This window comes from Rattus norvegicus, chromosome 20 (assembly GCF_036323735.1).
Source record: "Rattus norvegicus strain BN/NHsdMcwi chromosome 20, GRCr8, whole genome shotgun sequence".
Classification (NCBI taxonomy): domain Eukaryota; kingdom Metazoa; phylum Chordata; class Mammalia; order Rodentia; family Muridae; genus Rattus; species Rattus norvegicus.
Genome location: NC_086038.1, coordinates 54,474,265 through 54,546,353, shown reverse-complemented (window position 1 = coordinate 54,546,353; position 72,089 = coordinate 54,474,265). Strand labels below are relative to the sequence as shown.

General features: G+C 38.8%; 1 long non-coding RNA gene across 1 annotated transcript; it reads right to left on the bottom strand.

The window, feature by feature from the left end:
• Positions 1-43,052: 43,052 nt before the first annotated feature.
• LOC134483836 (uncharacterized) lies at positions 43,053-49,329 on the bottom strand. The gene is made up of 2 exons (XR_010060927.1): positions 45,179-49,329; positions 43,053-45,104 (listed from the first exon to the last, which is right to left on the bottom strand). It is a non-coding gene; the product is annotated as an uncharacterized LOC134483836 (long non-coding RNA).
• Positions 49,330-72,089: the final 22,760 nt, after the last annotated feature.

Genomic DNA, 72,089 nt, shown 5'->3' with positions numbered 1-72,089 from the left:
CTGTTCCCACCTCCCTTCCTTCTCATCTGATGACAGGCCTTGTGTTACCTTGTATCTGACTTCACCTGCATAATGACATCAACCTACAGCTAAATGATTCTGTGAGCCAAATGGATCTAACAGATATTTACAGAACAGTTCACCAGAAAGAATACACTTTCTGGTCTGCAGATCACTGGACATTCTAAGTTTTTGTATCTGTCTGAGATATAAGTTTTCACAGCATTTTTGAATGATTTTCCAGATTTCATTGGTTTCTATTATACACTCCTGTTTCATCTTCAATTGTATTAATTTTGGTCTTTTCTTTCTCTGTCTATTTACCTCTCTTTTGGGTAATATGCCTAGGAATTTGTCAATCACTAATTATATTAAGAAACAATAGATTTTTTTATTGATTCTATATACTCTTTTAATTTCTATTTAGTTAATTTCTGCCCAAATCATTATTATTTCTTTCTGTTTAGTGGGATTGGGCTTGGCTATTTCCAGTGTTTGTGAATCCCTGAGATATTGCATTTGATATTTTAATGCAAAAATAGCTATTTCTATAAAATTTCCATTAAGAATACCCTTTGCTATGTCCCAGTATGTCATATATTCATTTTCATTTGATTATGGGAATTTTTCTATTTCTACCTGTTTTCTTCAGGAATTCACTGTTCATTCAAATGTTTGTTATTCAGTTTCCAAATATTTATGTTGTTTCTGAGGCTTCTCTTGGTATTAATTTTTAATTATTCTACTCTAACCTGATAAGGTAAAAAATATTATTGAAATCATTTTGCATTTGCTAGGAATTGCTTTGTGACCTATGATACTATAAATTTTAGAGATGGTTCCAGGTGCACCATAAAGAATGTGAATTCACATCTATTATTTATATTATTCTGCAGATATTATTTAAATGCAGTATATCTATTCTATAATTTGATTCTACAAGTTTATTTGAAGTTCTTTAGTTTTCGAGACCTACCTAGAATTGAGAGTAGTAGTGTTTATAATACTTTTTATCTGCTTGACAAGAATCTATGCCTACTCGGGAAAAGGAAATTTCAGTTAAGGAATTGCCTTCATAATACTGGTCTTTGGACACAATGTGGGTGGTACCATCCTTGAGGAGGTAGGTCTGATATGTAAATATCCAGGCATGGTGGTTCACACCTTTAATCCTAGGAGACAAAGGCAAGCAGATCTCTGAGTTCAAGGACAGCCTGATACAGAACAAGTTCCAGGTAAGGAAAAGCTCAATTCCAGAAATGTTGGTACATGCCCTTAAAACCAGCATTCAGGAAACAGAGAGATGCAGATCCGTGTTCAATTTACAGAGAAAGTTCCTGCACAGTTTTTAGGTGATAAAAGAATTGGAAAACAAAAAGCTAAAGATAATGTAATAGAGCAAGTGGGGCATATTCCAGACCCAGCAAGGAGCAGAACTTGGCAGCTTCAACCATGAGGTTCTGGCTTTAGAGTCAAGAATAAAAGTGACAATTGATGCTGGTTAGCTGGGACTAAGAAATTAGTGGTGATTAAGAGACCAGCATCACTGAAATGCATAAAATATTGTTCCAGAAATAGCCAAGGTTGTACCTTGTGCTGCTACTGTATAAGAATCACCCAGGTGGTACTTGCTTTGAAGCTATGAAGGAGCCACGGAGAGAAGCTAAGGCTAGCCACTGTGAGAGGCCAGGGAAAGCCATCGGTGAAAGTGCAGCCTCAGTTTCATGTGATGATTCAGGACTGAAGGAGTCATGCAATGAAGTTGAGACTTTGCAACTGGAAGAAAACCTATGAGAGGCTAATGATGAAGTATAGTCCCAGTGAAACACCTGAAGGTATTGTAGATGCTGGTATTATGAAATAACCTCCAAGAACAGCAGCAGTAATTGAGTGGAGTCAACCAGAACCTGGAGAGCTATAGAGGACAGGCCTGGTGATGTGACCCAAACCCTTGGACGAGCCAGAAGAACATGTTGTTGGGCCCTACCTTGGGGCGTTTCCCTTCCCCCTCGCTGAGCCTTTTAGCCTGCTATAGCAAGAAGTTGTTTACACCCTTGGCAGCTGCTCTCAGTCCTAATTTGGGCCCAGGACTTTCCATGGCACCCTTCTCCCTAGCCAAGCCTTTCAGCTTGTTGTTATTAAGAAATTGTTTATGCCCCTGATTTGGGCCTGGGAACTTTCCACCATACAGACTTTTCCTGTTTTCCTGGTTGGGGATTTTCACCCGCTTTGTTGTTTTTCCATGGCTTTTGCCTCAGGTATATAAGGAGATCTTAGTAAAGCCTGCGTGGCACTCTCTGAAAACGGGTGACCCATGTACATGTTTTCTTTCAATCCTGCAGACCTACGCCTAATAGTCACATACTGGCAGTGCAGGCATCATTATCATGTGAAAATCCCAGCCACTAGAATAAGAACGTGTAAAGTTTAAGCTTCCATTTGATACCCCAATATTTTAGAGATGCTACAGCCATGGAATACCTGTTAAGGAAAGTTTCTAACAAAGAATGGAACTAGCCCAAGAGAAAGAAGTTGTTGTGGTCAACAAAGTTGAAGGAAATTGTAGATCTGAATGAAGAATGTTTTGATATCAGACATGGGATTGCAGTGTTTGAAGTTTGTTCAGTTCTTTTCCTGTCTTGCTTTGCTCTACTGTTTCCTCTTATGATGTTTTGGAAAGGTAATGTATATCCTGCAATATTGGAAGTATGTAATCTGGTTTTCAGCTTGATTTTACACGGGGCTACAGTTAAGAGATTGAGTGAATCTCAGAAAAGACTTTGAACTTTGAACTTTTAATACTGTTGAAATTGTTATAGACTATGGGACTTTGGAGTTGGACTAAATGTATTTTGTATTATGCTATGGCTAGGTATGGTCCCCATAGAATCATATATTTGAACAAGCCCATGGGATGGGGGGAGGTCAGGGAGTGGAATGTGGCCATTTGAATATGCTTGCCCGAGGCAACAGCACTATTAGAATATGTGGCCATGAAGGAAGTGTGTCACTTTGGAGGTAGGCTTTGACCCTTCTTTTAGTTGCCTCAAAGACAGTCTCCTCCCGGTTGCCTTTGCATCAAAATACAGAACTCTCAACTCTTTCTCCACCACCTGGTCTGCCCGGACAATGCCATCCTTTCTTCCATGATGATAATGGACTGAAACTCTGAAACTGTAAGACAGCCTCAGTTAAATGCTGACCTTTGTAAAGGCTAATTTGGTCATGGTGTCACTTCACAGCAATGAAGCCTGAACTAAGACAAAATCTTTGAAAGCCAGCAGAAATAAGGCAATAAGCAGCATTTTCTCATTGCCTCTACTTCAGTAATGCTTGAGATCTGCCTTGGCTTCCTCCCATGATGGACTATAGCCTGTGACCTGATATAAACCATTTCTACTCAAAACCAAGCTGTTTAGGATCAGTGTATTATTATAGTTGCAGAGAAGCAAACTAAAACAGAAATTTGTATCAAAAAGCAGGATTTTGTTGTGACAGACTTGACCATGCTATTGGGAAGACTTGGGAAGCATTTGCAACTTAGGCTAAAAAATTAGAGTAGTCAGAGCTTAATGAGAGATTGTTTTAAGAGCTTGAAAAATAGTAATGCTGAGAAATTTCAGGTATGACAACTTTGACCTGGATAACTGGTTATGGAGATTATTCCCAAGGAAGACTATTTTTGATTTAATGGACTAAAGAGATTATATTCATATATTTTGATGTATGTCTGTGCTTTACAATAAATAAAGAGGCCATAAGTTTGAGAAAGTGCAAGGCGGTACAGAGAATGGGTTGGAGAAGCAAAAAGGAAAGAGAAAAATTATTATATAATATTTTAATTTAAAATAAAGATAAAATTATGAAAAATCCAGATTACAAAAGCTTACCTTGTGAAATCTCAGCAGAAAGTCTGAAAGTCACTCAAAGATTCTGTAAAGGCTAATGATTTAGACTGAGAGTGGACGTAAAATCTTTGCTTTATTGGCACATTAGCTGCTGGTTAGCTGGGGTTACAAAAAACTCAGCTGTTATTACTAAAAGACAGGCATTACGGATGCTTTATTTCCTGGAAAGCATTCTTCAGGATTAGCCCACAGGAGTGGTAAGGGTAGAGCTGGTAGCCAAACTTGAAATGTACAAGAAGCAAACATGCAGTAACGGCTTTAAAGGCTTTAAGGCAGTGAGTGGCTCTCAGCCTGTGGATGAACTCCATTGGCAAAACCCAGCCTCAAAAAAATACTTACATTCCAATTCATAACACCCACAAGTTTACTGTTATGAAATAAGGAGGAAAATAATGGTTGGGAAACACTATACTATGTGCAACGGTTTTTGAAGGGTCACAGCATTAGGAAGGTGAATCATTGCTTTAAGGCGTCATAGAGAACACCTGAGGCTTGACAAAATGAGAGGCCAGGAGAAGCCACTAGTGAAGGTCCAGCTTCCTCTGCAGTACAGAGCCTAGGATGGGAGAAGGAGCAATAGAGAGAAGGCAGGGTTTAGCCACAGAATCATGTGAAGTACTGAAGCCTCATACTATTATTATGACAGATTCTGTGTGGTCCTTATGTCCTTTAGTATTTGCTTTATGTTATTAGGTGCCCAATAGTTTATGGATGAAAATGTACAGTTATTACAACTACTTAGTGCTTTGTTCTCACTATAGTATATAATAGTCATTTTTATCTCTTCTGATTAATTTTCACTTAAATTATTTGATAAATATAAAAATTATGCCTGATTATTTATGCTTTTACTTCCTTTGTCTATTAAATCCATCTTCTGACGTGCAGATTGTAGTTGGTTTTGTTACCTCAGTTTGCCTCTCGGAGACAAAGAGCGTTGTGGTGTTTTGAATAAGAAAGTCTCCAAAAGAGTAATATATGTTAATGTTTAGCTATCAGGGAGTGGCACTATTGGAAAAGGATTGAAAAGTGTGATCTTGTTGGAGAAAGTGTGCTACTGGGGATTGGCTTTGAGATTTCAAAGCCCACACCACTCTGTGGCTTTCTCCCCCTTTCTGTCAGTAGAGCAGACAGCTGCCATGCTTCTTGACATGGTGATAATAAACAAAACCTCTGAAAGTCTAAGCAGGCCCCAAATTAAATGCATTCTTTTATAATATTTGCCTTGGTCATGTGTTTCTTTACAGCAATAGAACAGTGACCAAAACAAAAGCTGTTACCAGGGTCTGGGGTGATGTTGTGATGGGCCTGATCATGTTGTTTGTTGGATGAATATTGATGGCTTTGGAACTTAGGACTAGAAAAGTGATTGGATGCTTTAAGTGGGGTTTATTGTGTCATCCTGGTATGAACACTGAAGACATCCCTGGAGGTGATATGCTCAAATCAAGAAGTTTCAGAGAGGAAGAGAATTAGTAAATGGCCTAGAGATTACCTTGTTATATTTTGTCAAAGACTGTGGCTGCTTTTTGCCTTTGTCCTAAAGATTCACAAGTTTAGAATTAATGGAATTGGCATAGAAAATTTTAAGGCAGCCTAGTATTAACTGTGTCATGTGTTTATGAATGGCCACTTTTATGAAGATCTATAATGAAAGGAAACCAGCTGGAGAAAGTGAAATACAAACTGTATAGTTTGTGAAGAAAAGAAGAACCTGGATGAATAATTGAGCAAAGTCCTGTATTCAAGAAGAGAAAAAAATTTAAAGCCTGATGCAGCTGTCTCAGGGGAACCTCCATTCTCCCATTGCTTCTCTCCTCACCTCCATCAGACCTGAGACTCCTGAACCATGCAGGTTAGCTTCTCTTCCTTCACCAATCATCTTCTGATCTCTGAGCCCTCTGGGCCAAGACAAGCAGCCCTGAGCAATCTTCCTTCCAAGGGTAACATACATTCTGCCACTTCCTCACTGGGAAAGGTATCCTGGTTCCTGGTTGAGCTGAGGTTTGAAACCCTGGTGACCCTAAGGGATGATAGCATTTCCCTAAACTCCCAGGAAACCAGGCCCCTGTCACATAGCTACTGCACATCCACAGTGCAGAGGTATCGACTTTCAGTCATGTAGGAGCAGCACCCCAAGCCCTCCCACATGTAGATAAGATATCCTCAATCTTTCAGACCAAGTCAATAGGAAGTACCTACTGTGGACCCTGACCCACCCCAAAACTGTGTATAAGAATTCCATTCAGAGGGATTAAAGGTGCGAAAGAATTATTCCATCTCCGGAGAGCTTCTGTCATAAGAACTGTAACACTGCAACTTGGGGAAGAGATCCACTCTCCCGAAATCACTCCCCTGCACTCCTCACTAGCTAGTCAGTGGCAGTGGTGGAGATGGAGGTGGAGCAGCACCAGCAGTGGAGGTAGTGGAGGCAATTCCCCCTCCCTACTCGAGTTCTCTCCTCTTCTCCTGAACCCTCTCACCTGGCTGGGCCAGAGATCTCCATGGATAGCTTCCAATACACAGGCCCACACCTCTTCTCCACCTCCATCAGACTCCTGAACCATACAGGTAATCTTCCCTTCCTCCACTCATCTTCTGTGCTCTCTGCACACTCTGGGCCAAGACAAGCTGCCCTAAGCAGCCTGCCTTCCCAGGGGGACATCCATTGTCTTGTCACCTCTCCACCCACCTTCATCTGACCTGAGGTTTCTGAACCAAATAGAACTGCAGGTCCATACAATCCAAGGATATCCATTAGAAACCTACCATACCAGAATCATCAAGGTTCACCCCACTACCAATACCTACTACAACAAGAGCATCCACAGCCAAAATCAGCCATATGGCTTAAGGTCCAGAAAAAACAAACAAACAAATAAACAAACAAAACAAAAACAAAAAAACAGCCAACCATAACCAGAGCAATGTGACATCTCCAAAGCACAGCTATCCAATCACAACCAAATGCATGCAAAAAATGACCTTAAATTCAATCTTATAAGGATGATAAAGGTCTTTAAAGATGAAATGAATAAATCCCTTAAGGAAATAGAGGAAAATACAATCAAACATGTAGAAGTTTTTAAAGAGAAAAAAATAAATTTCTTGAAGTTATACAGGAAAATATAGTTTAATAGGTAGAAGAAATAAACAAAACTGTGCAAGACCTGAACATGGAAGTAGAAGCAATAAAACATAAAAAATAAAAACAAAATCACAAATCAAGGAAATACTGAGGAAGGGAACAGGTACAACAGATGCAAGCATCACCAACAGAATACAGAATAGGGAAGAAAGAATTATCAGCCATAGAAGATACAATAGAAGAAATTGATTCGTCAGTCAAAGAAAATGTTACAGTTAAAAAAAAAAGTCCCTGACAAAGCATCCAGGAAATGTAGGATACCATGAAAAAACCTAACTTAATAATAGGAGGTGAATAGTCCCAGTGAAGTAGTACCCAGTTAAATACTTAAATTGATCCTGGTGGCAGTGGCACATTCCTTGCTACCCGCTCCAGTGATTTGGGTTCCCAAATGAAAGACACACACATACACACACACACACACACACACACACACACACACACACACACAGCCTTTGTATTTTGATATGCCTAAAACATCTCAATGGCTGGACCATTTCCTAACCTCCACATGGTTAAAACACCTCCCTCCATTATTACTTAATAAAATCTGCACTCGATCTTTGTTGCCCTGGACCCAATTGGGCATCTCTCTTGGGGCCACTCTTCCCCTGCTCCTACATGGCAGATATGGTCTGTGTCCTGAACCTTCTCAGGCCAAGCATCTTTCCTCTCTTCCTCCTGGCATGGTAGAACTACTTCTTCCCTTGGTCCCTTTCCCCAAAACCTTAAAAGTCACTCCTCTGTCTGCCCTGCTCAGCCATTGACTGCCAAAATGTTATTTGCCAATCATAATCAACTAGTGGAAGGGTCCCTCAGTGTCTTATGTGTGGATTTGCAGATTTTAATGGAAATAATTTTGGGGACTCAAATTGACATAACACAAAATGCCACATACCAGCTTTAAGGCCCAGAAAATTTTCTCATCAAAATTATAGAAGAAAACCTTTCCAATCTAAAGAAAGAGAAGCTTATAGAACACCAATTAGACTGGACCAGAAAAGAAAATCTTCCTGACACATAATAATCAAAATACAAAATCTACACAACAAAGAAAAAATATTAAAAGGAGCAAAGGAAAAAGGCCAGCTAACATACAAAAGAAGACCTATCAGAATTATACTCAAGTTCTCAAGAGAGACTCTAAAAGCTAGAAGGGCTTGGACAAAATACACTTGCAACCTCTAAAAAGATCACAGGTGCCAACATAGTCTACTATACTCAGTAAAACTTTCAATCACTATAAATGGAGAAAGCAAGATATGTCAAGACAAATCCACAATATTTATCCACAAATTCAGCCCTATAAAAAATACTAGAAGGAAAACTTACATTCAAGAAGAATAACTACATCCAAGAAAATACAGGAAATAAGTAATTGCATACTAACAAAAACAAGGAACACACACACACACACACACACACACACACACACACACACACACACACACACCACTGTCTCGGTCAGGATTTGTATTCCTGCACAAAACATCATGACCAAGAAGCAAGTTCTGGAGAAGAGGCTTTATTCAACTTACACTTCCACATTACTGTTCGTCACAAAAGGAAGTGTCAGGACAGGAACCCACACAGGGCAGGAATACAAATCTTGGAGGGGAGGAAGGAGCTGATGCAGAGTTCTTGAAGGGGTGCTGCTTACTGTCTTGCTTCTCTTGGCTTGCTTAGCTTGCTTTCTTATAGAACCCAATATTATCAGCCCAGGGATGGTACCACCCACAATGAGCCCTTGATCACTAATTGAGAATATGTCTTACATCTGGATCTCATAGGGGCATTTCCTCAGATGAGGCTCCTTTCTCTGTGATAACTCCAGCTTGTGACATACAAAGCCAGCCAGTACAACAACCAACATCAAACTAACAGGAAATAACAATCTCTGGTATTTAATACCTCTCAACATCAATGGACAATAAAAAGAAACAGGCTAGTAGAATGGATGTGAAAACAGGATTCTTCAGACTGCTACATACGAGAAACTCACCTCAGTCATAATAAAAGACATTATTTCAGAGTAAAGGGATGGAAAAAGTTTTCCAAGCAAATGGACCCAAGAAACAAGCTGGAATAGTAATTCTAATATCTAATAAAATAGATTTTCAGCCAAAATTAACCAAATGAGACAGGGAAAGACACTTAATACTCATCAAAGGAAAGAATCTATCAAGATGGTATCTCAATTATTAACATCTATGCCCCAAAACAAGGGCACCCACATTTGTAAATGAAATATTGCTAAAGCTTATATCTCAAGCCAAACCCCCCACAATAATAGTGGGAGATTTTAACACCCCACTCTCACCAATGGACAGGAAATCCATACAAAAATGAAACAGAAATTATGAAAGTAACAGACATGAATCAAAAAGACCTAAAAGACATCTATAGAATATTCCATCCAAACACAAAAAAAATATTCATAGGGTATATGAATAGGAGTGGTTCAGCTGGGTCTTCAGGTAGAACTATTTCTAATGTTTTGAAGAACCACAAAATTCATTTCCAGAGTGGTTGTACTAGTTTGTATCCTCACCAGCAATAGAGAAATGTTCCTCTTTCTCCACATCCTCACAAGCATGTGCTGTCATTTAAATGTTTGTCTTAGCCATTCTGATTGGTGTAAGGTGGAATCTCAGGGTTATTTTGATTTGCATTTCTCTGAAGACTAAGGATTTCAAACATTTCTTTAAGAGCTTCTTGGCCATTTGAGATTTCTCTGTTCAGAATTCTCTGTTTAACTCTGTACCCCAGTTTTTTTTTTCTTTTTCTTTTTTTTCGGAGCTGGGGACCGAACCCAGGGCCTTGTGCTTGCTAGGCAAGCGCTCTACCACTGAGCTAAATCCCCAACCCCTGTACCCCAGTTTTAAATTGCATTATTTAGCTTTTTTGGAGATTAACTTCTTGAGTTCTTTATATATTTTGGATATTAGCCCTCTATCAGAGGTAGGGTTAGTAAAGACTTTTTTCCCAATCCACAGGTTGCTGATTTATCTGATTAAGAGTGTCTTTACCTCACAGAAGATTTTCAGTTTCATGAGGTCCTATTTACCAAATGTTGATCTTAGAACCAGAGCAATTGATGTTCTGCTCAGGATATTTTCCCCTGTGGCAATGATTTCGAGGCTCTTTCTCACTTTTCTTTTCAAGAGATTCAGTGTGTCTCATTTTATGTTGAAGCACTTGATCCACATGAACTTAAGCTTTATGCAAGGTGATAATTATGGATTTATTTTCATTCTTCTACATGCAGACGGCCAGTTAGACTAGCACCATTTATTAAAGATGCTTTTCTTTTCCACTGTATGTTTTTTGCTTCTTTATCAAAAATCAAGGGTCCATAGGTGGGTGTGCTTATTTCTGGGTCTTTGATTCTAGCCCATTGATCAACTTGTCTGTTTCTGTACCAATACCAAGCTTTTTGTCACTATTGCTCTTTAGTACAGTTTGAGGGCAGGGACAGCAATTCCTCCCAAAGTTCTTTATTCTTCCGGATTGTTTTGGTTATCCTGTTTTTTTTCCCATATGGATAATTGCTCTTTTAAGGTCTATAAAAAGTTGTGTTAGAATTTTGATGGGGATTTCATTGAATCTGTAGATTGTTTTTGGTAGATTGTTTAGGAGATGGCCATTTTCGCTATGTTAATCCTATCAATCCATGAGCATGGTAGACTTTCCCCCCCACCTTCTGAAGCCTTCTTCAATTTCTTACTTCAGGTATTTGAAGTTCTTGTCACACAGCTCTTTCACTTGCTTGGTAAGAGTTACACCAAGATATTTTATACTATTTGTCGCTATTGTGAAGGCTGTTGTTTACCTATTTTATTTTTCATCCTGTTTATCATTTTTACAAAGGAAAGATACTGATTTCTTTTAATCAATTTTATATCCAGCCACTTTGCTGAAGTTATATATCAGCTGTAACAGTTCTCTGATGGGATTTTGTTGGTTGCTTATGTATGCAATCATAGTGATACTTTGACTTCTTCCTTTCCAAATTATATCCCCTTGATCTCCTTTAGTTGTCTTCTTGGTCAAGATAGAACATCAAGTACTATATTGAATAGATAGAGATAGAGTGGGCAACCCAGATGTCCCTCAACTAAAATGTGGTTCATTCATACAATGCAATACTATTCAGCTATAAAGACATCATAAATTTTGCTGGAAAATAGATGGAACTAGAAATTTTATCCTGAGTATGTAATCCAGACACAGAAGGACATGCATGGTGTATACTCACTAAGAAGTGGATATTAACATAAAGTACAGAATACTTAGGATACAACTAAAAAACTATAAGAAGTTTAAGAAGCCCAAAGGCCTAAGTGAGGATGTTTCAATCCCTTTTAGAAGGGGAAACAAAACAATCATGGGAGGCAAAGGGAAGGTGAAACCTGGGTGGGAAAGGGCAGTGGGAGGGGAAAGGGCAGGATCAGGTATAAGGGTAGACACAAGAGAACCCCAGAGAGCCACAAGAATGAATGCACATATGAAGTTTCATGCAGGGGAGAGGCAGGCAGGGGGAACTTCTAGAAAGTCCCAGAGACCTGGGATGTGAGAGGCTCCTAGGACTTTATGGGGATGACCTTAGCCAAAATACCTAACCATGTGGAGATCATAAAGAGTCTACCTCCAGTAGATAGACTGGGACCCTAGTGGAGGGATGAGGTGTGCAACCTACCTTTAAAATTTTTGACTCAGAATTGTTCCTGCCTAAAAAAAAATGCACGGCCAAAAATGGAGCAGAGATTGAGGTAAAGGCCATCCATTAACTGGTCCCACTTGGAGTCCATTCCATGGACAGGCACTAAACACTGACACTATTACTGTAGTCATTCTGTGAATTCAGACAGGAATCTACCATTGCTGTCCTCTGAGAGGTTCTAACAGCAGCTGACTGAGACAGACTAAGTATCTCCTTAGGAGTCAACCATTGGACTGAGATTGGAGACCCCTATGGACAAGTTACGGGAAGGACTGAAGTTGGGGAAGGGGATGGCAACCTCATAGAAAGACTGAAGGTATCAACTAACCTGGTCTCCTCAGGGCTCCTTGAGATTAAGCCACCAAATCAAGAACATACATGGCCTGGTCCGTGGCTCCAGGCACATAACTAGAAAAAGACTGCCTTTCTTGTCTGACCTCAGTGGGAGAGGATGTGATGAAACTGGTAGGGAATCGATGTACCAGGGAAGGGAGACTGGGAGGTACAGGTTGAGGTGGGGCCGGGTGGAGATTGGGGGGTGGAGCACTATCTCAGAGGCAAAGGGGAGAGAGGATGGGTGAAGAATTATTGGAGGAGGGCAAACTTTGGAATGTAAGTAAATAAAACAGTTTTTAAAAAACAGAAAAAGAGAGAGAGATGCTTATATCTGACATTAGAGAAATGTTGCTTGTTTGTTTGTTTGTTTGAGACAATGTCTCTCTACATAGTCCTGGCTATGCTGGAACTTGCTATATAGAGAAGACTGGCCTTGAATTCACAGAGATCCATTTGCCTCTGCATCCCAAGTGCTCAGCCCTTGGAAAATGTCAATACAACATGAGTTAGAAAAATTTACCACATATTTAACATTGGGAAAGTATTTAATGCTCTTTGAGTATTATTCATTCTATAAGTCATCCTATAATTCATGATTTATGTCATTTGGGCATGTGATTTTCTTTTACATGACTGTGAACTAAGAAACGTTAATATGCTGCTCTGTAGCTGGACTTTGGCTAATGTTTGGCCTCATTTTTCTTCTACAGTTTCAGCCACCTAACACTAGATGAGAGAGGAAAAAGAGAGAGAGGAAAGGGGACAGCATTTTCATTAAACTATTTCCTGATGAATAAGGAAATTGAACTCCTTGAGGCAAGTTGATCTTTGCCATCAGGTTATCTAATTTCTTCTTGTTGTTGTTTATTTGTGTAAGACTTATTAATGTACTTTGACCAACAAAAACCAACCAACAACCGTACTTCCCTCTCAGAGCTCTAGCACTTATACAACTTCTAAAAAGTCTCCAGAATTCCAAAATGTCACACAACTACAGCAACAGTCTGCAACTGGCAAAATCATGCCCCTGTTAGAGTATGAAGCCAATCATAGTCTGCTGCTGTAGACAATGTGAAGCAGCCCCATAGCCCACAACTGGGGTTAAAACAAAAACAAATTCATATAATATTTCTGTGTGTTTTTAAGGAAAGCAAAATTCCAAATTCTCATTATCCTAGTCAGATTTATTTTTATTGAATTAGCTTTTCTTCTTTGAAATAGATTGCCAATTCAGTATCTTACCATACTTACCAGTATAAATGTAATGTTGTTGTAGTCTATAAGTATTTCACACAAACAATGGGTATGTGTGTCTGAAAGGGTTCCAGAGGGTTTCAAACAAGCATATGCTAGTTTCTTGCTTAGTAAGATTGAATGCAAAGGAAAATACCTAAATAAGACAGAGTATATTTATTACGACAAGACACAGAAAATACTTAATAGTCATGAAGAACTACGTACCAAATAACATAGATTCAGAATATAGAACTTGCAATAAAATACAGATAAAATTTCTCTGGTAAATGGGATTTTATTTTTCTTACAGTATTACAATTTGACAGAAAGAAAAGAGTGCAGAAAGATATCTTGTTAGTTACTTTCTTGATTTCTTTAACCGAATTCTTGACTAGGAGCAATTTCAGGATGGAAGATTTTATTTTGGTCTGCAGTTTAAGAACTATAAACCGTCATGTCAGGGAGGGCGTGGTGGCATCAACATAAGGGCTTGTTCCATTGCACCTGCTGTCAGGTTACACAGCTTCCTGAAACAGTGCCATCAGCAAGGGAGCAAGTGTTCAAACATGTGTTCTTTATAGAGAAAGTGACAGATTCTATCCAAAGTGGCTCATAAGATGAAGCAATAATCTTAGATTGATTTAAATATTTAAGTAAATATACATAATATACATTTATATAATATATATACTATATGTGCAATATATATATATATAACCTTCTTTAAAATGCTCACAAACCAGAAGCCCAGAAACAAATTAGCTAAAAAAAATCCTGAGAATGAAAACAGGAGGAAGATTCAAATTTGAAAAAAAGGCACCGTAATTAAACACATACAAAAGTTATTATCATAAAACAACAAAACACAACATTATAAAGAATACAATAAAACAAATGTCACACTGATTGATTTCATCAGCAAATGAGAAAAGAGAAATAAACGCACAATTGTCAGAAATTGAGAATCTTAGAAAGAGGCTATATGTAAAATTCTGAATGGAGGAAAATATAAATATGATTATGAACAAAATTGTCAGTGTTTATATGTTTAAATTACTGACTGATGGGAAAGATTAAAAAGCGTAAGCCAATCACCATGGCATAGAGTAACTAGAGGAAGTTATATCAGATGTACCTGGGCACAAAACCTGGGTAACAGGCAATTTCAGTATGTAACCACCACTTACCCAAAGCAAGAAAACCTAGTTTTTACAGACCAGTGTACTATTTAATTATGCCCATTAGAAGAGTTGAGAAAAACTTATGCATATTTATATTAAATGATATTGCTATTATATGGGTCATGTCCTTGTTGACACATATTTATGATGTAGAAACTTGATGTGTACAACACAGCACATTATTCATGATTTATAAGGTACTTGTCTCTATATACATTTCTGCATTCTTGATTATGTATTATTTTGTATTTTATAGTGTGGTAATTTGAGTGAAAATGGCCTTCATGGGTTCAGAGGGATTGGCACTATTGTGTTCAAAGGAACTGGTACTATTAGGAGGTGTGCTCCTTTTGGAGTAGGTAACTGTGCCAGTGGGGTTTGTTTTTATTTGTTTGTATTTTTACGTTTCAAATGCTCAAACCAGAGCAGTGTCACTTTCTCTTCCTGTTACCTGGTGATCAACTGTAGAATTTGGCTATCTCTCCAGCACCACCTCTGCCTGCATGGCACCCTGCTTCCTGATTTGAGGATAATTGATTTAACCTGTGAACTCTAAACCAACCTGAGCTAAATGCTTCTCTTGATAAGAGTTGCTGTGGTCATGATGTTTCTTCACAGAAATAAACCCCTAACTAACACATATTGTAAAAACATTGCTACGTTGAAAGTGAAGCAAAACTGATCATGAGGGTTATAGTGATTACAATGGCAATGACTGTTACCATGTTCTGTGTCTTTCTGGAAGGGCTTTTCTTGGTGTGGTGATTATTCAAAGAGAATTTAATAGATTAAAGATTAAAACAAAACAGGTTAGGAGAAGCTAATAAACTACTTACCACCCAAAAATTGTATCTTAGTTCAAGTAAATGAGTAAAATTTGCTTAAATTCATCAGAACATCATTATTCTTAAATGCAGAGTGTAAAAACGTAACATTGTAACGGTTGAAACAAAATCAACAACACAGATCACATTTTGCTATACTGATGGAAAATTACACAGTTTTGAGCTCCCCAGATTAATGACCAGGGACCTAATAGAAACTGAACACTCTTAGTGTTGAGTCTACACTGCTTATTAACCATTTATCTACTTCACAGAGCAACACAGCATAACTTTCTGCTCCTCAGTGCCAGGTTAGATATAAATTACTAACTTTATTGCTATATATTTTATTTTATGTACACAAAATCTTGTTCTCTTGAAAGATCCAATTAAGATTACATAAAGGTTTACAGCAGTCCTATTGTGTAAATGGTTCACCATTCCAACAACAAACCAGATAAACATTTTGCCAATCACTAATTAAAAAGCTGGCTCTTACTACAATAACCTGGAGTCAGTTTGCATTCACATTTCTATTAAAGGCTAATGAATACACAGCAAAACTAATTTAGTCAAATTGTTCCTTCATTGTGTTCAAAGTTAAAACTAACAATTCAGCATTAGCCCTCCATGTTTTAAATTATTTTTTCTCCCCTATTGAGTAAAAGTCTAATTAAAAGCTTTTAGTCTTTCACGTTGTGCAGGCTGCTAAGTGATATTGTTTAGTCTGCAGGGATTCAATTATTACTTGGCTTTAAAAATATACAGTTCTACAAGGATTTTTTTAACCAATTTGCTTGATTTTGTGTTCTAAAATTTTTAATCTGATAATAATTTTATTAAACTGTGAATCAAAAGAAAAATTAGGTATTGAATATGAGATTTTAATTCAGGGATAAATTTATTTTATTTATTTATTTATTTATTTATTTATTTATTTTTCACTTTACATCCTGATAGTAGTCTACCTCTGTCATGTCCTATAGTCCTACCTTCACATACTCCTTTCCCCATTCATTTCTCCATCTGAGGAAACACTACACACACGCATACACACACACACACACACACACACACACACACACCTACCAACCAAGCCTGGCACATCCAGTCACATCTGGACTAAGGACATCCTGTCCCAATGACGGCAGACAAAGCAACCCAGCTAGAGAGAAAGTGTTACAAAGGCAAGAAACACAGTTCAAGTCAGTGACAGCTCCTGCTCCAATTGTTGCTGGAAGCACACGAAGACCAAGCTGCACATCTGCCACATATGTGTAGGCTAAGTTCAGTGTATTCATGCTCTTTGGTTCATGGTTTAGTCCCTGTGAGTCTTATGTCAGTCCTAAAATTTATTGACTATACTATATAAATTCCAAGACAAAGCAAATGGAGATGTTGAAAATAACCAATGCAGTGGTGTGTAATATCACACAAAGTGACCCCTGGCATTGAGGAGGCAAAGGCAGAGGCAGAGGCAGAGAAATTTCAAGTTTGTCTCAAAAACAAAAAAAAAGGTAAATATAAATAGGTAGGTAGGTAGATAGATAGATAGATAGATAGATAGATAGATAGATAGATAGATGGATAGATAGGTAGATAGGTAGATAACTGTTCAATTTGGTACATGGTAGTATATCTTTAATCCCAGCACTCAGGAGTCAGCAACAGACAGATTGCTGTGAGTTCCCGGGCCACCTAGGGCTAGATCGTTAAGACCCTATCTAAACGAAAAAAAGAAAAAAGAAAAAAACAGCTAAAAAAGTTAAACATTTTAAAAGTGCCACACAAATATAAGTACATATTCAAAGGAATTGAAATCAGTGTGGCAAAAAGACCATCTGCACTCTTCCCTTCATTACAAAACTACTCATAATAATAAAAAAATAAAAATAAAAAAAACCAGAAACAAATGAGGAAGCCACCCATTGATAAGAAAGAAAATGTGATGTGATGCGCATATTCATTGGGACAGCGCTCGCACACAAAAGGATGGAATTCTGCTATTCGAGACACCATGGGTGATCATTATGTTCTGTGAATTAGACAGGCACAAGGAGACAAGTAGTACATTATCCCACTCCCTGCAATCAAACTAAGCTGATCCAAGAGCATTGAAAGAAACAGCTTTTCAGATATGTTTGTCAAAAATATTTTCACAGAGCCCATTCAATCTCAGTGGATAGAGCTACCTGCCACTAAGCCAGATGATGTGAATTTGATCTCCAAAACCTACGGGATAGAGGGAGAACTCACTTTTATGAATTGTCTTTTGATCGCCACTCGCACTCTGTGTTAGGCGTGCACATACATACTCACATGCACACACCCCAAATAAATCCAATTTAAAAATATAAAAAGTACTTTCACATTTTTGTAGTTTTTTCTTAAGTTCAAACCTTAATTCTCTTTAGAGTATCAAGTATTTCACTTGTCAGTAATTATCATTTTAAATAAAGAAACAACTGGAAGGACCAAAATAAGAAGCTATCCGTATGGAGAAAATAATATGTTGCTCACACTGGCATGCCTTGAATGCTGCATATCAAGGTTTCTAATGACAGGTGGCACAGGGATTGAGCTCTCAGCTATGACAACATCTTCAAAAGAGATTGAGGGCACTGTGTGAGCTCCACAATGTCTTAGTAAGAACCAGTACACTATATACCAGGAATGTCTAGTATCTAAGAGGGCCCCTAATTATTTATCTCTGAATCTCAAACAAGGTGTCTTTTTGTGTGTGTGTGTGTCAGTGTAGTAGAATGGGAATCGACTTTTCAGCTTTGAATTAGAACAAAGAAAATAGTGTTTCTCCCAGTGTTATACCAGGAAGTGTTCATGAACCCCAAAAGACAAGGAGCCAACTCAGAAGTAATCCCATTAGGGTATCTGTATTATACACTTATCTCAGACAGATAAAAAAACTTATGTTAGTTCAAGTTGCATAAAGAGAAAGGGACATATGTACCCATAGAAATATTAATCTCCATATAAGTGAGGATTTAAGTGTACATACAGGAATAAATAATTGAGACTTTTGATCTTAAATTGTATGTTAAAAAGCAGGGGATAGGGAGCCTAACCTATCTCAGACAAGAAACATAGGCCTTCATCTCACTATTAAAAATAACCATATAAGGACAAAACAGGAGATAGTGGAGGAGCAGTATCCCAAAAGATAATATTTTTTAGATTGTTTTAATTGCCTTGAATTGTTTTAATTATCAAAATGAAGATGAGGATAATTTTGGTGGTATTTATGATACTAAAAATCCTCTGGGAGAGGTCAAACTATAAAATTAATTCCATTTATACCTTTAATGATTTCAGGTTACTGGACCAAGAACGTGCTATTGTGGAAAAGAGGCTCTGTATTTGTGTTGACAGAAAAGGAGAAAAGGCTTTGGACCTCTATCAGAGTGATATGGATCAGATATAACAGGGTAAGATCCTCTGAAAATCTTGGCTATAGAAAAGAAAAATTCAAGAAAATCAAACAGGAGAGATAACTTGAACCACCTATTCCTCCATGTGGAAACAGCCCAATAACTTGCTTAGACATAAAAAAAAGTCTTTAACCAAAATTTCAGATAAATTTAGACAATAAATCTTTTTGGTTATGGGATCCTTAAGATTCTTTGTGCCCTCCTTTATATGGGATGAATGGAAATGTATTACAATTGGTTATTGATAAAATTAACTCATAAAAGGAGAGTTATCTTTTGAGTTAACCTGCTCAAAAGGAACAAAATTCATCCTTTACTGATATGTGCAGGTTGCACAATCCATATGGATATCTTAATAATACTAAAATTCTAGTTGTGAGATTCCTATATTACAGAATGTACATCTTTGGCAAGATTCATCCTCAGGATGCTGAGATACATGCTGTTCCAGCATCCTACCTTCTGAGGATGTTTCCAGAAAATTGCTTCCAAAACAACTTCAGGAATAACTGGTGATTTCAGATAACCTCACTTCATCCAATCTTTCGGATGGATCAGTCAAATCCTGAGTCTTTTAAACATACAGAGACTGAATAACAAATGGTAAAGCTAACTTTCTTAATTCTAATCAATTTTTCTAATTTTTCTAACCCTCCCCACCCCTCTATAGAATTTTCTTTGCCCCTACTCAGCAGGAAAAAATTATGGGGAGTCGTCTTGATTCCTTGGATTTAAGAGTCTAGTTATGGTAATTTTATAAATTATACATAGGTTGTCATTTTAAGGAATAATTAGAAAGTGTTCATAATTTTGAACAATAAGTAAATAGATGTGAAAGATTACTAAATTTATTCTCAGGCAAAGCATTATATAGCCACAAGCTTATGTTGGTAGAAATCTTCATAATTGATACAAATTGAAGTCAAAATTTCACATTGGTACAGAATATATAAATTGATGGAGATTTAAGGTTTTCATTGATATAATTAATCATTTCATTCCTTTATATCTCAAATGATATCCCACTTCTAAGTTACCACTCCACAAGCCCCCCCATCTCACATCCTTTCTCTTCTTCCTCCCCTTTGCCTCTATAAGGGTGCTCTTTAACCTATCCACTCTCTCCCACCCCACCCCTCTAGCATCCCCCTATAGGCACTGGAGCAGCAAACCTACACAGGACCAATGGCCTCCCCTCCCATTGATGTCAGACTAGGCCATCCTCTGTTACATATGTATCTGGAGCCATGGATCCCTCCCTGTACACTCCTTGGTTGTTGGTCTAGTTCCTGGGAGCACTGGGTGGTCTGAATAGCTGATGATGTTGTTCTTCCAATGGGGTTGCAATACCCCTCTGCTCCTCCAGTCCTTTTACCAGCTCCCCACCAGAGTCCCTGAGCTCAGTCTGATGGTTGGCTTGAAGCATCCACATCTGCATTGGCCAGTTGAAGGCTAAATCTCCCAAGGAGCAGCCACACCAGGTCTCTGTCAGCAAGTGCCTCTTAGCAACCGCGACACAATCAGGTTTGGTTTCTGCAGAGAGGATAAATTTCCCAGGTGGGGTAGTCCGTGGCTGGACCTTCTTTCAGTCTCTGCTCTGTTTTTGTCCCTTTTCTTCCTTTGGACAGGAACCTTTCTGGGTTAAAAACTTTGAGATGGGTGAGTGACCTTATTCCTCAACCAGGAGCCTTGCCTATCTACCAGAGATGGTCTCCACAGGTTCTATCTCCCCTTCTTTACTAAAGTTATCCCCATTGGGTCTTGGGAGACTCTCATTTACCTGGTATCTGGGACCGTCCAGTGGCTATCCCCAGTTTCTCATTCCATTCCCCACTACAAAGTTTTATTTGATTTCCTGACCCTCTATACCTCTCTCCTGTCCCCTCCAGTATCTGATACTACTCCCTTACTTCCTCCCCCTCCTCTCTCCCTCCCAGGTCGCCCCCACCCTCCAACTCCTGTGATCATCCCTCAATGCAGGACTGAAGCATCCACACCCTCGTCTTCCTTCCTCTAAGCTCCATATGGTCTGTGGATTTTATCATGGGCATAGTGAGTTCAGATGACCTCACTTCATCCAACCTTTCAGATGGATCCAGACAGAATTTTAGTCAAACCCCGAGTCTTCTAAACATAAGCTTTTAGGCTTCTATCCACGTATCAGTGAGTACATACCATGTGTGTTCATTTGTGTCTGGGTTACCTCACTCAGGATGATATTTTCTAGTTCCGTCCACTTTTCTGAGAAATCATGAAGTCATTGTTTTTAATAGCTGAGTAGTACTCCATTGTGTAAATGTAGCACATTTTCTGTATCCATTTCTCTGTTGAAGGACATCTGGGTTCTTTCCAGCTTCAGGTTATTATAAATAAGGCTGCTATAAGCACAGTGGGCCATGTGTCCTTGCTATATGTTGGAGTATCCTTTGGTATATGTCCAGTAGTTGTATAGCTGGGACTTCAGCTAGAACTATTTTGAATTTTCTCAGGAACTACCAGATTGATTTCCAAAGTGTTTTTTTTTTTTTTTAATAGCTTGCAGTCCCACCAGCAATGGAGGAACGTTCCTCTTGCTGTACATCCTATATTGTTTACTCTTAGATATGCATTGTTCATATGATGCAACTCATTTAAAAACACAAGGTTCAGACTTAGGCCTTCTAGTAACTGCTACTACAAACTGTTTGGGATGATTAAGTAATGAAAGTTAAAGGCCAAGTAATAAACTCAAGGTTATATTAGATTCTGTTCTAATTGTATTATGGTGCTTTCTACAATACTTAAATAGAAATATCTAAGAGTATTCAAGGTTTAAAAATTCATATATATTTTATATAGTCTTCGAAAACATCAGAAATTCACAGAATATCATATTTAATATTAACACATTTTAAGGATTATTTGACTAGAGATAGGTATAAAGGGAAAATAGCCCTGTGGGGAGTGAGGGGCTACCCAAAAGGAAACAGACCAGCAAGATAAAATATAGATTTAGATGGGGTAAAGCCAGATATACAGGAGGGGAGTTTGTGCTAGCCGTGGGGAGGTTTGGAAATGCCCCGTCATTAGACTAGTCAAGCCATATCAAATTAGCTGGCATGTATGTGTCTTTCATTTGTGAATTCAGAGAGCTCCTGGGCAGTGAAGAAGCCCCGAGCTCTCACTTGGACAAGGTTTTATAGGAAATGGAAAGCAAAGAGGGGGTAGGGGAGTGGGTATCCAGCATGGCAAACATCTGAAGGATTAAAAATTAATAATAAGCCGCCTAGCTACCCAAAAAGAAGAAGTAGGGTCTGTGAGAACATGAACTTTTCACCCCTCCCTTGCTGTACAATGGTTCCCGGAACATTCTTGCATGAAAAGTTTCCTGGAACAGCCACAATGACCCATAGCCTCCGGCCACAATGGTCCAATGGCCCTGTAAAATGTCACTACCCCTAATCACAATGTCACAAAGTCCTGGGTGTGTTGCCTAGTGTTACACATGACTAGCATATGACCTAAATGTATGGGCAGTTTATGGTTTTGGAATTCCCCTCCTCCCTCCCTCTTGATCCCCCTGGTTTGTGGTTTTTTCCTTTATAAGCTCTGTGAAAATTCAGGTCGGGGTCGAACTCCTCTACTCCCTGTGTGGTGTATGAGTCTCGACCCCAGCATGCTGGCCTGAGCTCTCGTTTCATCTCGCTTACAATAAATCTTCCTCGTGTGATTACAGCAGGTCGGTGTCTGTGTCCTACTGGGTGCGCGTCTTTCCCGAGACTTGAGTGGGGGGCTCCCTTCGGGGGTCTTTCACATCTAACTGAATGTCTATTGTAAGCCAACAGGTGGGTGCTCTGAAGCAAAACAATGTACAATCACAAACAACTTGAACGTGCATCTGAAACAATCAGACTAATCTTTGATTAACTGTTGCTAGGAAGTAGCTAGGGAGTCACTCTGGCCAAGGACAAACCCTGGGGTCCTTCCTGGTACTTGGGTTTAGCTGCGGGTCAAGTTTTCAGGCTTTTGTTTGTTTTGTTTTAAGCTGAAGGCTGGTTCCAAGGTGGAGTAGGTTTGGCCTCTCAATGTCTCTGCACTTGAAAGCAGAGTTGACTTTGTGGGCATGTGACATGCATGTTTGCACATGTGCCTGTGGTGAGAGAGTGTGTCATGCATTTGGTTTAAAGCTCCTGGGTCACAACATAAAAAAATCTCAAGGAATCTCTTCTATGATTTTATTTGTACTAGACTCCACAAATTATATAGCTCTTTCTCTTGGTAAGGATGCAGAATTGAGCCTACATAGACTGCATAATAATTAGACTATTGAGGAACAATGGAGGGCATAGGAAGAGTTGGAAAGCGGGAAAGAAAACTGAAAATTACATACAGCAATATTCAAGTATGAAATTCCCAAAGATTTTTTTTGAAGTTTAAAAATAGTCTATTATTTTTGACAAATATGTATCTTAAAGCCTGTTTCTTTCCCTACTCTCAAATCAGCTTAGTTTGATTGCAAGGAGTGAGATAATATACAACTTGTGTCCCTGTGTCTGCCTAATTCACAGAACATAATGATCACCCAGGGCATCTCAAATAGCAGAATTCCATCCTTTTGTGTGTGAGGACTGTTCCATTCAATATGCTCATCCTGCTTTCTTTCTTTATCAATTGGTGGTTCCTTCAGTTGTTTCCTTTTTGTTGTTTTTGTTGTTGTGAGTAGTTTTTCAATGAACAAAGGAATGCAGATGGTCTCATTGCAATTCTGATTTCAGTTTCTTGGATGTGTATATAGTAGTGGGATTCCTCAGACTATATTACATATCACGTGATAAAAGGTGTACTGGTTTCTATTCTTGACAATGTTGTGCCAGATTCCCATCCTGTTACATTCTCCCTGACACTTGTTGTTTTCTGTAGTATTGGCAATAGCCATTCTAATGGCAGGAAGAAGGAATTGTCAAAGTGCACTTCTTTAATTTTCAAAGCAAAACAGAGTTGCTTTTGTTCTCTATCTCTGTTGTTCTTTCTTTGAGATATGTCAGATTAGGCTTACTGCTTTTATTGATTTGGTTATTTGAATCTTGTTGAATTTTTAATCTCCCCTCAGTGTCTCAGCAGCAGTCTGTATCAAAGCTACAGTTTCCAAATATTTTCTCCAGTCTTTCTTCATTCTTCTGATTTTTTTCAATAGAATACATTTAAATTAACATATAATTATATCATTTTCCTCATTTTTGTCCTCCCCTAACTCCTCTGTTTCTCCTCCCTTAAACCCCTGTGATTCCTCCCTACTCAAATTGATCTCTTTCTTTTTATTTTTGATAAACACTTCTATGCACAAGTATATAACTACAACATGCTTAGTTCACTCTTTGAGTCTGTATGATTTTAGGTCTTATCCTCTTTTATTAAGGAACCAATTGCATGCATGCACAAGTGTGTGAATGTGCTGTTGACATATAATAATGCTACTGATTTTAGTATATGTCATAGAACCTTGTGGAACTCATTTATTAGTTGTAATAACCTTTTGAAGCATCAACAATCACAAGTGCATATAGTGTTTTCTATAAATAATATCCTATTCCTCACAATTAGGGACATTTGGACTTTCAGTTTTCTAGTTTGGATCCTCTTTGTTTCTTTCTATTGCTGAATTATTTGGGTTGGATCTTCTATTAAAATAGTCTTTATATTATTACATGCTATTAGATGGTTGCTTGCTTGTGTGGTTGAGTGTATGTGTGTGTGCATGTGCGCGTGCGTGTGTGTTCATGTATATGTGTGTGCCATGGGGGCACATTTGGGGTACAACGAACAAATTACAGAGACCATGGGATCTAATTGAAGTTGTCAGGCTTAGTGAAAAGTTCCTTCCCTTATTGAGCTATCATGCTAACCCCATGTAATATGCTAAATAAGTATTTGAGAGTGGTCATCCTTGTCTTATACCAGATATTAAATAGAATGCTTTCAGTGTGTTGTTGGATACTCATTTGTTACATGTAGTCTTTTTAATTAGCAAATACATTTTCTTTGTACTAAATTTACAATTTCTATCATGAAAAATGTTTAATTTCATCAAATGCTCTTTTACATTTACTAAAAATATGGGTAGATCTTGCTTCATTATGTTGGCCTGGTGTGTTGCAAATACATATAACTATGTATATATAATCCTCAAACCCTCAGAATGGACTTTTGACCAAAATAAGACATTATACTGTGGGATTTGGTAAAATATTTTAATGGGGATTTATGTACCAGAGCACTACTTCTTAAACGTATACATCAAAAGTGTGATATTTTCCCTTATACCTTTTCTAGTTAATTTTAAGATCACCACATAGTATTCATCTCTCCTCCCTTTCCCTCTCTCCTTTCTCTCTTTTGAAATTAACACAAAATCAGGCTTTAACATGCTAGGCACGTGCTTTACAATAGAACTATGCCCTTACCTACTCTTCGTTTTCTTAGTTATGCCAGAAGTAACAGTAAGCTCATAGTAAAACTGACATGCTTTATTAATCATAAGACAGATAAATTTTATATGACCATTCCCAAGCTTAATTGAATTAATTAATTGATTCTTTCCAGATGCTTAATGTACTTTCAATAACCAAGATGACAAAGTGAAAATTTCCTTTCATGTCTCTTTTATTCTACTGGTTTCTCTTGACTTTTTCTCTTGGAATGTCATAGGTTTACAAAAGCTTTGTCTCACACCCTGTCTTTTGACAAAGTCTTGTGCCAACACTTCATTACCTGTTTTGCACTCCCAAGGTGTGGGTCTTGCAAATAGGAAGTCAATATGCATTTAATGTTTCATAGTCTCTCTATGCTCTAAAACATAAGAAAATCCATGGTTCTGGAGAACAAATCACTTCTCTTCCATGCTCTGCAGAATTCTATTATTTTGAAAACAACATCCAAGTTATTTCAGGGACAACCTGCCACTTTTTGTTGATGAACCACAACAAAAGAGTTAATTAAGGATAACAAATAGCTGGTGTGGCTTTAATTAGATAAAATAGTTATTTTCTGCAAGGCACAAGAAGCACTGAGAGAAACTAGTTCTTAAGCTACTGAACAGTTTCTGCAGGTCTTCTGGATTTTCTCAAGTTCACAAGCAGAGAGTTTAAGTAAAGCAAGGAACAGCTAGTACTGAGGAGTTACCGATTATGAGGAGTGAAAAACAGAAGGAGCTTACAAAGAATTGGCTCCAGATTTTTAAAATGGTTGAGAATGTACCTGCATTTCATTAAAATGTAGCCTAGAAAATCCACAAAGGAGAATCTCAGAAGCAATCCACTGCACAACAGTGATCTCCTCTAGTTTACTTCCAGGCTTCCTTGTTTTATCACAGCTGGGTGAACATGGTACACAAACTTTAGGGGCCACTGGTGGGTCCAATGTGAATTTGATACTGTGGTCACAATACACTATTTTTAAACTTAGACAATGGTTTTAAAAGGATACAAACTAAAATGTCCTAACACAAAGAAGAAATAATGATCAAAACCTTTTGGTATTTCAGCTGACTAAAGGTGAAAGCCTGTATTTGAGTTACAAACCAAGGTTTCTGGGTTAAAAATATTCATCAGGATATACTATGTGAGAAAAATCTATTTTTAATAAAAGGGAGAAAATTAATATAGAGAAATAATTACTCTCACTCCCCATTGATGTTTAACAGAGGTTTAAAATTAGTATTTATCATCCACTGCAGTACCAGAGGTAGCACTAAGCATGGAGGAACAATAGAAGACAGGATACATAAGAAAGGGTCAACAGAAGCACAACTCTTAACATCCGGGCAAAATCGTGTAAACCAGGAAAACTACGAAGATGAAGTCTAGAGTGATAGGAGCAGGAAAGATCACATAGTTAATTCTGGAGGAGCAAAGAGCTTCTCCAGAGGGACAAACTCAGAGGAGTAAACAGCAAGCTTCATAGGATGAAGTAAAGACATTGCTTCTAAATAACGGATGAACAAAGGGAAGGAAAGAAATTGGATCTGAAATCAAAAAATACTTAGGTAACCATGATATATACTGAGACGTAGGCATATTGGGCTAAGTATTGGCTAGTTGTCTTTGGTGCTCTGATAGAAAACATAAAAAATAAAATGAGACAAAGAATATATCTATGCAGTTGAAGATGGATTGACTTCACATAAATGAAATAATTATATCAAAACTTAAAGGATGTTTCTCTTAATTGATTGTACAATTTCAAAAGGTGAGCACTAAAATCATATCCATATATATGGATATGTATATATATATATGTATATATATATGAAGGTGAATAAAGAAATGGGAAGGAAAGAAAGGATGGACTTATATTTCAATTTAAAATAAGATATACATTTATAACAAAATTAAAATAAAACATCAGTCTATTTTTGCCCTGCTCAAAAGAAAACATAAAATAGAATGAGATAAGCAAAACCATTGCTCTTTATAAAAATATCTAAGAAAATAGACAAATTGTATCACAAGATCAGGGAAAATATTAGTAATAAGTCATATATGACAGATAAAAAAGTTTAAATATTATGAAAGAATGCGATTAATCACTGTGCAACAATATGAAAAGTTTTTAAAAGGAAAAGTTTTCTTTAAAAATTGTACATAAATGAAACTAACATTTAAAAACATTAAATCTGTCATCAAAAATAAGCCAGCTTCATGTCTGAGAGAAAGAGAAAGCAGATTTACCCTCTCTTCTGAAACAATGAAGAAACAAGACACATATTAGAGGGTGAAATTTCAGACACTAAGTCAGCTCTGTGTTTGGTGTGACTCATTGCTGAATTTCCTAGGCATAGGACAAGGAGGGGAACTCTACCATACGGACTGTGCAAACCTGGGAGTTCGTGCCTGGATGCTTAGACAGTTGACAGGAAGACAGGAAAGAGCTCCACAGACACCAACCCCAGGAAGCTTCCACAGAAGCCTTTGGAATACACAGCTGAGTAATAGTCATGGATACACACAATTAAGCAAAAACTCTGAACAGAGGCAGGGAGGAGAAACCTTTGAAATAGACTGCAGAATATGCATAAAAGTAGACGGTAGTGAATTGTTTGTAAAACTTTGCATGTATTTACATGTAAATGCATGAGATCAACAGTAATGACATCAAGAAGACTACTCATGCAATGCTGCTAGGTTCTTATGTTGTATATCAAGGGACACACTCTTCCTTAACTCCGTCTTCCATCTACAGATTCTTTGGACTGTGGCAACATACGTTCCTAACCATTGTTTTTTCACATCATTTTTTCTTAAATATGTTTGTAGCAAACAATATTGAAGGATGGAGTAGTGACTTCTTCTGGCAATACTAGCAATCAAACATATTGCTTGTTATGAAATTATAGGTTCCAGATCGGCATTTAATAGCTTGGGTTTGGAATCCTAGCACTTGACAAACAACACTGGTGATTGTTTTGTAAGTGTAAGTCCAGCACAGTCTACAGAATTCCAGATTATTCAGTGCTTTATAGTGAAATCCAGAACTCATAAAAACCCTAAGAAAAATAGTAGCACTCCCATCCAGTTCAGTATTCCTCTGCTACAGTGTCAACCACTGCCCACATATCCCTTTACCTCTTACATTTGTTGCTCATATGAGCCTCAGAGGGTCACGATAACAGACTCAAACACACAAAGCTCATTTTGATTTCTCTGTGATGAGTAATAAGCCATTTCCCTCTAAACCAGAAGTTCTGTGCCTCATTCCATCTTAAGTGAACTAGTAACTTTGAGGCTAAACCTTTGGCTATGTCATTTACTGCTTGACCTTCCCTAAACATAGTGTCAGATGATACCAACTGGGATATGTTTATTGCTATAGCTGACAGCATGAAATCGTGAGAGTGGGGAGCTAAAAATGAGGTAGACTAAAGGCACATGCAATAGTCTACTCTAGACAGAGCCTGAGACAATTTATACTCTGAGTGTTAAGGAGAATCACCTGAATAACCTGCACAATCACAAGGACATACCACATATGGCAAAACCAAGTTTTCATAGAAGCATATGAATAACAATAGCTGAAGAAAATGCACTCCTATCACTTGGGAGGAGCCGGCAAGCACATTCTAAGAATGATTCCATATTCTGCAGAAACTGAAGTCATAAGACTTATGTCTTAGTGTTTTAAAATTTTCTGACAAGCATTTGGAATTCTTCTCATACAATTTCATTATGGGTCTGTGTTCTGACAGATCTCATCTTAGCAGTGAAAGGTCACTAATCCTAAGCCATCCATGTGGTCAATCAGCAATATCTTCAAAGAATATTGTTTACTAGTAAGTTTTTGGAAGTTAAATAAAGTTGTATTGAACATAGAGTGTTTGCCTATAACCTCTCCTTAGAAGCTAAAGCAGAGAGGTTTGTGGGTTGAAGGTCAACCTGAGCGTCACATCAAGACCCTGTCTCAAAGTTAACAATAAAAATAGTTATTGACTTTGATACAGGCATATTTCAGGTAGTTTCACACCAAAGGCCTCAAGATTGAGATCTAAAAGCAAACACGCAGAAAAGGAATAGGTTGTCTTATCAGGGCAAAAGTGAAGATATTCTAAAGATAAAAATTGTGACTCTCCCTTTAGTTCACAAGCTATTAGGACAAAGGACCTTAAGGGTTTTCATTTCCTCAGGAATCTCACAGTGGAAAAGAATGTCACGATTGTGGGGAGTAGAGGTAACCCTAAATAAGTAAGCTCCTGAGGGAATGCTCAAGATTTTAGCATAGCTATGTGAAGGACCATAGCCACAGACCCATGGTCATGGAAGACATTCCCTGCAGAGAGACCCAGTGAGATAGTAGAGCTTTCCTCTGGGCCATGCATACATGGGAGAAAAGCCAGCACAGCTTTGCTCCCTTCCCTGGATGTTTATGGCCTAAATACTGTTACCCTACAGAGACTACCAGAATTAGCTAAACATATCTCTTTATTCAATATGTATATCATAAACCCTGCCTCTTTGCTTCTCTGTATGTAATAACTCCAAAACATTGTGCAGATATTTTCAATACCCTCCACCTCCTTGTTCAACTCAACTTCTGGGGTGCTATAGTTTCTCCATCAAAATTCCCAGTCCACCTGATCCTACTGATTATATCTATGTATCTATAACTCCTCCATTAGTTTGCTTCCCTAATCAGGTCTGGAGCCATGCAAAAAAAGAGACACTTGCTACCAGCTGGAGAAGACCGTCCCCTGGAATTAGAGTATAAACAGTTAAAAACTTGGCAAATAACTTTGCAGGGAGACAAGAAGCTATGAAAATGCTGAGTGAATAGTAGGCAGGGGCATACCTTGACCAAGAGTGCTAAACTATCTATACCTCTTGCTCTTTCTTTAACCTAAACCTCATGCCAGGACCCAACGACAGACTTGGGATGGAGGTGGTCTACTGCACATCTTTATTTATTCCTTATGCAAACTGCCTCCTTGAATAAATCTCCTCTCTTTGTTCTCAATTATTACTTATCTCTTTAATTAGCCTATTGAGGATAAGAGGCTGGGCATCCTTTATCAGACCTGACAGAGATCAGGTTTTGATGGCCCAAATACCAGTAAAACTGAGTGTGATTCACTACAAGTTTTACAATAATTTCTTAAAGCAAGTCCTAAAATAAAATAATGAGTTAGAGTTAATAAAATTATTTAAAGTTAAAAATGTAGGTAAAAGTAAATAAAACTATTTAAGTGTTCTAAAAGAAAGCAACAAAAGAGGAAAAGTAGAACAAAGAAATGAGGTTAAACAATCAGCCACACAGAAAGGTATTCTTATGAATAAAGTTTTAGGAAAACATTTTACACTTTATTGATTTATTTTTTTTATTTGGATAGGGGGCTGTGAGGTTGGTGTATGTGCCAGGGTGCATATATGTACTTCAGAGGACAACTTGCTGGAGTCAGTTTTCTCCTGAATGGTGGATACTGGTAACTAAATGCAGGCCACTAGACTTGGGAGAATGAACTTCTCTTCTCTACCTGTTGATCCATCTCATAAGCTCAAATAACTTTTTCACATATTGTCTAATCAATCTAATTTAAAGTTACACCTTCTCAAACTAAAAATTATAAAGCACACCTTTATGCTCTTTTACAAGAAACATACAAATATGTAAATATACCAGCAACTTAAGTACAAATGCTGCATACTCACTGATCTAAAGCATTGGTAACAGTTATATCTGATTCAATACCCAAGAATAGTATATAGATAGAGGGCCACTTCATCATGGTAAATATTTAAATTTGTCATGGAGAAGTTATAATCTTAAATGTTTATGACCCCAATAACTGGGCTTTGATATAACATAAAACAGAAGCTCACATAACAAAATCAAGGAATCTTCCTCCTTAACTGTGTTTGACCATTAGTACTCCTGCAATCATATGAAAATCAGTATGGACACAGAAGTCTGGAAGAACAATATAAAACATGCCACTCTATAGCCAAATGGATCTCATTTCAAATGTTCAGAGAATATTTAGTAAGATGGACTTTCTAGAACAGGAACAATCCTTTATAGTTCTAAAAGAAGCAAAGTCGTTAAAAGAATCAAAGTCTACAAAGTTGGCTTTCTGGCACCATGGAACATAATGAGAAATCTATAACAGAGGAATATGTAGAAAAGCCCCAAATATTTATACTGAAATAACACATTTCTAAACAGCCCATAAATTGAGGAATAAAAAAAATCAGTGTGTTAAACTGAGTGAAAGTTAAAATAAAGATTTGTAAGATGTACTTAGAATATCATTTACAGTACACACAACTCCTGTAGCCCAGTAAAATCAAAACTCTAGAGGCTTGTAAGTTATCAATCAGATTTATATTAGTAAATTCTCACCCCACAAAACACCATACAATAAACTCAGAGCCAATCGATATTGATATAAACTGCCCACCTAGATATGATAAATTGTCCTATTATTATTCATGCCTTATAAGATATTCATAGTTACCTGTGGCTATTTAAAGTCACATGAACCTGGGTCATCTTTCTCTGCCTCCATCTTCCTTCCCTCTCTGTAATCTTGTAATCTCTTTTCTCCTTTTCTCTTCCCACCTCCAACCTGGAAGCCCCGCCTACTCCTCGCCCAGTGATTGGTCCCCTGAAGCCTTTATTCATTAAGGGAAGGTCCTTGATACACAAGAGCACTTGCATTTCTATATAGTAATTACAAGCAATTTGAAAATAGAATTTACAAAACAATTTAATCTCCAAAACCATCAAAAAAAAAAAAAAAAACAAGAGTGAAATACATTGAAATAAATTGAACCAATGAAGCACAATCCTTCTGTACCGAAAACAAAAAATATTATGAAAATAAAATTTTCATTGAAAAGAAAATGTAAAAGTTATCAACAGGTTCATGACATTGAAATATTTTATGCAGCATTTCCCAAATTGATTTATCCCACATACTACATCGAATTGTCTACACATTCAAGTAAACCTCACCAAAATTCTAACTGTCTTTTCATAAAAACAGATGAGCCAAAGATAATCCTACAAATTTGGATAAAAATTCAAGGGCCCACAGTGGACAAAATAATAAAATAAAATAAAAAAAAATCCAAAAAGAACTGAGTAAAAAATTTCACATGTCCCAAGCAAAAGTCTGCAGTAAAGCAAAAATAATCAAGGCATGTGGGTACAGTAGACTGAGAGAGAAGTAGGACATAGGACGGAAAGGAGAGATGCCATTGTAGAGTAAAATCTATTGATTTTTAGATAAATATATCATTACCATTCAACAGTAAAAACAAATAATTTAGCAAATGTGCTATATTCCTGGTTATATGCACCTAGGCCTAGGAATGCACCTAGGCCTCTATACCAAATTTAAAAAGTAACTCAAATAGACTATGAAAGAGCACTCAAAATACACAATTCAAAAACCTTAATTTCAGAAACCTTATACTGACACCAACAGTTAAAACTAGTTCCTGTCTTAAAAAATATGGTGCAATATTCTTTGTGTACCTTCTTATGTTGGAAAGATAAAATTGTAAGCCTGACTTTTGTCTATGCTTTTGCACTTTTTTTCCAAGGTCAAGAGCTACAAGGAGAAGCAATGAGTTTTAATTTTATTTAAAATCAGTATTCTCTGTGTAACAGTGTTCTCAGGCAAAAGGCAGACAGGTCTTCGGAATTCTTTGTGGCACTAAGAACTGAGTCTTTGAGAGATGACAAGCCTATTCATTCATTTCTAGTACAAAAATATGTTTAAATAAATGTAAAATAACTTGCCATATTCACCTGTTGGTTTAGATACAGGAAATTTCACAAATTTTAGACTCGTGGTTTTATTATGGTTTTATGTCATGAAATTATAAATACAAAAAAAGTTACTGTAAATTTAGAAAAAGAGGGAAATTACATATGGCATTTAGCAGAGAAGCACCCAGAAATAATTGATGTTTGTAAATATCTACAATCAAAAGAAAAAATAATATATATATGTAATTTCATACTATAAAGATTAGTAAAAGATTACTTAAGAAAATATGGCAGAACTACCTAAAGACTATACATGGACTGACCCTGGACTCTGACCCCATAGGTAGCAATGAATATCCTAGTAAGAGCACCAGTGGAAGGGGAAGCCCTGGGTCCTGCTAAGACTGAACCCCCAGTGAACTAGTCTATGGGGGGAGGGCGGCAATGGGGGGAGGGTTGGGAGGGGAACACCCATAAGGAAGGGGAGGGGGAGGGGGATGTTTGCCCGGAAACCGGGAAAGGGAATAACACTCGAAATGTATATAAGAAATACTCAAGTTAATAAATAAAAAAAAAAGAAAATATGGCAGAGGGAAAACAATATAAAAACAGAGCACAGAGCAGAAATCAATCAAAATTTAAAAGCAATAGAGAATATCTAATGAAATGAAATGAAACATTAAATCTTTAAAGAGTTGAGTAAAACTGATAAGTCTTAGGATAAATTATTCTTTTAATGCCAATTCAAAGGAAGATGCCATGATAAAAGATTACAAACTAATACCAAATGACTGACTATGCATGCAAAATGCATTATTTGATAAGACCATGTAATATTTATATCTGAAATGCTAGGATGGTTTAATATCTGCAAGTCAATGTAATTTATCTTATTTCAGAAATAAAGTGGAGAAATAATCACAGATGATGGATTTGACAAAATCACGATACTCTCAGAAAATTATAAGTCCAGGACTATACTTCAGTATGATAAAGAATAATTATACGAATCTTTCAAGTAACATGAAAGTGGTGAAATCTGAAAATTTACTTCTCAAGAAAGACTTTTAAAAAATTTGAAGGCTGACCACTTTTACCACTATTACTCACTTTACACACAATTATAAACACAATTCATAGAGGAAGACATAAGGCAAATTAGAATTGAAAGGAAAATTAGAGCATGATCATTGTATTAGTTAATATTCCTACTTTTCTGAGCAAATACATGACACCTAAATGGAGAAAGGATTTGTTTGGGTTCATGGTCCAGCATGAAAAGGCCTGGCAGTTCACAGCTGTAGCAGCAGGATCTTTCTTACAATTGGGTGATTTGGAAGCAAAGTGAGATGAATGATGGTTATCAGCTGGCTCCATCTTTTTAATTTATTATGCTGGTTTATTTTAGTTACATGGATAAAATGCATACTATAACCAATCTCAGCCTCAACTCTCTAACACCACTGCCCACGTATTCTACTACATGTATCTCGTGCTCATTTAATTCTATTTATTTTGTTCTGTGACACATTGAGCTTAACTATGTCTATCTGTGTGATCCTGGGTGTGGAGCTATTCAGTGGAACTTTGGATCTCAGGAGTGGGTATACAATTAAAAACAGTGATTACACTTTCCCATAATCAATGTGTTAATGATTTTCTGTTAATAGGGCCAATTTTGTGTTGTCCAAATGCAGGTAACCATTGCTGTTATGAGTTAATGCTTCTATTATTATTTTATTATTATTATTATTTCTATTGAGTCTAGAAAATGGAATTTCACAGCTCTTCAATCCTTTAAATCCACAAACCCAGATGCTCTGAACATGTTCAAAGATGTTCTTAGTCTGAGTGACCCACTAGAATGGAAATATACCCTATACACACACTTAATCCCTCTGGCTGTAATCTTTTAGTATACACCTTTAATATCAAACAATGATGTCTTATATACACACAACTTTTGGGAGAAACATTATTCAGGAGCAGCATAGGGGAGAAAGGGGCAGGAGGGAGAGAAGGAGGAAGGGAGGGAAGGAGGAAGGGAGGGAGGGAGGGAGAGAGAGGGGAGAGAGAGAGAGAGAGAGAGAGAGAGAGAGAGAGAGAGAGAGAGAGAGAGAGAGAATGAGAATTCAGTCAGTTCAGTTGAGTGGAGATGAATTCTGTTCAGTCAGTTTGCAATCAGTTAGGAATCACTCCAGTGAATGCAATGCTGTGAACTTGGTTCATTTGTGAGTACATGCAGTTCAGTGTAGGGCCTCAGAGGCAGTTGAAGCCAGAGAATAAGAAGGAGCCAAAAAATTAGAACAAGTTGCCAGATTTATTTTGAGGTGAGCCAGAGCAAATCAGTGAGAAGCTGAGAAAAGCCATATTGAATCAATCAGCTGAGAGAAGAGTTTCAGCCAGAACAGCTGAATTAAACCAGACAGCTAGAGGTCAGAAAGAAGTAGGAAAGTGTGAGCTTACTCAGCAGACAACAATTACATCAGGTGAATAAAAGTTACTGTTACAACAAAACATCGATCTGCTCCCAAAAATTCGGCTTTTTACCCTATGTGCAAAAACCAATCCTAAACTTAAACAGAGAAGCTTTTACTTATAATGTACAGCAATGAAAATGGATGTTTCCAAGATGATAAATAAGTGATGGTTGTGGATTTACGCTTAAACAAGACATTCATACAACAACATCAAAGCTCAGAAAACACTGGAGAGGAGGCCAGAAGTATGGGAAAGCCAGAAGACACCCCAGCCCACAGCTCTGTCTGCCTGGTTGGAGGCCTGTAGTTATCTAGAACAACTGGTCCCATAGGCTTAATCCCAATGACTTCCATGCTAACCAATAACAGAAAAAAAACAGATGATAAAAGGCACGCTCAAGAACATAATCAACATAACCCAGTGCAATATGGCACCATCAGAACCCAACTCTCCTACTACAGCAAGCCCTGGATATACTATCACACTTGAAGAGCAAATCTGTGACCTTAATTCTTAGTCTCACAAAGATGATAGAGGTATTTAAAGAAAATATGAATAAATTGCAATCAAATAAGTATTAGCCTTTAAATAGGAAACAAAATAAGTAAATCCCTAAAGGAAATACATGGAAGTCAAGCAGTGCTCTACTCAATGATAACCTGGTCAAGGAAAAAATAAAGAAAGAAATTAAAGACTTCTTAGAATTTAATGAAAATGAAGATACAACATACCCAAACTTAGGGGACACAATGAAAGCTGTGCAAGCTTTCTGAGTTCTGAGTGCCTGCAGAAAGAAACAGGAGAGAGCATATATCAGCACCTTGACAGCACTTCTAAAATCTCTAGAACAAAAAGAAGCAAATACACCCAGGAGAAGTAGAAAGCAGGAAATAATCAAACTCAGAGCTGAAATCAACCAAGTAGAAACAAAAAGGACTATACAAAGAGTCAACAGAACCAAAAGCTGGTTCTTTGAGAAAATCAACAAGGTAGATAAACCCTTAGCCAGACTAACGAGAGGACACAGAGAGTGTGTCCAAATTAACAAAGTCAGAAATGAAAAGGGAGACATAACTACTGAATCAGAGGAAATTCAAAAAAATCATCAGATCCTACTACAAAAGCCTATATTCAACAAAACTTGAAAATCTGCAGGAAATGGACAATTTCCTAGACAGATACCAGGTACCGAAGTTAAATCAGGAACAGATAAACCATTTAAACATCCCCATAACTCCTAAAGAAATAGAAGCAGTCATTAAAAGTATCCCAACCAAAAAGAGCTCAGGTCCAGATGGGTTCAGTGCAGAATTCTATCAGACCTTCATAGAAGACCTCATACCAATACTATACAAACTATTCCACAAAATTGAAACAGAAAGAGCGCTACCAAATTCCTTCTTTGAAGCCACAATTACTCTTATACCTAAACCACACAAAGACCGAACGAAGAGAGAACTTCAGACCAATTTCCCTTATGAATACCGATGCAAAAATACTCAATAAAATTGTTGCAAACTGAATCCAAGAATACATCAAAACAATCATCCATCATGATCAAGTAGGCTTCATTCCAGATATGCAAGGATGGTTTAACATATGGAAAACCATCAACGTAATCCACTATATAAACAAACTGAAAGATAAAAACCATATGATCGTTTCATTAGATGCTAAGAAAGCATTTGACAAAATTCAACACCCCTTCATGATAAAAGTCCTGGAAAGAACAGGAATTCAATGGCCCATACCTAAACATAGTAAAAGCCATATACAGCAAACCAGTTGCTAACATTAAACTAAATGGAGAGAAACTTGAAGCAATCCCACTAAATTCAGGGACTATACAAGGCTGCCCACTCTCTCCCTACTTACTGAATATAGTTCTCTAAGTCCTAGCCAGAGCAATCAGACAACAAAAGGAGTTCAAAGGAATACAGATTGGAAAGGAAGAAGTCAAAATATCACTATTTGCAGATGATATGATAGTATATTTAAGTGATTCCAAAAGTTCCACCAGAGAACTACTAAAGCTGATAAACACCTTCAGCAAAGTGGCTGTTTATAAAAATAACTCAAATCAATCAGTAGCCTTCCTCTACACAAAAGAGAAACAAGCCAGGAAAGAAATTAGGGAAATGACACCCTTCATAATAGTCCCAAATAATATAAAATACCTCGGTGTGACTTTAACCAAGCAAATGAAAGATCTGTATGATAAGAACTTCAAGTCTCTGAAGAAAGAAATTGAAGAAGACCTCAGAAGATGGAAAGATCTCCCATGCTCATGGATTGGCAGGATTAATATAGTAAAAATGGCCATTTTACCAAAAGCGATCTACAGATTCAATGCAATCCCTATCAAAATTCCAATCCATTCTGGAAATCAGTCTGGAGGATCATCAGAAAATTGGACATTGCACTACCTGAGGACCCAGCTATACTTCTCTTGGGCATATACCCAAAAGATGCCCCAACAAATAACAAATACACATGCTCCACTATGTTCATAGCAGCCTTATTTAAAATAGCTAGAAGCTGGAAAGAACCCAGATGCCCTTCAACAGAGGAATGGATACAGAAAATGTGGTACATCTACACAATGGAATACTACTCAGCTATCAAAAACAATGACTTTATGAAATTCATAGGCAAATGGTTGGAACTGGAAAATATCATCCTGAGTGAGATAACCCAATCACAGAACAACACACATGGTACTCACTCATTGATAAGTAGATATTAGCCCAAATGCTCAAATTACCCTACATGCACAGACCACATGAAACTCAAGAAGGATGATCAAAATGCGAATGCTTCACTTCTTCTTTAAAATGGGAACAAGCGTACCCTTGGGAGGATAGGGAGGCAAAGTTTAGAACAGAGACTGAAGGAATTCCCATTCAGAGCCTGCCCCACATGTGGCCCATACATGTACAGCCACCAAACTAGATAAGATGGATGAAGCAAAGAAGTGCAGGCTGACAGAAACTGGATGTAGATCTCTCCTGAGAGACACAGCCAGAATATGGCAAATACATAGGCGAATGCCAGCAGCAAACCACTGAACTGAGAATGTGACCCCTGTAGAAAGTCAGAGAAAGGACTGAAAGAGCTTGAAGGGGCTTGAGACCCCATATGAACAACAATGCCAAGTAACCAGTGCTTCCAGGGACTAAGCCACTACCCAAAGACTATACATGGACTGACCCTGGGCTCCAACTGCATAGGTAGCAATGAATAGCCTAGTAAGGGCACCAGTGGAAGGGGAAGCCCTTGGTCCTACCAAGGCTGGACCCCCAGCGAAAGGGATTCTTGGGAGGAGGGTGGTAATGGAGGGAGGATGGGGAGGGGAAGCCCATATCGAAGAGGAGGGGGAGTGGTTAGGGGGATGTTGGCCTGGAAACAGGGAAAGCAAATAACATTTGAAAAGTAAATAAGAAATACCCAATTTAATAAAGATGAAAAAAACATTAAAAAAAACTCTTTTGTATTGGTATAGAAACAAACAGGCTGATCAATTGATTTGAATTAAAGACCCAATGACACAGAATCCAAAACCATACTATGGAAAGAAACAAAAACAAAAACAAAAAACAAGCATCTTCGACAAATGATGCTGGTCTTACTGGATGTCTGTATGTAGAAAAATGAAAATAGATCCATATTTATCACTGTGTCCAAATGGATCAGACTTCAACATACAACTGGATATATTAAATATTATAAAAGCAAAAGTGGAAAATAGGCTTGATTGTATCAGTACAGAAGAAAATTTCCTGAAGAGAACACCAAGGACTCAGGCTCTAAGATCAACAATTGATAAATTGTAATTCATGAAATTAAAAGCTTCTATAAGACAAAGAAGACTATTGTAGGGTAAAGTGGCAGCCTATACATTTGGGAAAGATCTTCTCTAACTCTACATCCAACAGATGGCTAATATCCAAAATATATAAAGAACTCAAGAAGTTAGTCTTCAATAAACCAAATAACCTAACTTAAAATTGTGGTACAGAGTTAGAGAATTCTCAACAGAGGACTCTCAAATGGCTGAGAATCACTTAAGGATATGTAAAATGTCCTTAATCTTTAGGAAACTACAAATCAAAATGACCCTGAGATTCCACCTCTCACACCAAACAGAATGGCTTAGATCAGTAACTGATGTGAAAGAACATGCTGGTGAGGGTATGGAGAAAGAGGAACACTCCTCCAATGCTGGCGGAATTGCAAACTTATACAACCATTCTGCAAAGCAATCTGGCGTTTTCTCAGAAAATGTGAAATAGTTCTACTTTAAGACTCAGTTATACCACTCCTGGGCTTTTACCCAAAAGATGCTCCACCATACCACAAGGACACATGCTCTACTATGTTTGTAGCAGCTTCATTCCTAACTGCCAGAAACTGGAAGCAACCAAGATGTTCCCTTGACCAAAGAATGTGGTTCATTTACACAATGGAATAAAAAACTATTTGGCTATTAAGAACAAGGACATCATGAGTTTTACAGGCAAACGGATGGAACTAAAAAATATCATCCTGAGTGAGGTAACCTAGATCCAAAAGGTCAGGTGTGGGTTGTACTCACTTGTAAGTGGATATTAGCTGTAAAGTATAAGATACCCATAATGTACCTAAGAAATTAAAGAAAAGGAAGGTCCAAGCAGATCTTATTTAGATGAGTGAATAAAATCAAAGGAGGCCGAGGGAGGAATGGACCTGTGTAAGAGAGGGGATTTGGAAAGGAATGGGGGTCAGTATTGTGTATGGAGGTTGGAGACTCTTAGGAAAGAGTTGGAGAGAGGATTGAAGGTCCTGAAGGGCATACACAGGCTGAACCGAGGCCCCCACACGTATGTAGCAGAAATGCAGCTACAAAAGCCTTGAGGGAGTCTTGAGTGAGCATGTGTCTTTGTTAGGGTTTCCACTGCTGGAAGAGATACCATAACCAATGCAGCTCTTATAAAGGGCATTTAATTGCACTGGCTTCCACTTTCAGAGGTTCAGTCCCTTATCATCACAGCAGGAAACAAAGCATGTTCAGGCAGACTTGGTGAGGGAGGAGCTGAGAGTTTTACATCTGCTTCCAAAGGAAGCCAGGAGCAGACTGTTTCCCAGGCAGGTAGGAGGAGGTTCTCAAAGCCCACCCCTACAATGATACACTTTCTCCTACAAGATCATACCTACTTCAACAAGGCCACACCTCCTAATAGTGTCACGCCCTAGGCCAAGAATATTCAAATCACCGCAACCTATATTGTTGACATGAGCAAAGGCATATCAAGGACTGAGGCTGAGCTCAGTCCTATGGGAAACTGACAAAGGTTTTCCCACATGGGTCAGGCTTGGAAGGGCAAAGCTTTTATCAGGTCTAAATACAAATATTTTCGAATGACTGACCACTGTAAACAAAAGCTAGCAACTGCAGTTTCCCCTACACAAATGTTTACATCCTCAGACTGATCACCTACAGACATGTCATCTGCTACTTAGACTAGCTGTCCAACTCTCCTCCCCTGTGCTGTATCTAATATAAAGATTGATGTTCTAGATTGTTGTGACAGTGCCACTCCATCATAGGACACACATCCCTCCTAACCTCAGCTTTCTGCTTGGGTCTGTGTGTCTGTTCTTTCTCTATTCTCTTGTTGCTCCTAGTCAGGGTTCTAGGCTCAAGTCATATGATTCACAGTAACAAAGTAAACAAAGAACTAGATAAAAATGGGAAGTGAACATGTAGTTCTGAAAATAAGAAATACAAATGGCTAATAAATACTTTTAAAAGTGTACAGTGCCTTTGGCTATATAGCTTTCTTTTGTTCTGTAATGATCAGGATCCTTTCCTTAGGGAAATATTCTACCCACAATGTGCTGAGTCTTTCTATATCAATTAGTAATCAAGTTAATTCTCCAAGACATGTCCAAAGACTAAACAATCTGATCTAGACAATTAATCAATCAAGGGGTTCTTGTTGTTGTTGTTTTGGTTGAGGGGTTGTTTGTTTGTTTTTTGTTTGTTTTCCCAGACTAGGTTCTTTTCTTAAGATCAGTCTGAAACCAAGCACGGAAGTTTCCTCTATTCTGGCCAGCTTTCCTGGTAAAGAAAGTTGCTATGCAGGCCTCTGGAAGAAGAAAGGGAAAAAAAGACATCAGTGGTTTTACCGGTCACTGACCCTGCCACCTAAAAAATCTTGCCAGGCAAGATGTACCCAATGGAACAATAATACCATGACTGCAGTGAGGCAACTAACTGCTTTCTGATTGAATATGAAGCCAACTTCACAGAATGGAGTCGATGCCAGGAACCGTAAGCTTGGTCAACAGCCCAAGACTTTCACAGACATAGGATCTAGCATCATTATTATGCTAAATAATTATGCTATTAAACTGCCTTCTAAACATTGTGTTTATACATTTGAGTAAAATTCAAATTTGGTCTGAGAAATCTTTCTGAATTGCTCAGTTGTTAATGTAGAGGTTCATAATTACTCACAATGCTAATAAGTGACTGGGTGTTCATCACTAAATAAGATTTCCATGTTACTTCCCAGCACAAGACCCAAAAAGTGTTGAAGGCTGGAGTATGAAAAGATTGTGAGACCTAAAGGATGGAGAGGAATGCTGGGGAATGCTGTCTTCTGGATGTAGCATAGCAGCCATACTCATGAAATCAAGATTTCAACATGGATGGGGGAAGGCACATGAGTTTCTACCCAGGCATCTGGTAAGGCAGATCTATCAATAACTAAAACAACTCAAAATCAAGAAAATGTCAACTTTAAAAATAGAGAAAGGATTTTAATGTATTTTAATGGATCTTTCTCAAAAGGAGGTATTCAAATGGCTAGCAGGTATATAAAAACAACAGCAATATCTATAAACATCAGAAAAATGTAAATATAAACAAGCTATCACCTATCGCTTCACACCAATTAGAGTGCCTATGATAAAGATAAAATTGTTGGGAAGCTATAGGGAACTGGGAAGCTTTGCATATCCAAAGCAAGAGTGCAAGTTGGTTTAATCAGTAAGAAAAATTATAGAAAGTTTATTTTTAAAATTAAAAATAAAAACATCATATAACATAAACTTTCCATTCTTTTCTGGAAACACGAATACACTAGAGAATCAAGCAGATTCTGATTCTGATTCTCAGATATTGTTCATACCAAGATTTATAGTGATAATATTTATAGTACTCATTGTGGAAAACATTTATCCACTAATAAATGCATAAATAAATAGGGGCATAAGCATGCAATGAAGAGTTCAGTCATATAAAAATAAAAATTGAAATATAGTAGTCCATGACAGGTCTTTGAAAAATTGTTCTTTGTGGAATAATCCAAACATAAAAAACAAAGAGTGAGGAAAGACGTGATTGAAACTACTCAGGATCCAAAGTAGATAGAGGCAAAAACACAGAAGGTAAGATACAAGACATAGTGAAAGACCCCCGAAGGGAGCCCCCCACTCAAGTCTCGGGAAAGACGCGCACCCAGTAGGACACAGACACCGACCTGCTGTAATCACACGAGGAAGATTTATTGTGAGCGAGATGAAACGAGAGCTCAGGCCAGCATGCTGGGGTCGAGACTCATACGCCACACAGGGAGTAGAGGAGTTCGACCCCGACCTGAATTTTCACAGAGCTTATAAAGGAAAAAACCACAAACCAGGGGGATCAAGAGGGAGGGAGGAGGGGAATTCCAAAACCACAAACTGCCCATACATTTAGGTCATATGCTAGTCATGTGTAACACTAGGCAACACACCCAGGACTTTGTGACATTGTGATTAGGGGTAGTGACATTTTCAGGGCCATTGGACCATTGTGGCCGGAGGCTATGGGTCATTGTGGCTGTTCCAGGAAACTTTTCATGCAAGAATGTTCCGGGAACCATTGTACAGCAAGGGAGGGGCGAAAAGTTCATGTTCTCACAGACCCTACCTCTTCTTTTTGGGTAGCTAGGCGGCTTATTATTAATTTTTAATCCTTCATTCCCCACTTCTTCTTTTTTTGTTAATAGTTCTAATCCTAGAACTTCATGGAGAACTCAGCTTCATCTAGCATAACAGCTTGGTATTGTAGTCTTAACATGAGGATTCTAACCTGGACACTATCCAAGCCTATCCACCAAGGTCATGACTAGCTTTTAGAACTTCTAAGCTTATACGGACTGTGATCCCTGAGGCACAGTCCCAAGAAGTGTTAAGAGTACTAACATATGCAATGTTACATCATTTGTAATGGAAATCAAGCCTATCCCACACCTATCTTGATAGAACCCAGGACAAACATGACTGAATTTCCCTCTAGGTCCCAGCTCTCAGCCCCAACAGCTAGTACACGGCTGGTGAGGGCTGAGAATTGACAGCTGTCAGGGTGGTCAGCAGCACCAGGTACGGTCCTTTCCAGCGAGGCTCGAGTGTCTGGACTCAGTGTAGCTGCAACCTGGAACTGATGGGATGTCTCAGGGGTCTCCGGGGCATAGGCTGCTGTCAGCTGTGAGCAGATTTCTTTCTGTATCACCTGTAGGTCTTTTAGCCTGGCACACAAATCATTATTACTATGGCACTATGACATGTTGGTTCAGTAACATCATCTAATACAGTCAGGGGGGCTGAGGCCCCATATAAGATCGCAAAGGGGGTAAGGCTGAATCTGGAAGGGGTATTTCTTGCTCTGAAGAGAGCAAGAGGGAAGGAGTGTCACCCAGTCTGTGCCAGTCTCCATGGTTAATTTGGTCAGGGTCTCTTTTAGAGTTCCATTTATTTACCCTACCTGTCCTGAACTTTGAGGTCTGTAAATACAATGTAATTTCCAATCGACCTCTAAATACTTGGCCACACCCTGGCTTACCTTGGCAACGAAAGTAGGGCCGTTGTCTGACCAGATTACCTTGGGCATTCCAAATCGGAGGAAGATTTCTTCCAGTATCTTCTTGATGATTGCAGAGGCCGTCTCTTGTTTGGTGAGGAAAGCTTCTATCTATTCCTGAAAAAGTATCTACAAGCACTAGGAGATACTTGTGATTATATTTTTCTGGTTTTATCTCAGTGAAGTTCACTTCGACTTTTCACCAAACTCTCTAGGTCTCTTTGCCCTGTTTGCTTGCTAAGCATTCACTTATTGACATACCTTATACTTTCTACTGTCTCTCTGGCTAAAATCTTAAAGTCTATTACATACACTTAACTACTTGGACAAACTTTTTATCTCCTAATTGAGTCCATTTCTGTATTTGGCAAAGTGAGTCTTTTCTTTGTTCTCTGGGAAGTATAGCTTTCCCCACAAGTGTGCCATTGTCCTTTATCTTTTAAGCAATTTGGGCCTTTTCTAAGTGAGGCCATCCCTTAGTCCGATCCCAGTTCCCAGTGGCTGTCTCTTGCAGGCCTGCAACCAGGATGGGCTCCTGCATAACCATTTTTCGAGCCACTTTATCTGCTTCGTTATTGCCCCATGTCACTGAATCTCTTCCCTCCTGATATCCTGAGCAATGAATAGTACTCACAGTTGTTGGCTTCACCAGGGCATCCAAGAGATGGTAAAGGCATCTGCAGTGCTGATGTACTGGGGGGGTAGAGGTTCAGCCATCCCAGATGACATTGTATTGTCCACCATGGCAGCACCCACTTGTCTCTGACCTTCATTCATGAAGAGAACTGTTCCCGTCTGTGGACAAGGTCCTCGGCTTTCAGCAGGGGTCAATCAGCCAGTCGCAGAGGTCTTTCCTCCACCCATGGGCTTTTGCCAGTACTTGACACTCGTGCTGTGGTGGCTCCAGGTCCGGATTGGGCAGCAAGGTGACCAGATTGTCCCCAACCGGTGGAGAATCTAGTCCATGGCAGCTGACCAGTGGTCCCATCTTTTGGGACACTCTATTCAAAGGCAAACATCAGCCACTCTATCACAGTTTAAGTCCTGGATTGGGTGATAATTGTTAGTGCCCGGCTGGCAGGAGTGATATGTTCCAAGTAGAACAGCGCTAAGCCATTCATCTCCCAGCATCAGGTACTGGTGCACTGAGACAGGTCTTAAGCTCCACATACACAGTCTGTAGATATGCATACACATGGCCTCACCCAGCCATTTCAGCCCACGCAAGCCATTTTGGAGAGCAATTTTCTCATGAGCAAGGGATAGGGGCAGTCAGGGATGACTATGAACTAGTGGGTTACCCGGCCCACGCCAAGGTCCACTGTTCTTCGGGCAGTCCATAAGTATTGTTTGTTGCCAGTAGGCCCCTGTACCCAAGGTCTTTGGATATTGGCCCACTGGAGGGGGGCATAGGAGCACAGAGCATTGGGTCCCTGCATCCACACTTCCCTTCTATCTCTGTACATAGCCAGCACTCTAGGACCAAGAGGCTCTCCAGTGTCCCCTCTTGTTCTTTCTGGGGCAGTCCCTGACCCAGTGTCTTTTTTTTTCTTTGCATTAGGCACACTGATCTTTAGCCAGGAATTCTCTTCTGTTGCCAGGTACTGTCTTCCTAGGTTCCCTAACTACTGTGGCCAGTATATGTTCCTCTCTTGTCTTTTATCTCTCTTTAGCTCTCTAGCTTCCTCTTCTTTTAGTCTCTTTTCTTCCCTAGCTTCCTGCACTCTTTACCTCTTTCTTTCTTTCTTTCTTTCTTTCTTTCTTTCTTTCTTTCTTTTTTTTTCTGTCTCTCTGCATCTTCTTCTACAGCTATTAGGTGCTGTCCACTTTTCTGCACAGACCCTGAACCATGCATCAACTTACAATAACTCTCTCAGCGACTTAGCTTAACCCTTCAAGTTTCTGTAACTTTATCTTAGCCAGATTGGTGGGGCATTTTCCAGCCCCTAGGAGACCCACCCTTGGAGCCTGGGGGCAGACCTGGAGCACTCCCTACCTTCAGGCGTATTGAAGAGAGCAGGCAGAAGTGAGGGCCTTCTATGCGTGTTGGAACCCTTTTTTTTTTTTTTGGCCTCTAGTAGGATTCCGTCTTTCCTCAGTGGTAAAGAAGACCTGTAACAGTTACTAACAAGCATATCAAATGGGATGGTGAGAAAACAAGAGAATCTTGAGAATAGAGTCTACCGAAGAGGGCAAACAGCATTTAGTCACACAGCTAAACCAGGAGGCCTTTCTTGGAACAAAAAGGCCATTGTCAGTGTCAGCTCCATGGCTTTGCCTCTCAAGAGAACCAGCCTCCAAATGACACTAGGCTTCTAGTAACAACTAATAACAAAAGGATGGAGAGATGGTTAGAACCTGGGTGCTAGATGCCAGGGGGCTGATAAAAGAATTGTAACCAGTTCACCTGGGGCTATCAGGACCTCAGTAGTAGCCCTTTACCAAACTGTCTCACTGGGTTTAAAGGCCCATGGAAAAGAAAACATTAATCCTGACCTTGGCTACCTCCAAGTAATTTAGTGCTGGAGACTGACTCCTCCCTTGGAATAAAGACAGCAGATAAGGCAGGCTTCCTTAAAGAACTTCTCTAAATGAGCTCTCTCCTACTGTGAGCAAAAGTCAGAAATTCCTTATAGCCCCACCTAGCTCTCAGCCTTTTTAGATTATTCTTCCTGTAGCATTTCTAACACAGCCTGTCCCTTTTTTATAGCCTATTAACAGTATTTCTGATCTTTTAGGCAGCTACGCACTAAGTGTCATACCGGCTGAAACTCCGCCTTTAAGATTCTTTGCTCCCAAGCAAAATTTAAATCCTTTTCCAGCTTATCTCAGCTGTCCACCATGAGATTCCCAGAGATCGCGAAGCAAGGTGTAGTAATTCACTAAGAAATCTCTCTATAGTGTTTCTTTTTACCTTAAGCCTTTTCCTTTTAAACAGCTCCTGAAGAGCCAGAAAAATTGGGTGAGACTTGAGAAGTCCCCATGCTCGCTGCAGCAGCTCCGCAGCTAATTTCGCTCCCCTCTACTGTGTGCTGCGAGCACAAGCACAGATAAAACACTATTTTAAAAATTAACTTTGGCTATCAACCAACACACCGCCACTAGAGCGGGGTCCATAAGATTAAGTTTCTTACTCACTAAGCATTAAGGGGACCAAGTAAAACTCTTCAACGAACAAAGCAAACAGTTTCATGATTTCAAACACAGTCGTCAGTCCAAGATTTTAAACACGGTCGTCAGTCCAAATTCAAACACGAAAAGAAGTCAAAAAGACACTGGACAATACCACAGAAAACAATCCAGACAAACAAGACCAAGACAAAGCATCCTATAACCAATTTCCACAGATGCCTGGTACCTTCAGTACCTGGCCCAAACTGCAGCTTAACCTTAGCTGCTTCCGGGATACCAAACACAGAAACAGAATACAGACAACAGACACTAACACATCTAAGCACACTTGTCCGTGCCTATACTTAAATAGGCAGCCGAACGCAACCTCCAAAGTCAAGTCACAGTCAGATCTTTTTGACTGTCCGTTGCCGGGTCCTCCCAACAAAATTCGGCTCGTGGAACGTCTCTCACGCGTCCCAGAGCCAGGACCCGACAAAGGCTGGCTCGAGGAACGTCTCTCACGCGTCCCAGAGCCTGCTCGATTGGGGCGTCCCCCAGTGAGCTTTCTAAAAAGGAAAAAAAGAAAGAAAAAGACTATTCGGAGTAGGAATCCTTCATCTACTCACAGGCGCCATTTCGGGGTGGGGAACCTTCTTCCACCCATGCACAGGGCAGGAAACCTTCTTCTGCCCAGACAGTGCACTAAGACTCTCGTGCACAGGGCAGGAATCCTTCATCTGCCCAGACAGTGCACTAAGACCTTAAACCGGTACCGAAAAACACAGACTACAGGACTTAATTCACACACACTCACACACACGAGCACAAACAAAAGAGAAAAAAAAAAAAAAAAAAAACAAAACCGACGTCGACTTCGTGTCGACCAGAGGCACTGAAACTGATCGGCAGGTCGCAGACCTTGCCTAACAAACCGGTCGTCAAGGAGTAAAGTCTCCTCTGGACCTATCAGATGGGGTTCACCAGGCGTCCCTGGTCCCCCCTTGTCCTCCTGGGACGTCTCCCAGGGCGAACGGACGGTGGGTACCTGGACACGTCTATCCCTATCCACCCCGCTCTCCTTCCTGGAGCGCGGTCTCACTGAGCGTCCGCAAAACCGAAACAGCGATCGCACCAGATTCCCAGACAGAACATAGACACAGACCCAGACACAGCGCTGAGATAAAACAGAGAATCTTAACTCCAAGTGGGTCTAGGACCCCTGGGTGGTCGCGCAGATCCCGGACGAGCCCCCAAATGAAAGACCCCCGAAGGGAGCCCCCCACTCAAGTCTCGGGAAAGACGCGCACCCAGTAGGACACAGACACCGACCTGCTGTAATCACACGAGGAAGATTTATTGTGAGCGAGATGAAATGAGAGCTCAGGCCAGCATGCTGGGGTCGAGACTCATACGCCACACAGGGAGTAGAGGAGTTCGACCCCGACCTGAATTTTCACAGAGCTTATAAAGGAAAAAACCATAAACCAGGGGGATCAAGAGGGAGGGAGGAGGGGAATTCCAAAACCACAAACTGCCCATACATTTAGGTCATATGCTAGTCATGTGTAACACTAGGCAACACACCCAGGACTTTGTGACATTGTGATTAGGGGTAGTGACATTTTCAGGGCCATTGGACCATTGTGGCCGGAGGCTATGGGTCATTGTGGCTGTTCCAGGAAACTTTTCATGCAAGAATGTTCCGGGAACCATTGTACAGCAAGGGAGGGGCGAAAAGTTCATGTTCTCACAGACCCTACCTCTTCTTTTTGGGTAGCTAGGCGGCTTATTATTAATTTTTAATCCTTCAATAGAACAAGAAAGGTAGAAGTTACCATGAGAATACATCCCACACAATCAACAAAACAGGACTCAAAAGGGTTCACAGAAATACTGAACCACAAATACAGTCCTTCTATAGGTCTGAGCTAGGTGCTTTGCATATACTGTATGGTTCAGTAACTTGGTGTTCTTGTGGGACTTCCAACAGGAGAGTTGCAGGTATCTCTGAGTCTTTAGCCTGTCCTATGACCCTTTTCTTCCTGGGTTGTCTTATCCAGTCTTGATATAAGGGTTTGTGGTCCTACTATAGCTTTCTAGGCCATGCTTGGTGGATACTCACGGGAGGTTTTTTTGTTTTTGTTTTTGTTTTTGTTTTTGTTTTTGTTTTGTTTTGTTTTGTTTTTCTGAAAAAGAAATGGAGGAGTAGGTCCAGGGAAGAGAAGAGGATAGGAGAGGAACTGGGAGGAGGGAGAAGAAACAGTGGTGGGGATGTATTTTATTGTATGAGAGAAAAATAAGGGAATAAATCAATGAGTATTAAATCTTTTAAAAAGTAAAAAAAAGTGCACGGAGCCATATTGGATTTGGGCCTAGCCGCTTTTTGACTGCATGGTTCAAAGTGACTCTGGGCTGTTTGGCCACAGAGACTCACCCCGAAGATGACTACCATAAATCTTAAGATTGTTGGATAAAGCCTCTCCCATGAATTTACGGCACAGGAGTATAACATTCAAGGGATGCCTCAGCTCCCTTCAGCAGATACCTTCCCTCAGCAGATACCAGTTATCTCCTCAGTCAACACCCAGTGTCTCCACCACCTGACCTCATCGCCTGACTTCTTTGCCTCCAGCTATCACTGCCTATACCCTCATCTCCCCCTCCTTCATATTTCACAAAGGTCACTCCCCCTACCTGAAAGCCTTAAAAGCTGCAATGTTCATCCCAATAAACGAGACCTTGACAACAGAACTTTTGCTTGGTCTCCTTCTTCTCTTCACCCCCATTTTGGCCCACAGGTAAAAAGCCTCTTCGGGACCCTGAATAACTGGGTCCCCGCTGGCGGGGCCAAGTGGCGCCCGAACACAGGGACCCCGAAGCAAGGCCGACTACAGGACGATGGAGATAAGAGAGCTGCAGCGGGAATCGAGGACTCTTCAGGCCGCATCGCTCGTGCGTCGCTGGAGAGGGAGGTAAGGACTGGTCGAATAATTGTCGTCTAATTGCCATGGGGAAGGTATGGATTTAGGAGGCTTGTTTCATAGGAGAGATCAAGCGCTCACTCAGGGAGAGAGGATTAAGAGTTAAGAAAAAGGATTTAATCAAGTTTTTTTGTTTTATTGATGAAAGGTGTCCCTGGTTAATTTTAAGCAGTGTGGGGCTAGCTTAAGTAAAACTTGTAATAAATAAGGGACAAGGTAATGGTAAAGTGTTTTTGCATATGCGTTCTTTTAGAGTTATATTTTAGTCTTTGGATCCTGACTAGAGATAGTTTACACCCTAGACATGAGAGAGAATGGGTTTGGGAAAAACAGTCCTCCCGGACTCTCCGCAGATGCTTTGGAGAAAGAGAAAAACCTTTTCAGAGCTCTCTTAGGAATAGAGGGAAAGCAGGAGACGTCCTGCCTCTCTGCTGGCTCCTATTGGAGAAATGCTTATTTCTAGATCTGGGTTCCATAGGTAGGATATGTGGGTCCCTATCGTGGGACACCATTTAGTTTTTTCCCTCTAGGTCTGTTGTGTGTCCTTGGTGCACCAAGCTATCCATGTCTGTCAGTTTATGTCTGTGGTCTTTGTTTCTCGTTGTTTAAATGTTTTATGTTTCGTGTTCAAAAGAAAAAATGATAAAAACTTTATCTGCCAGTCGTTCACACCTTGACTTGGTTTTAACTCGTTTCAAGAAGGGAACAATGCATAAAAAACAGTTTCAATTGGCTTTTGGAGCCTACATCTGTAGCTAGAAGCCTAAGTCTGCTGGACAAGCTTCCCAGGGGCTGGCTAAATGTTTATACTAGCTGATCCTAAAGACACCAGGAGCTTCACAGCTTAAAAGGTGTAACATTGGTAACAGAAAGTTGGCTTAAAACTGTAATTTGGATATGAGCCAACCTAGGGAAACAGGTCCAAATTGAGGTAATATTTTTATGGAATTCTTATTCTAAAAACCAGGCTTCTAAAAGATTTTAGGGCAATGTCTCTTTTTTGAGGTATTGGAGACCGCACCATCGTGCGTTCACATGTAGGAATTGGCAATCATAGCCAAAGGTGTGGTTTGCCCTAAAGTTACTGTATTTTGATGCTAATTCCACTGCCCCAAGAACAGCTGCCTAGTCACATACTCAGAATTCAGGTGACTTTCCAAAGTTGTGGCTGTGCTCTGGTGTTACAAAGAGATCTTAAAGATTGTGATTAAAGATTGTCAGTGTTACATTGACTAACTCAAACTTATTTATAATTAAGAAAAAAATCAAACAGGTAGAGATTGTTACAGGATTTAAAAAGGATTGATGAGGTTTTAGAACTTGTGAGAGCATTACAGCTTGTTTGCTTATCCAACTGCCATTTCAAGATAGATTTAGAGGATTATTTTTATACAATTTGTTTACGTCCTGGCGATTGTGAGTTTTCATTTCGTGAGCTTGCTTATAATTTTAGAGAGCCCATAAAGTGATATCATTAAAATTTTTACTAAAGAATGGCTAATAGCCTTATATTATGTAATTTTGTCGCTTCTTCAATGTAAGAAGTTAGAACTTTAAATCTTTAAGTGTATATAGAAATTTTTACTACAAACTTTTGCTCTCTAAATGAGCTTTAATATTTGGGGAGTAGCTGTTAGACTACTCCAGAAAAGAGTATTTAAAACTAATTTTAAGCTACTAAGGATATGTTAGTTGGCTAAGTACCTCACCTTACCAGAGGACTTAGGTCTTTGTTTGTTATCCTCATTGGAGATAAAGCTTCAGTTGTGTTAATACAGAATTGTAGGCTAGAGTCATGGAAGTATTTTAAAAAGCCAAACAACAGTTAATTGGTTATTACAAAATACTGATATTTGGCCTATTACATATACAAATTTTTCAGGCAAAATTGATAATTTTACTCTTTACATGTTTTTGTATTTCCTGTATATTTGTGCATACAACCCATAGGAAATGCGCTTACTGTATTTATAGGTGGTTCATCTAATGAAAAGGCTACATGTATGATTGGATCACTTGTTTATTCTCTTGAGTTTCTGCTGCTTCAGCACAGATTATTAAATTCCTGGCTTTAGCCACTGTTTTTATAATGTTAAAAAAATCAAGCTTTCAATTCACATACTGATAGCCAATGTGTGGCTTGTGGTTTACGATTGATTTCAATTACTTAATGCTTTATTAGAGACAAGTTTTCTACATGAAATCAGTGAGTGATTTCAGTGTAAATTGTCTGACAACTCACTGTCCTTTCAGTGCTCTGGCTCAGACAACTAAACAAAACCATAGACCCAGCTCTTTGAAAATGATAATGGAGTTGATAACACTCCCTCACAAATAGAGGAAGACTCCATTTGCTTACTTTCAACTCCCAGCCTCACCTTGCCGGCTCAGGGATTTCTAGTACAGTATTTATAGGATTTGGCATCTCTAATTAATGCTTATGTTTAGGTAAATAAAGCTGGTAAGGGGCTGGAGAGATGGCTTAGTGGTTAAGAGCACTAAGTACTGTTCCTTTATAGGCCATTTAAGAACTCAAATTAGATTGCCTGGACACCTTACTTAGCAAGGGAGGACAATGATACCAGGCAGATTATAGGCCTTATATAGGAACAGTTAGTCAAAAAATCTCATTCTTTATATATCCAAAACAGTAATGCTGGAGACAATAATTTGGTATAAAAGTAAATTTATAAATACAAGTGCTCAGTGTCCTCAATTTAATCCTTAAGGACTTATCTTAATAAATAATATTTTAACAATATTTTAATAAATAAAAAGGGGAGTTATCCCTGTATGCTAAAATATGCTCCTTTTATTTCAATTTTAAAATTTGGATGCCAAGGAACACTCTGAGTTTATGGCACCCTACAGCTAGGCATACTTCTGCCTAGGTGAAATAGAAAGATCCACATATTGGCATGATCCTGTTCAGATATTTTATATGGGGAAGAGGGAATCTTTGTGTTTTTTCTACAGGATGCTACAGGAGTGTGCCAGCTGCCCGAGTTGCTGGTGAGACTTGCTGATCCTGGGAGCATGAAGATTCAGCTCTTCTGGTTCGGGTCCCTGGAGTCATTCCTGTGTCCTTGGAGGAATATGGAGGATTCCCACTCATCTTTTGTCATCACAGAAATTCTGGCATTGCTGCAGTCATTGTGTCCCGTCCCACCACGGCCTGCGCTCCGACCCTCTGTGCACTGTTGCTTGGTGGAAGCTGCTGTGGACTGGGGAACTCTGCCCTGTTTTGCAGATCTCAGACATGGTCCCATTGCCTGCTGGTTGTTCCAGAGAAGAATGACCGATCCTGAACTGTCCTGGGAAAGACCTTGGCATTTTCGCTGCTATTGTAGCAGCCATTACTGCTGCAGCCATTGTGTCTGCAGTGTCTGGAGCTACCCTCCCCCAATCTATTGTTAAGCAAGCACAGTGGGTGAACTTTCTGGAGTAGTTGCTAACAATTGGGAATTCTAAATTTTATTACAGGAGAGGCTTGACTAGGCCCTTGGTGGTATGGCCATAACAGCTGAGGAGAACCAGATGAGGTGCCTACAACTTATCGGGAGAGGCTCAATTTCCACAATCTCTTATATTAATGCCATCTGGCCCTTGCTCTTTCGCCCCTGGGCTCAAGTGAGAGGAATGAGAAGATGACCTGATGTAGCTATCCTCAGGGACGGGCAACTTCCTCTGACCCTTGACCAATCTAAGACAGGAACCTTGGGGGCGACAAGGTGATCCTATGACAGATAAGGCTGGGGTTTGAGAGGTTGATCCTAAGACAGAGGTGGCTACACCCCGTTTAAACGTGCGGGCCGGTCAAATGCTCCTCTGCCCAGTTTCTCCCCCAATAACACACACGTATAGCCCAGAACGGTGTGTTACAGCATAAGTTCATTCCTAGCCATTGGGGTGCAGTCCTAACTGCAAGAGTGGCTTGCCATGGCCGAACTGGGCACTCTGTGAGGCATGTCTGATCTCTCTCAGACCACTACTTCCACCTAATGTTTTTTTTTTTTTTTTTTTTTTTTAAAGAAAAATGGGGGAGATGCACAGAGCCATATTGGATTTGGGCCTAGCCGCTTTTTGACTGCATGGTTCAAAGTGACTCTGGGCTGTTTGGCCACAGAGACTCACCCCGAAGATGACTACCATAAATCTTAAGATTGTTGGATAAAGCCTCTCCCATGAATTTACGGCACAGGAGTATAACATTCAAGGGATGCCTCAGCTCCCTTCAGCAGATACCTTCCCTCAGCAGATACCAGTTATCTCCTCAGTCAACACCCAGTGTCTCCACCACCTGACCTCATCGCCTGACTTCTTTGCCTCCAGCTATCACTGCCTATACCCTCATCTCCCCCTCCTTCATATTTCACAAAGGTCACTCCCCCTACCTGAAAGCCTTAAAAGCTGCAATGTTCATCCCAATAAACGAGACCTTGACAACAGAACTTTTGCTTGGTCTCCTTCTTCTCTTCACCCCCATTTTGGCCCACAGGTAGAAAGCCTCTTCGGGACCCTGAATAACTGGGTCCCCGCTGGCGGGGACAAAAAAGCCCAAAACTCAAGGCTCCAAAATATTGAAAAAAATATATAGATAAAGATCTTCTAAACCACTTTGTAAAAAATACTCAATGATATCTTGATAAACAAATAAACTTTTCAACTACTTAACATAGCTAATTTAAGACCAAACTAAGTATATGCATAACTGATTAATATTTCAAAATTACTCAAGCTATCAGGTCAATAGATTAAAAACAACAACAACATAGAACCCATTTTCTTTATCAGTCATCTGTTGATAGATACTTAGGCTAATTCCTTATCTTTGCCATTGTGAATCAGGAGAAAACTGGGAGGTTTTTAGGTATCTCTTTGTCCAGCTAATTTCCTTCCTTGCATACAGTGGAATAGGTAAATCATATAATAATTGTCTCTATTTTTTTAAAGAACCTCTACACTGATTAAAATAATAAATATGCTAATTTACATGTCTCCTAGCAATCTATATCCTCTCTCCTTCCATTTTGCCAGAGTTTATTAAATTCCATGCTGCTAACCATGTGCATAGGAAAGGGTATAGTGCTTTTCCCACTGTTGTTTTGATTTGGCACACCATTTCTTTTCATATACTTATTGGCCATTGCATATCATCTTTAAACCATGTTTCTTGAGGTAATTTGTAGATATATTCATTGATTTAGATAATGATTGATCTAGATAAATTGTAGAATGAACACATGGATACTTAAAGACTAATGAAAAAAAAATCAAAAAGGATTCTTTGAATCAGATACATTAAAAAAACAGTAATCTTATTGATGGTTTAGTGAAAACCCAGTAGAGACTAAGGCCTTGCTGGAAAATCATTTTAAATCAGCCAATTATTTTTCCAGCATTTTTAAAAGTTGATACAAATTTTTTAGGCCTCTCCAGCTTTCAAACAAAGAATTATTAAGAGGTAGGAGGCCAGGAGATAAGGAAATACTTTAATGGTTGGTATTAAGTTACAGTGAAATAGAAGCAAGAAGTTCTGGTATGGTATTCCTTAACAGTGTAGCTACAGATAACAGTAACATGCTTGACAGTTTGGAATGCTAGAAGAAAGGATCTTGAAAGTCATTACCATAAAGAAATTATGAATATTTTAGGAGATACATGTCTAAATATTATAATATACATGTAAATATACATTGAATTATTACATTGCAACCATTGATGATAACTTATAAGACTTCAAGTATCAGATAAAATACATTTCAAAATGGAGTATTTCACACACATATATCATTACTTTAGACTCAAAATGATGCCACAATTACTGTGCAACAAGAGAGTGTTGTATAAACGCACTTGTAGATAATCCTCAGAACCTTATTTTATATGAAAATAGGAAGAAACTAACACATTCTCTTAAGGAGTGTAATGATATAAACAAGTACCACCAACTAGACAATTATGGATATGACCCTTTTGCCCAAATAATAACTCTCTGACTAAGGACTTGGCTTACTAGTGGAAATTGAGTTTAAACAGACATTTCCCATCGTTGTTCCTCTGTACTGACATTTCATTCAATTACACTTTTAATTTAATTGGAATGAGATAGTTTTATGCCAGTACATTGAAAATTTAGTAGAGGTAATAAGTGGGATTCATTTTGGCCATTAACTACTCTCTAAAGTTTCTTTTGCTCTTACCTCTTATCGAAGCTGGAACTAAGGTTGTGTAAAAAGTCTCCTAAGAATAACTTGTAAGACTCTGTTTTTCTCCATTTCTAAGGAAATGTGGTTAAGGTAACATTGACAATGATAGGGAAAGTCATTTCTCCCTAATTGCTGTCATTATAAGCTTTAATGAGAAACATGAGTAAGACTTCATATTAAAAACAAGACTTTATAAGCTGTTCCTCAAGGCTTGCAGCCCCTAAGGGGTGTTCAGGCAGGGAGTGAGTTTCCAGCAATCATCCAGTTTAAAGAGTGGCAAAGCCATCACAAAATTCATATGTTAATGTGAAATATGCTAAAAAAATGTAAGAATATATGTGTTTTCGTATCATTTGACAAACATTGAAGGAGAGATTTAGACAAAGGAAAGTTAGGTCAAGAAAAATGAAATGGGTGAGTTGGTTAGAAAGAAGCAACTGCAGTTATTCTACAGGATGTGAACCATCTTGATTTCTCTCACTTGTAACATGGTCACGGTTAAAGGCTTAATATATGATAAGGGGGTTGAGGACAGGAGACAGTAACGGGTGATCGGCCAAAATTAAAGATACTTATGGAAATCCACTAATTTGTAATCTAATTAAAATACATGCATACATATATACATATCTGTGTGTATATATGTATATTAGAAGGGAGTTTAAGCATAAATACATTGCACTGGTAGACAGTGCTGCTCCTAGGGACATGGGTTATTAAATAAAAATCTCAATGCTGGTATTTTTGTTCAGAGTGTCTCTAGAATTATTTATTGTGATGACTCACAAGTCTCTGCACTGAGCACTATCAACCGCAAGAAGGAGTTTCTCTAACCACGTTTGGGAGTAACACCAATCTGTGGTTATAAACACAAACATTTAGAATACAGTTCAACAGAGTGACCATTTAGCAAGACAGCAACTGTCAGTAGGTCCCTCAGGCCAGGGCCTACAATATCCATTGGCTTTGAGCCAGGTTATAGTACCAGACATCAAGTCTCTCCTGTTAAGCAAACCTCATATCTGAACAGAGAGTGATTGCTACTATTGCATTGGGCACCATTTGCTAGCAGATTAATATTGTAGCATGTAGAGTCCAGGCTGCTCAAGACATTGATAGCTTTCGTTTCTGAACAAGTGAAATGGTGCATTCTGCCAATAATTATCCTAACCAACAGGGAGATTGGTTTCTTTATGTCCCTCATGAAAATTTAGTATGTGTTTCCACAATAGAGTCTTACTACCTGGTTATGGAGGGTCACTAAGAGCAATAGCAACAACCCTGTGTCATTTTGGGTGTCTCTAGAGAAGTGGCTCTCAAACTTTTTAATGCTGTGACCCTTTATAACAGTTTCTCATGTTGTGGTGACTCCCAAACATAAACTTACTTTGTTTCTCCTTCATAACTATAACCTCCTACATGATGAATTATAATGTAAATGTCGAACTTGTTGGATATCTGATATGTGACTCACAAAGAGAATTCAAAGCTCAAGAAACTTCACAGAAGATATGGATGAAAGAATGTAAGAACTGACAGGTGGGAAGTTCTGCTAAATGCTTTCCTCAGTACATGTCATGGCTGTAATATTCATGAACTCTGTGGTTATCTACATAAGGTCCTGTACAAGACTGAGCTGTTAAAATTCTAGCACAGAGAGAGGAGGTGTTCTCAAGGCCTCACCCCTATTGGAAGCACCAGTGGCAGTTAATGGGTACTGATGGAGACACTGTACCTTGGGAACATGGCTACTGATAAGTAGTTCATGACCCAGTAGGTGAGATCCACCCATGTTCATGTGGACAATACTAACTGAAAGCTTGGTTATTAGTAATAAAAATAAATAAATAAATAAATAAATAAATAAATAAATAAATAAATAAACAAACAAACAAATATAGAACATTAAGCTGGGAGGAAGAAAGTATGGGGTCACTAAGAAAAGTTGGAGAGATGGTTGTAGATGGATATGACCATATATTACATAAATATTTTAAAAGTAAAAAGAAGCTGAAATAAATTATTTTGTATTTTCATGTTCTTTCTTTCTACTGTATCATTCAGTGAAGTATTTCCAATAGTTTCTTTCATAAGATATTTATCAAGCATTCTCTATGTGTCAGAATTCAAGGGACTGAAGGTCTCACTTGTTATCTATTCATACAGACAATTAACATGCAACACAATCACCTAGTACTGAAGTAGAAGGGAGGCGGTGACTCCAAGCTTCATTTGTGGTGAGGGCTTGTCCTACTGAAGGAAGCAGGGGTAGGTGCGACTGAGAATGGGGTGGGTTGTTCTAAGGGGGAGATTTCTCTTTAGTACTTTAAAAATATCTATCCATTCTCCAGAAATAATATTCTAGGCAGAGAGAAGCAGAGATATGAGACTGCACACTATATTCAGAGGGCAGTAAGACATGGTGTCTGAAATCAATGCCAGAAATTTCTAGGACAAGGTGATAATGTCTAATGTTCAGGACTTTAAGACAGATGAGGACTCAGCTTATGAGCTGCCAGGGAACAGCTACAGTTAAATGATAATGGACAAGACCAGGCTGTGCGGCAAGGCTAAAATGAACTAAGATACACTATAGACATGTGAGAAAGAACATAAGGAAATGGAGCAGTAGATTTAAAATGAATAAATTGATTCATAATTGTATCTGAAGTTTATTTTCAGACCTATTACATAATACATGATTTTCAGATGTATAGCACACAGAGATCAGACTTATAGTCAGAAGGGTTATTTGGGAGCATTTTATAAAAGAAGTTTGTCAGCCTTCTGACTTGCAGGGAAGGCAAGAGAGCTATGTAATGAATTACGCTATTAATTTTATTTATCATTTACACACAACATTGATTGAAAGACTTTCATAAGAAATTTGGTAAAAATGAAGTCCTAACGTTTGTACAATAAAAGGCAGCATTTTAAGACAAGATACTCTCCCTTTCCCTCCCTCTATCCCTCCCTCTCTCTGTCTCTCTTTGTCACTCTGTCTCTCTGATATTCTCTCCCCCCCCGTGTGTGTGTGTGTGTGTGTGTGTGTGTGTGTGTGCGTGCGTGCATGCTTGCCTGCCAGTCTTTCCATGTTTTACTTAACTTTTTGCAAAGACAAAACGGGAGTTAATGAGATATCTTCGACCTTCTAATGGAAATTTTAGAGTATATACTAGGATTGAAAAGAAGACAGGAGGTCCAGCAAAAGTGCTGCTGATTAAATTGCATGTTGTGGAGGAGTGCTTGGGGAGCTTGGAGATGGCTAGAAATAGAACTGTTCTTCAAACTTTCTAGGAAGACCAGGTGCCGCCCAATATAGGGACTAGGTTTTCTGTGTGCACAGCTGGCTGTGGGTGGAACAGCTATATCCACCCAAGCTGGGAATTGAAAACCAGTTTCTTTGAAATTCTCTTTGAATGTATTTTTTTTCCTCTCTGAACCCACTAGTTACCATCAGTGCTGACTTTTGTGGTTGTTGTTGTTCCTGTTGTTGTTTTGTTTTGTTTAAGTTTAGTTTAGTATTTGGTTGGTTGTTTTTGTTTTTGTTTTTGTTTTGTTGCTGTTGATAATGATGGGTTGAACTGATTTGGAATTTTTTGTTTGATTATTCTGTTTCTAGTCCTTTGTCATTTCCTTTACCTAGATCCATCTTCACGCTTAGATGATTTTTACTTTATGGAATATATGCAGGTAATTCAAAGTGGGTGTCTTCCTTCTTAAAGAAAGTGACAGAAATGACCAGAAAGGAAGATGAGCTGTCATCACAGCTGAGAGAGAATGGAGTATCTTGGCTAAAGGGGAGCACTTTATGTCTGAATTTGGAAAAATGGAAATGTTTCAGGTCATCATGCATTCTTCCCCTCCAGATCCTTTGTTGTGGTTTGCCCTGAAGTTATCTGTATTTTGATGCTAATTCCACTGCCCCAAGGACAGCTGCCTAGTCACTTACTCAGGAATCAGGTGACTTCACCAGAACCTTCTCCCCACTGATTTTGTAAAGTACAGGTGAGGGGCAGGTACAGGATAGAAGGAGGCCTGTCATTGGAGGAGAAGGAAGGATGGGTGGGAGAGAAGTTTGAAGGAAGAGGAGGAGACTAGAACAGAAAGGAGAGACAGGAGATGGAGAGAGTGGAGAAGCCATGGCAGGTGGTGTTAAGATTCTGCTCTGTGTATTTACAGGTTATCAATGTTCCTAAGGGATGGATGGTACCGGGCTTTGTATGTTTAAGTGGGCAATTATATCATACCAATTGGATCAAAGATTATTGTGTTGTGTGTTCCTTTACGTGAGGGTTTGAGTGTAGGAAAGTGTGCAGCTGGGATGTGTTTCCACCAAGATATCTAGCAGATACCTTGGGCACCGCGGTGGGGACCAAGAGGGGTAAAGCACCACAATATTCTTTTTATTTTTATATTTTTACAACAACAATCCTTCTGAGGAAGATAGAACATGAGATTCTCGTCAACTCTAGAAACCACCTGGAATGAGTGGATGGTAAGGTTGTTTGTCCTCAGACAACAATGAGTTGTCTACTATCTGCATTGACATCCAAATTCCTAATGATATTGGTTTCTTTTGTTTTTGGTGATTGCAGAAGGCTCTACACTCTTTACCCTGCAAAGCCTGGGTGTGAAATGTATTGGTTATGGTTATTGGCCTTCTCCAGTTCATTTGCTCAGGTATTCAAAGTGATTGGGTACAATAATGCCTATTGTGAGTCCTTCAGTGCTTTCAGAATGACAATGCTCTCTGCATTGTATGATGCCATTAATCAATCACTAAGTAATCAGAGGAAAGAAAGCATTATCAGAGCCTATCTCACAATATTTTCATATATGAAGATAACCTTTGCCATTAACCACATGAATTAACACTGGCCCTAAACTCCCTGGCGTCTTAGAAGGTAAAGATGACTTTGAAGCAGCCAGAAAGGATGAGGATGTTTCTCGGTGTAGAGGTGTTGAGAGTGCTGCTGTTATTCATGTGATTTTGATATCTCTTGATAGAAACATAGTTTGCATGCCACTTATTGCTATGAGGTAATTGTTTTCATAAGTACAGTCTAAAATATTTACATTTAAAAATGTCTTATTGTAAGTGATGGAATATTTTTAGAGCTGTGCTTCTAATGGATGTTTACCATTTATTTTGTGGCAAGACATTTTGAAATGGTTGTTATACTTAAAGGATACATATTTTACTTATAAAATATAAATATTTTAAACTTGCTAAGTATTTCGCATCATCAGGGAAGAGTTTCTGCATTATGCTATGAAAGCGAATCAAGTATTTCCTTCTCAAAAAGGCAACATTTAAACATAAGGTGGTACAGTAAATACCATCTAAGAAAAACTCACCCCAGAGAGTCTTTTCCAAAATTAACAAGTTAGAAAAAGTCCATTGTTGTGTTACATTATGGCTAAAAATATCTCGTAAAATATCTCTCCTTAATAACAAACCCCAGGTATTTACAAGATGAAAAAAAAAATAAATAAATAAAAGGAAGTATTCTCATCTATTTGAAAATCTGAAAACTATACTCATTCAATGAGTTCTGAATCCGTTTGTTAAAATAAAAAAAAAAGAATTGGCACTTTCTTATTTGTTGCAAGAACAATTTATATAATATTATGAAGATGGACATTTATTATGTGAATTTCAACAAAAAAGGCTTAAATTGATAGATGGGATTTAAGATGAGCGATGCTATAGTTTAGCAAGTGCAAACAGTAAGATATCTTTTACTTGAAACTGTATGTTTTGAGTTAGCTCCTCAACTGTGATATCAAATAAAGCTAAGTTTTGAAGTAAAGTAGATGATAAGGAAAATTAAGTAAGTTAAAGTCAAGTTTAAAAAGAATAAGAGCTTGGGACAGAGATATTGCTTAAGAGGTAAGAGCAGGTTTGGTTCTTAGCAACCATATGGTGCCTCAGAACCATTTATAACACTAGTTCTAGGGGTAATCTTACCGGCATTGCACATACATGCAGATGAAACACTCATAAACACATAAAACAAATAAATATGAAATATTTTTTAAAATTATAGAAACCCATTTAGCATTCTTACTGTAAACAGTATTTCAAGGGAGGAGTTAACTCCTTAATTTAAAAAAATATATTAAGTATTTTGTATTAATTCTTATGATAGCCTTTTAAATTTATTGCATAATATTCCAAGTTCTTTAAGTGATATGTTAAGGCATAGTAGTCTATATAAAGCCAGGATGCACACTGAAAACTTTTTGCTAATGGATATTCCTATCAAGAAAATGTACTCTGTTCTCTTACAAAAAAACAAACAAACAAACAACCCTATGAGCAGGCTCTCTTAGTGATGGTATTCGTATGAACCCAAGCTAAGTCATTTCTGATTAGAATTGTCACAGTGTACCCTATTGTGGCTTGCTTATACCAGTCGTCCCTCTCCCCTAAGTCTTTCTCATTATGATGCACCCAAATGGGCATCGTTTCAACTATTAGTCATATTTTTATTCTTAGATCATGTACATACCACTTGGACCATATGATCCAGCCAACCCAATGGTACTTGAGGTGTTAGTGGCAGATAAAGATGCTGTTTGGAGCCTCTGTCAGGCCCCTGAAGGCAAATTAGAGAAGAGACCCTTAGGATTTTGAAGCAAAGCTCTACCATCCTCTGCAGACTACTATTCTCCCTTTGAAAAACAGCTCTTGGCCTGCTATTGGGCCTAAGTGGAAACTGAACGTTTGACAATCGGACACCAAGTTACCATGCAACCTGAACTGCCCATCATGCACTGGTGTTATCAGACCCTCCAAGTCATAAAGTAGGAAGTGCACAGCAGCAGTCTATTATCAAATGGAAGTAGTGTATATGTGATCGGGCCCAGGTAGGTCCAGAGGGCACAAGCAAGTTACTTGAAGAAATTGTTCAAATGCCTATGCTCTCCACTCCTGTTATGATGCTATCTGTTGCCGAGCATATGCAAACCATCACATTTGGGATGAAAGCACTTTGGTTTTTTGTCTTCAGTCCACTTCTCATCCAAGTTGGGCTTCCTTGGGGAACTACTGAAAGATGAGTACTTCTTCTCCCTCCTTCATTTTACTTAAGTAGAAATGAGTAAACATCCTGTGATGATGTCAACTGTGATGATTAAATACAGAATGCAAAGCCTGCTAGATGAAATTGGAGCTGCAGAGCTCAGAAGACATAAGTGAAATGCAGACTAGACCCTGAGTATCTTCTTGCTTCCCCCTGGCTACTTTCTGTCTCAGCACAAAGGCAGGAGGGTCAACTCATAGGAATTTAAACAGAGCATGGAGGTTCCAAAGGACAGAGTGTGCTACTTAAACTAATACGACTCCCCTGTAATACTGCCCAGCACTTTTTAAACCTATTCTTCCCCTAAAGGAAGGAAGCCCCTCCCCCTTGTCAATAGTGCCTTCCCTTCCAAGAGTACCAAGCTGAAGAGAACTGTGTTGAATGACTTAATGCTAAAGATAGTGCAGTCACCTTCCTACATTCCCTCAATAGACTAATAGTTTTCTTGTCAAAGAATATGATTTTCTATACTAGTTTTCTTCAAATGTTTTCATTTTATATAGCTGATCTCGGATTTCATTTAAAAGGAAGGTAGGACTTGACATAGTTTTCACCAGTAGTCTAAACATGTCAATTTAAATGGGCCATAGAGAACCAGGGTGCTTATTATACATTCTTGGGAGGAGCAATAATGCTCGTAGGATTTCAGGAGCCTCTTCAAGCTTCCACACACAGCCTGAGCACTGTGAGTAAACGATACAGCAAAATGGACTGGAAAGATAGCAGAAAAGTCGTCACTAAAAGCACCAGAAGAAAAGTGTATCAAATAAAATCTGTAAATAAGCTTTTCTGTCATGAAATATATGAAAATATGTTGCAAAATGCAGACTTTGATATAAACAATGGAACACATTGGCCAGGTTTACAACACTACTTCTAATCTAAAAATTATTTTCTTTTTTTTCCTCTCTTTTTTATTAGATATTTTATTTATTTACATTTCAAATGTTATCCCCTTTCCAGGTTTCCCATCCACAACTCCCCATCATATCCCCCTTCCCCTACCTCCATAAGAATGCTCCCCTACCCACACACTGACTCTAGACTCACTGCCCTAGCGTTCCCCTACACTGGGGCACGCAGCCTTCGCAGGATAAAGGGCTTCCCCTCTCATTGATGCCAGATAAGGCCTCCTGCTACATACAAAGCTGGAGACATGGGTCCCTTCATGTATAATCTTTGGTTGGTGGTGACATCCATATCAGACTCCTGTCAGCATGCACTTCTTGACATCAGCAATAGTGTATGGGTTTGGTGGCTGTATACAGGATGAATCCCCAGGTGGGGCAGTCTCTGGATGGCCTTTCCTTCAGTCTCTGCTCCACTCTTTGTCCCTGTTCCTATAGACAGAAGCAATTCTGGGTTAAAATCTTGAAAAGGGTGGGTGGCCCCATCCCTCAACCTGGGGCCATGCTTAACCTCAAGATATAGTCTCTATGGGTTCTGTTGTCATCCCTGGTGGGTCCTGGGAGCCTCTTGCTTTCTGGTGTCTGTGACTTTCTGTTGGCTACCCCCGGTGCCCCATCCCCCTCTCCATGCACCACACCTCTGTTCAGTTTCCTGACCCTCTGTACATCTCCCTGTCTTCTTCCACACCTGATCCTGCCCTCCTTTTTTCCCCTCTCCCCTCTCTTCCTTGCACGTCCCTCCCACCCTCTACCTCCTGTGATCCTTTTGTCCCCTCCTCTAAGTAGGACTGAAGCATCCACACTTTGGCCTTCCTTCTTCTTGAGCTTCATGTGGTCTGTGAGTTGTATCGTGGGTATTTTGAGCTTTATTTCCTAATATCCACTTATCAGTGAGGGCACACCACGTGTGTTCTTTTGTGACTGGGTCACCTCACTCAGGATGAGGTGTTCTGTTTCCATCCATTTGCCTACAGATTTCATGAAGCTATTTTCAATCACTGAAAATGATGGGAAATCATCACCTCATCCTTTTCCATATGTGTGAAGCACCATGTTTTCTATGACTCCTCTGGTTAAAAACTGATGTAGCAGACTTTCTCCAGAGGTTATTAGAACATCTGAGATGAACATGAACCTAAAGTAAAAACCAATTATACTAATAACCAGAAGGATCCATATGCAAATACTGCAGAAAGTAAAGTCTTTGGAAATTTTAATAAGTTTTCTTGGATTACCAAAATAGACTTTAGATACTCCTGGTTTATCTGCATACAGAAAACTACTATTTGTCCTGCCTTTCTTTCATGTTGTGTGTACTCCCATGGGCCTCCACTCTTCATCGTAAGGCATTGCTTTGCTATCTTCCTGTGTGTTTAGATTACTTGCTCCTTTATGATCTAATAAGGGCTGTGCCACAGAGTGGGCTCATTAGAGTCTGTTTACCTAATTAGCGATAAGAACCTCCAAATGTGTTCTTATCAACGTTGGGTACTAGAGATTATATTTGCTTATCTACTTGGTTCAATGTGCACAAAATATACAGTAGCAACATCACGATGCTTTTCTAAAGCCACAATTGCATGTCTTAAACGAAGTAAGGCTCAGACGACCTTCTCCACAGAGATCTCAAAACTGCTGCCCTTATACCAAATTGCTTCTTTTCTTGTACTCGCAGACTCACAGCTGGGTCTCCTCATGAAAAGGGAGCACATGATAATTGCACTAAGTGTGTATTACATTACTTTTCAAAGTAATAGGAGCAGCCACTATCAATCCTGTGTTTGAAAAGTTTAATCAGCTATTCAAATTTCCATCAGGATGCAAGTCAACATGTGAGTTCCCAGTCGAAAGCATTCTATTTATCACATAAATTTTTGTTGATTAAAAAGAGCACAGGCCCCTGCTCTTTCCTTGGATTTCAGAGGTACACACAAATACCTCTGGAGCAATAAATAAATCATGAAATTTAGAAATATAAATATAAATATATATGGAATTTTGATACATTATTTAGTTGGCAACTATATTACTTACAAATAATATGCCACTTCACAGTGATTTAATATTAATATTCCTCAGGAAATCAAGTTTAAGTGACTGGAATTAGAGTCCAAAAATGCTAATAAATTGTACTATAGAAAAGCAAAGATAATAAATGCAGAGAAAATGACTTGCTGATTGATTCACGGAATTTTATTTTGTTCCTTTAGCATTAAATCTTCAGCACACCAGATCAGTTAAATCAAAATGAAACTAAGTAGACTATCTGAGATTACAATCTTTTATTTATATATCTTTCGTACACACTGGGCCTGAGTTCCATACAATGGATAGATCTATATTAACTTTGTAAAAGACAGAGTGTCCTTCATATCTGCTGTGCTCCAGTTGGGGCCTTCAGGGCAAAGTGACTTCTAGTCTCTGTCACAGCAGGTGCCCTCCTTGTACAGCCCAGGGATCCCAGTGATGCTGACAGTAAAAGTAGGAGGGAAGGAAGAGGCAACATAGGCCACTTCAGCCTTTGCTGGAGCTAATTGGTTCTTAAATAAGTGGAGAGAAATTTTAAGACCTTTCCCTGGAATAACATACCACTCTAAAGGAAAGGGCGGGAATGGTCAACACAGAGATGTGGAAGGCATGACTAAATATGCCTGTAGGAGAGAGGGAGGGAGGGAAGGAGGGAGGAAGAAAAATATGCTTGGGGGATACAGCTTTGCCCTTTGAAAGCAAGTCTGTAATGCAGAAGATGTCAGATCCTTGTTATTCATTATTATACTTCTAATCCCAGCAATTACTTCAACAAACATAAACCCATGAAGATAATAAAACAGAAAATAATTTAGCTAATCTACCATTCTCCTTATAAGATATAGGTTAAATCACAAATGTATATTCTCTCAGGAAGTCATGTTCTATGTAGTTCTCTATATTTCACCAGAAAATGACTTTTCAGGTTTGTTTGTTAGGTTTTTTTTGTTTGTTTGTTTTGTTTTGTTTTGTTTTATCATTGAACCTGGTAAAGGCACGAAAGTAAAAGAATGGATAATGTATGAGAGAGCAAAGAAGTGCAAGCTAAATTGGCAGAGTACTTCTTGGTCTGTGTAAGGCCTTGGGTTTAATGCCCAATACTGACAGAAAAAAAAAAAAGGCTTAGTTCCACAGTGTGGAGTGTTGTTGTTCCGAATATTGCTACCCAAGCAGAAGTCCTCAAGCAAGTACTTTTACCTCATGTGTAAAGAATATAAGGAAGAGCTTAGGGAAAGCATAAAGCCTTCTTCCAGCATACTGATGGAAAGATGTGTGTCAGCAGATCTACCTTACTGCCTAGAGAGAGGGTCTTGTAGAATGCACCTGGGAGTCTCAGATGTGTGTCTTCCCTTCCACTCTGTTTTTTGTTGTCACACATCAGTTGCCAGAGAAAGTTAGTATCACCAGTTCCCTGCTCTTTCTTTGGAAAGTGGAGTTGGGTGGCACATTCTCAGCAGTGCTACACAAACTTCAATCACTAAGACCAGCTTGTGAAAATATTATGATGGGTGATTCCTTCTTTTTTTTTTCCCCTTCTGCATGTTAACAAGATTCAGGAGTAATATCAGCAATTGAGACTTGAAAGTAAGGTATCTCTAAGTTCATAGCACAAAGCTGAATGGAACATAGATCACTACTTTTTTGTTCTGTATGTGTATGCACTTTGTGTGCGTGCAGGCATGCATCAGCCTCCACCAGCATAAAGGGAAAGAAGATAGAAGATGGAATCCTGAGGCAGAAAATCACCAATCCTTTCATAAACATAAACTCTCTTTTAAACAGCTTTTTCAGAACCACAATAGGGCCAATTAGTTTACAAAGCATCCCTCTGCTTGTATGGGAAAAGATTAACTTAGAAATCTCGTTTGTTCACTTGGGCAATGAGAAGTTTTGTCTATTCACAGAATCTTTAATCTTTCTGCCTCTCCGTACTTCAGGATAATGGCTGTGCTGCTAAAATCTTGCCTGATTTTGAGGCTCATTTCCTTTTTCTTCCTTCCATTCATTTGGGTTTAATCATACACTTTTAAAGCCTCTTAAAAATTTTCTCCTTTCAATGTATTTAATCACTTTTTCTATAAGTATCTGAAAGATGATTTTTGAAAATTCTGCTCATTTAAATACTTTTAAGTTAATCATACTCCTATGTGTTCTCATCTGTCTCCCCTACTTTCATAATATTGAGAAATGTGACACACCCTTGGCAAGAATTTAAAGTATGTGGTTGTTTTGAACAGCCGTTTACGTGATATTTGGAAACTCACTGTGGCAATACCTGGTTTCCAAGGTAGATAAATTTACCTCTTTCCTTCAGAATGGTTAGCCAGTCATTTTATATTTTCAAAGTCTATGCCTTTCCACTCCCCCAGTCTGTCTTATAACATCTTCATTTCCTATAAATCTGCACTAATACTTCTCAGAAATTAATGGAAAAGGGCTTGAAAATTCTTCTCTCAGACATCAAGAGAAAGAGGAATCAAGAACATAAAGATACATTTGAACCATACTCTGAGAGCATATTCTCAATGGCAAGTAAATAAAGGAAATGATATTTACTATAGGGGTTCAGGGAACAAAGCCAAGGGCGTCTAGTATAGCCGCACAATGTAAAGTGGTAATATATCCTCTATATCTAGAAATCCAGCTGTTGGAGTACCAACAAAGACTTTCAGATGACTTAAGAAATCTAAAATTACATTTTTGTTGTTGTTGTTGCTACTATTTCTCTAGATGAGTAAGATTTTCTGTCGTGTTTATGATTGATTGATCCTCCTGATTCCAGGCTAGAGAGACTGCTGCTGAAGGCCTTTGGCTAATCTGGTATCAGGGTGTGTTTACTTCCTTTCTTCTTAGGCATCCTTTACTTGTCTGAACCCATGTTTGTGAGTATGAGAGTTAATAATTGGCTTATCCCTCAATTCTTGGAGAATAAAACTTCTATCCCTGAACCAACTTCTCAAAGGTAGGTTTTAAAGATCTGCTACCATATTTCTGAAGATGGTACTTTGCATTATGGCCAACCCACTACCTTGACAGAATGTTTGAATTTAATTTTTATAATATACAGAATTTTCGTAGTTGGTCCCTATCATCATTTTTTTTTCTTGTTAACCCATCTTCAGATTGACATCTGCCTCTGTCACCTGAATCTACTGCTTGAGGCTCCTCACGTGTTCTGTCTTTGCCGTTGCTTTAAACCTTCTCCTGCAAAACACTTACCTATGCTTAGATTCAGTTGTATAGGGTCTTGCATTTTCTTTTATCTATTAAACTTAATATATTAACTTTTTAAATTGTGTGTGTGAGCGTGTGTACTTATCACTGTGGCTGTGTACATGTCAGTGAAAAAATTGCAGTGGTCAGTTTTGGCCTGTTACCTTGCTGAGATGGAATCTCTCATGATTCTGTCACTGTATAGTGTGTTCCAGGTAGCTGACAGGCATGCTGGAGGTAAGGTCTCCTGTTTCTCCTTCCCATTTTGTCATAGGAGTGCAGCATACTTTTCTTTTCTTTTAGGTGGGTTCTGGGGATTAAATTCAGGTTGTGAGGCTTAAAAGGCAAAAGGTTTTACACAATGAGTCATCCTCCCACCCCATTAAGATCTTTAAACTCATATGATGTAATACATGCATAGTTACATAATACATAGTACTTATGGTCTATTAGAAAATACTGAACCATCTTAACAAAAGGCAGAGAAGGAACCTGGGAAGATTGCTCAGTGGTTACAGTACTTGCTGACAAGACAAGAGTTTGGATACTTACAACCCACAGTGCTGGTGGGCATGAATGTTTGATTGTAATTCCAGTGTTGGAGAGAGCAGAGATCCCAGAACTGCTAGGAAAACCAGTTGTATAGGTCAGTTCTGTGCTTAATTAAAATACTTAGTCTGAAAGAATAAAGTGGAAGAGTCCAGAAAATATCTATCTATGTTAAACTTGTGGTCTCACATGTATGCCTTCACACACATGCATCAGAGAGAGGTGGGGGGAGCGGGAGAAGGAGAGAGAGGGGAGGAGAGAGGAAATGGGGGTAGAGGGAGAGGGAGAGAGAGAGAGAGAGAGAGAGAGAGAGAGAGAGAGAGAGAGAGAGAGAATAAAAGAACAAAAGAAGAGGAAACAATTTTAACAATTTAGATGGTTAGGTACCAATCATAGAGCTTGTTTGTGAAATAAAAACTATTTACTTAAAATAATAAACACCTAATTTTTAGATTGGTTTGGATTGGACTGAAACTATAATTAGAAATTTCACTCTTTAAATTTCAAAATGTCTTCAAGGATATAAGCCATATTGATTCCCCCAGAATCATTAAAGCTTTTTGAAGTTACTCTCTTGTCAATGGTCCAAACTTGGGTGTGTGTATTTTTGGAACCCAGTCTTCATAGTGTTGCACTTCATAGTATATGCACTACTCGGCCATCACATATATAATAATATTTCAGGCTACTACATGGTGCCAATATGCTTGGAAGCCAAACTAAACCTTGTTTCCTCAAATAGCATGCTTAGTAACCTTGTTACACCAGTACATTTCTACAATGCTGTAAAGTAGCACAAAAATCTACCTCATTTGGGAGTTTTAAAATACCTAAATTTTTTTTTGTTATCTGAAATGTGAATATTTAAATATTGAATTACCGTACACAATATTTTCATTTTCTAAAAATATGATTAACTGCAGTCTGACTTTTAATTTAAGATGGATTTAGCTTGGAATTTTAAAAGTACTTTTATGACTAGAAGCCATTTTTAGTTATAATTAAAATTATATTAAGTGAATCTTGGAAAACATAACACCATCAACTGTTACAGTGGTGCTAATCTGATAAATCCCCAAAGCCATGAATGTCATTAGCACTTTAGACAAATGGAAAACAAAGAGAAGGGGAGGCAGAGAAACAAACAGGATTGTAGCCTTAACGTTTAAAAGGATCATCAGGAATGCTGACTGTGGTGATTTGAATGAGAATGGTCATTTTAGGCTCACGTATTTGAATGTTTATTCATTTAGGAGTGGCACTTTTTTAAAGGATTAAAGGAATTAGGGGGAAGTGTGTCATTGGTGGTAGGCCTTGAGGTATCAACCCCCACGCCCCCCACCCAACCCTCTCCCCAGCACTCCCTATACCTAAAACCCTCTCCCTACCTTCATTTCTTTCATCCCTTTCGCAGGATGATGTCATTAGGTAGGTCAAAGCAGGTACAAGATAGAACGAGGCCTATCATTGGACAAGAAGGAAGAATGGGTGGGAGAAAAGTTTTAGAGAGGAGGAGGAGACTGGACCAAGGAGAGAGCAGCAGCTGAGAAAACATGGAGGTGGATGTTAAGATTCCTCTCTGCAC